Source organism: Argopecten irradians, chromosome 16 (genome assembly GCF_041381155.1).
Source record: "Argopecten irradians isolate NY chromosome 16, Ai_NY, whole genome shotgun sequence".
NCBI lineage: Eukaryota > Metazoa > Mollusca > Bivalvia > Pectinida > Pectinidae > Argopecten > Argopecten irradians.
Genome location: NC_091149.1, coordinates 30,936,470 through 30,999,645, shown reverse-complemented (window position 1 = coordinate 30,999,645; position 63,176 = coordinate 30,936,470). Strand labels below are relative to the sequence as shown.

At 35.3% G+C, this 63,176-nt stretch overlaps 4 protein-coding genes across 4 annotated transcripts; 2 read left to right on the top strand and 2 right to left on the bottom strand.

Moving 5' to 3' along the window:
* The first annotated feature begins 12,208 nt into the window (after positions 1-12,208).
* Positions 12,209-13,867, top strand: LOC138310157 (proprotein convertase subtilisin/kexin type 5-like). Its single transcript, XM_069251282.1, has 2 exons — positions 12,209-13,420; positions 13,676-13,867. Exons 1-2 carry the CDS (start codon positions 12,209-12,211, stop codon positions 13,865-13,867), a joined length of 1,404 nt encoding a protein of 467 aa, XP_069107383.1.
* A 1,725-nt stretch (positions 13,868-15,592) lies between these two features.
* LOC138310705 (uncharacterized) lies at positions 15,593-50,825 on the bottom strand. Its single transcript, XM_069252039.1, has 9 exons — positions 50,709-50,825; positions 48,333-48,522; positions 28,359-28,513; positions 23,526-23,828; positions 22,119-22,232; positions 20,248-20,283; positions 19,192-19,245; positions 18,811-18,969; positions 15,593-17,576 (listed from the first exon to the last, which is right to left on the bottom strand). Exons 3-9 carry the CDS (start codon positions 28,446-28,448, stop codon positions 17,298-17,300), a joined length of 1,035 nt encoding a protein of 344 aa, XP_069108140.1. The 5' UTR covers positions 28,449-28,513; positions 48,333-48,522; positions 50,709-50,825; the 3' UTR covers positions 15,593-17,297.
* LOC138310156 (toll-like receptor 2) lies at positions 33,551-48,514 on the bottom strand. The gene is made up of 3 exons (XM_069251281.1): positions 48,333-48,514; positions 33,894-34,207; positions 33,551-33,633 (listed from the first exon to the last, which is right to left on the bottom strand). Exons 1-3 carry the CDS (start codon positions 48,512-48,514, stop codon positions 33,551-33,553), a joined length of 579 nt encoding a protein of 192 aa, XP_069107382.1.
* Positions 50,341-60,150, top strand: LOC138310155 (proprotein convertase subtilisin/kexin type 5-like). Its single transcript, XM_069251280.1, has 3 exons — positions 50,341-50,533; positions 56,354-59,365; positions 59,788-60,150. The coding sequence occupies exons 1-3, from the start codon at positions 50,384-50,386 to the stop codon at positions 60,148-60,150; spliced, it is 3,525 nt and encodes a 1,174-aa protein (XP_069107381.1). The 5' UTR covers positions 50,341-50,383.
* The last annotated feature ends 3,026 nt before the right edge of the window (positions 60,151-63,176 follow it).

Sequence of the window (63,176 nt, the reverse complement as noted above, 5' to 3'; positions counted from 1 at the left end):
TCTGATTTATTCAGATGCATCAACACACACTAACATTATAAAGTTATTTGATATAGTATATCATTTATACATGTCTGACTTTTATTGATCTTGATTGTTATGGCTGGCATATTCATTTATGGAAAAAAGTGATAATCACGAATTAAGTTTCTGATACTAAAATTTCTGAAAATATTTGCAACAAATTTCCATTCCTAAATGATAATGTCAATCAAAGTATCATCGATATTGCAAATTCAATCTGCAATGTCAGGTACGTGAACATTGTTAAAAAATGGAAAATATGTCAAGACATATTGGAATTTGACAAGGGAGTTATTTACTAAAGAAATATATCATAAATGGTAAAAAGAAATCTGTAACAAATCATTTTGTAGGTATTTTATACTGTTTATTCATTTCATATATTAGGCCTAAATATTACTTTTGTTCGTTTGTTAATTTGATATGAATTTCCAATCTGATTAAAATACATAGCCTTATAACCACTCTGTTAGATAGAGGATCTGACAACATCCCATAAGGGGTCATGTTCGGATGACCTTTATACCACATGTACTTCAGATCAAATGCATTTTCTATACCTTGCTACATCACTTGAAAACGCTATTTCGTCCCCGTATACATATACAATTAGCTTTGTTGCGCTCTTTGGGCGAGATGACTACTTAAACGAAAATAATTCTGACAGTTTTTTCAAATTTTTCGTCACCTGAAATTCACTGTCAAGATTCTGCAGGTAGCAATTTGATTGGTCATTTCCAAAGGTCACCTCTACTTTGTAATAAGAATGTATGAACTCCTTGATACAAATTTCATTTTTTAAAATGCTCAAAGATATTTAAATATTGTGTATTTATTGTAGTGATTTTATTTTTGTATTTGTGAAGTACTATTTAATTTCTTTTAGATAAACAAATGCCAAAATACTTAATGTATAATCCATTTATATGATTTATATGTGCGTATGCCCCAGGTAATGCTCGCGGATCGTCGAACAACAGTAGTTAGTTGTCTCCCTTACAATCGATATGCAATCAATACAATGAAATAGCATTGAGCTTAGCGGATAAAGTTCAGCAAATACACTTTCTTAAGTTTGATAAACTAACTGCATATTCGCGGAATCATTGAACCGTTTGTTCATTATTACTCTGTGAAACCAGAGAAGTAGTAATTAGTGTGACCAGCGCCATGGGACGACATCAACCATTGTTGGTTACCATGACACAGGTAAGCATTTCTTTACTGAATTTATAAGGAAGACCTGAAATAATAGGTCACCCTTATGGCAGCTACAGCGGTTTACAATTAATATACATTTTGACATTTAGATAAACAAAAGTAGAACAATTTACATTTGGTAAACAGTCTTAATGTAAGAGTAAGCGTATATTTCTGATACTCACCTTACACCTGAAACTGTCGAGTACCTTTCTCAGTATATTGATTGTGCCGTCATAAATTCTATAAGAGACTCACTGTACATACATGCATACAACGACTGTGTCATATAAACATGCATGGGACTAGATCGAGATATCGCACGTAGCTATGTTGTCAGGTAAAATTTGATATATATTGTAATAGCGCTGTCAGAGGAAGTAAAAGTCCCATTATGCTTTCACAAAACTCGCTAAGATGTACATTAGGATTTCTAAAACGTACTTCATTTGGTTTCTTTCTAATGAGGATAATTACGTCAATTATCAATTTAGTTAAGAATTCTTACAAGAGGCTCATGGGCCTTAACGGTCATTTGACTATTATTACAATACAACATAGTCGTTTAAAGATTTTAGCCTATTTCACCCCAGTGACCTTGATTTGACAGGGCCAAATATCAAGTCTCTAGGCCTCTTAACTATTTAACAAGAAGTTATTTAAAGATTTTAGCCATTTTGACCCCTGTGACCTTGAATGAAGTTTAAGGTCCTTCATTTGAACAAACTTGGTAACCCTTCATCCCAGCATGCTGCAGGCCCAAAATGAGTATCTTACGCCTTTTGGTTCTTGAGAAGAAGTTGTTTAAAGATTTTAGCCTATTTGACCCCAAAGACCTTGAATGAAGGTCAAGGTCATCATTTGAACAAAACTTGGTAGCCCTTCATCCCAGAATGCTACAGGCCAAATGTGAGTATCCTGGACCTTTCGGTTCTTGATAAGAAGTCGTTTAAAGATTTTAGCCTATTTAACCCATGTGATCTTAAATGAAGGCCAAGGTCATTCATTTGAACAAACTTGGTAGCCCTTCATCTAAGCATGTCAAGGCCCCAATATCAGGTCTCTCTAATGTCTCTTAGTTATTCACAAGAAGTTGTTTAAAGTATTTTAGCCAATTTGACCCTCGTGAACTTAAATGAAGGTAAAGGTCATTATTTGAACAAAACTTGGTAGCCCTTCATCACGGCTATGCTACAGGTCCCAATATCAGTACCCCTGGGCCTTATTGTTCTGAGAAGAAGTCGTTTTAAGATTTTAGCCTTTTTGACCCCTTTTGACCTTGAATGAAGTGTCAAGGTCATGTCATTTGAACAACTTGGTAGCCTGCATCCCAGCATGTTACAAGCCCATTATTAGTACCCTGGGCCTGTTGGTTCTTGTGAAAGACGTCGTTAACGATTTCAGTCTATTTGATCCTTTTACCTTGAATGAATGTCAAGGTCATTCATTTAGACTAAACCTAATAGCCCCTTCATTCCTCGCATGACACGGGCCCCATATCAGGTCTCTAGGCCTCTTAGTTATTGACAAGAAGTTGGTTTAAGGATTTTAGCCTATTTGACCTCTGTGACCTTGAATGAAGGTCAAGGTCATTCATTTACAAACTTAGTAGCCCTTTATCCCAGCATGCTACAGGCCCAATATCAGTACCCTTGGGCCTTATGGTGCTTGAGAAGAAGTCGTTTAAAGATTTTAGTCTTTTTGACCCCCCCGTGACCTTGAATGAAGGTCAAGGTCATTCATTTGAACAAACTTGGTAGCCCTGCATCCCAGCATGCTACAAGCCCAATATTTAGTACGCTGGGCCTTTTGGTTCTTGTGAAGACGTCGTTTAAAGATTTCAGTCTATTTAAAACGTTTATCCTATTTGACCCCTGTGACCTTGAATGAATGTCACATTCGGGTCAGATGACCTGAAAATAGAAAGGGTCGTTTCCCATGCATATTCAACACCCGGATGGTAAGGGTAGTTTCGTGTAAACGGTAAGTAATACAACTGTTTCAACGTTTTTTCCACATATATCGACTGTGGCTCCTCAAATGCTTCATTTACAGCTAATACTTAAATGTATAATGATCACGACATGGGGCACCAAAGTATTTTATCGTACATGTATAACCATGATAACTACATGTAAATCACTTGAATAAAGTTCGGTATCAGTTAGTTGCCTTTTCTCCAGCTGGAAACTTGTTCACAAATTCGTAGCTTATGAAATGTAGAAGTTCTGTAGTTTGGTGGTATGTTCTGTAGTGGTGTGTATATGTAGGACTCAAACACGTGTTGGTAGCTTCTGGTGTTTATTCGTGGAGTCCTTAGAAGCGACATCCTGTTTAACTTGTTGGAATCGTTAGTTTATATCTAGAGATAAATGGACTATTCAACCATCAAGTCAGTGTGATAATAAATAGTCAGGAGTACGCATATTCTCTTCTTAAGTATTCTGACCACTTCTTGTTCACGAATACCGCACTTAAGTAATTGTGTATCGGATATCTGTTGACATTGGTCATGATAGCTACAAGCGCATTATACAATATAATCTGGTCTTATAAACCGTATGGTTTACTTGCGGACCTGATGTCTAAGGCCTTTATTCTTGTAACTATATGTAGACTAAGGTGTTTGCACTTGAAATTATACTTTAAATAGTATAATTTTCTTAATATTTAACATTTCCTTTATATGGCACCATTACGTCCTCCTTGTTAGAAAATTAGAAACAATTTAGCCTAAGAAGTATAAATTGTTATAATATATTATGAAATCTAGAAGTGGTCAGATTACTTAAGAAGGATATGTACTCTGACATTTATTATAAAACTGATTGATGTTGAATGTCCATGTATCTCTATATAAACTAAGATTTCACAAGTTAACGGAGTCGCTCTTAAGGACTCCACGAATAAACACCAGAAGCTACCAACACGTGTTTGAGTCCTACATATACACACCACTACAGAACATACCACCAAACTACAGAACTGCTACATTTCATTGGTGCTGTGACCAGGATCAATGAAATGTATATAGAGATACATGGACATTCAACATCAATCAGTTTTATAATAAATGTCAGAGTACATATCCTTCTTAAGTAATCTGACCACTTCTTTTCACGAATACGCACTTAAGTAATAGTGTATCGGAATCTGTTGACTTGGTCATGATAGCTACAAGGCATATACATATAACCGTCTATAACCGTCTGGTTACTGCGACCTGATGTCTAAGGCTATATGTGTACCTATAGTAGACTAAGTGTATTCATTGAATTATACATAAAGTTAATTTTCTAAATATTTAACATTTCCATATAATGGCACATTCGTCTCCATGTTATAAATTATAACAATTTAGCTATAAATTGTTATAATATATTATGAAATTTTCTAAATATTTAACATTTCCATATAATGGCACATTTATATTCCTATACACAATAGATCCATCTACACATATAAAAATACGATATATGCATGATATACATGAACAAAAATGTACTTACGTCCAGAATATATAAACTGCAGTAATATCAATTTATTTATTAATTACCAGATATACACAGTTTTTCTTATTCCAAAGATACATACTGTGTATATCTGGGAATTAATAAATAAATTGATATTACTGCAGTTATATATTCTGGACGTAAGTACATTTTTGTTCATGTATATCATGTATATATCGTATTTTTTATATAAGAAATATACAATATACTCGGTGCGAAGTTAACTCTTCAACAAGAGGCCCAGAGGGCCTCTATCGCTCACTTTGTTTGTAATGCCAAGTAATGTTCTGAATACAGGTTCATTTTTTCTTTTCTGAAGGAGTTTGAATATTGACCTTTAATGCCTCTATTGGGCCCCGCCCCTCCTGCCCCCGGGGGGGTCAGAGCCAAAATTTATACAAGTTCTTTTCCCCTTCCCCCAAGGATGTTTGTGGCCAAATTTGGTTACAATCCATGCATAACTCTAGGACAAGTAGCGATTTATAGGATTTAACCCTAAATCCCCTATTGAGCCCCGCCCCTCCTGCCCCTGGGGGATCAGAGCTAAATTTTATACAAGTTCTGTTACCCTTCTCCCAATGATGTTTATGGCCAAATTTGGCTACAATCCATGCAGAACTCTAGGACAAGTAGCAATTTCTAGGACTTACCTCTATTTCCCCTATTGGGCCCCGCCCCTCCCGCCCCCAGGGGGTCAGAGCCAAAATGTATACAAACTCTGTTCCCCTCTCCCCAAGGATGTTTGTGGCCAAATTTGGTCACAATCCATACAGAACTCTAGGACAAGTAGCGATTTATAGGATTTACCTCTAAATCCCTTATTGGGCCCCGCCCCTCCCGCCCCCAGGGGGTCAGAGCCAAAATGTATACAAACTCTGTTCCCCTCTCCCCAAGGATGTTTGTGGCCAAATTTGGTCACAATCCATACAGAACTCTAGGACAAGTAGCGATTTATAGGATTTACCTCTAAATCCCTTATTGGGCCCCGCCCCTCCCGCCCCCAGGGGGTCAGAGCCAAAATGTATACAAACTCTGTTCCACTCTCCCCAATGATGTTTGTGGCCAAATTTGGTCACAATTCATACAGAACTCTAGGACACGTAGCGATTTATAGGATTTATCTCTATTTCCCCTATTGGGCCCCGCCTCTCCTGCCCCCAGGGGGTCAGAGCCAAAATTAATTTTAGTTCTGTTCCCCTTTTCCCAAGGATTTTTGTGACCAAATTTGGTTACAATCCATGCAAAACTCTAGGACAAGTAGCGATTTATAGGATTTACCTCTATTTCCCCTATTGGGCCCCGCCCCTCCTGCCCCCAGGGGTCAGAGCCAAAATTTATTCTATTTCTGTTCCCCTTTTCCCAAGGATGTTTGTGACCAAATTTGGTTACAATCCATGCAAAACTCTAGGACAAGTAGCGATTTATAGGATTTAACTCTAAATCCCCTATTGAGCCCCGCCCCTCCTGCCCCTGGGGGATCAGAGCTAAATTTTATACAAGTTCTGTTACCCTTCTCCCAATGATGTTTATGGCCAAATTTGGCTACAATCCATGCAGAACTCTAGGACAAGTAGCAATTTCTAGGACTTACCTCTATTTCCCCTATTGGGCCCCGCCCCTCCCGCCCCCAGGGGGTCAGAGCCAAAATGTATACAAACTCTGTTCCCCTCTCCCCAAGGATGTTTGTGGCCAAATTTGGTCATAATCCATACAGAACTCTAGGACAAGTAGCGATTTATAGGATTTACCTCTAAATCCCCTATTGGGCCCCGCCCCTCCCGCCCCCAGGGGGTCAGAGCCAAAATGTATACAAACTCTGTTCCCCTCTCCCCAAGGATGTTTGTGGCCAAATTTGGTCACAATCCATACAGAACTCTAGGACAAGTAGCGATTTATAGGATTTACCTCTAAATCCCTTATTGGGCCCCGCCCCTCCCGCCCCCAGGGGGTCAGAGCCAAAATGTATACAAACTCTGTTCCACTCTCCCCAATGATGTTTGTGGCCAAATTTGGTCACAATTCATACAGAACTCTAGGACACGTAGCGATTTATAGGATTTACCTCTATTTCCCCTATTGGGCCCCGCCCCTCCTGCCCCCAGGGGTCAGAGCCAAAATTTATTCTATTTCTGTTCCCCTTTTCCCAAGGATGTTTGTGACCAAATTTGGTTACAATCCATGCAAAACTCTAGGACAAGTAGTGATTTATAGGATTTACCTCTATTTCCCCTATTGGGCCCCGCCTCTCCTGCCCCCAAGGGGTGTCGTCCTATGGATGGCTGTGTTGGCCGAAATGAGGACAAGGAGTAGGGTAGAAGCTTGTTGACGGCTTTTATTCAAAGTGTAGACAAGAGTTCTCACTTTCTCTCTCTCATGTGTGGCCCTAGAGGAGGCGGTGACGTAGGTGTATGTGAGGCGGAAGTACCCAGTCTCAGTCTTATTGCCGTCTAATGTCCGTCTAGTTTCCGTCTAATTTCAGTCTGACTGGGGCCTATTGCGGCCCTCTATTTATAATGATTGGGTACGTGACTGGTACATGTGCCGTTGGGACAATGCTTGCCCCAAAGGTTACCCAGCTCATCATAAAACTGTCAAAATTTACTAATTTTGATTCAGAATACAGCCTTACCGGCGCCTGATGCAGGCTTAACAAAATAGAAATGTTTTGATTTTCTGACTGGACTTGGTTGAGGCTGGACAGAACCGCCTGTAATATGCACATTTTGCACAAACTATACTGCGCAGTTAAACAGGTGTGTGGACCACGTGATGTCCTGTCGTTCCTTCCAGAACATTCCACGTAGTCCCTACCATACCCATACCTATTAGGTTACAATTAACTAATAAGTTGGTCACCTAGTTTAACACGTGCATAGACCGTGCGATGTCCTGTCATGCTTTCCAGAACATCCCAAGTAGTCGCTACTAAGTAGGTGCTGTAACAATTTACTGAGATTTCGGTCACCTAGTTTGGCCATGCCTTAAAACAACAACATAACTCTGGCTGCAAGCATGAGTAAACAATCCCGCGTTCCTGACCTTTAAATATACTACACATCGGTGCTAGGTCTAAGCAACAGTATATACACCACAATAATGCACTATAAAATTAAACACAGCCTAATAAATATATACATGGTTGTTATTAAATAACTAATACTTGTACTCTTATAAATTACACTATAGTTTAACTCAGCCCCACGATCCACAATTATACACGGCTAACATGACAACTTCTGTCAAGGTTCAACAGGTACCCCACTTCCTGTTTACCTAGCGGGAATATTCAAATATCATATCTATTAATGATATTCATGGGGACTTAAGCAGGGCTACTAGCCTGTCTATCTCTATAGGGTTACAAGCATCTTTCACCAATAATATCATTGGGGCTTAAGCAAGGCTACCAGCCTGCCTACCTCTATAGGGTTACAGGGGTCAGAGCCAAAATTTATTCTAGTTCTGTTCCCCGTTTCCAAAGGATATTTGTGACCAAATTTGGTTACAATCCATGCAAAACTCTAGGACAAGTAGTGATTTATATGATTTACCTCTATTTCCCCTATTATGCCCCGCCCCTCCTGCCCCCAGGGGGTCAGAGCCAAAATTTATACAAGTTCTATTACCTTTCTCCCAGGGATGGTTGTGGCCAAATTTGGTTACAATCCATGCAGAACTCTAGGACAAGTAGCGATTTATAAGATCCCCTATTGGGCCCGCCCCCTCCTACCCCATGGGGGTCAGAGCCAAAATTTATACAAGTTTCTTGAGTTTATTAATCCGGCAAAGGTGACAATGTTTAATAACATGTTTACATGTATATAATGTACATAACATACCTGTAAAAGTCTATAAAAATGCCAATAATTTTATGGATGGACTGTTAATAACTTCAACATGCACAACCCAGATACACAATTCAAAAATCGAGAATTGAAGGTGGTCTAGAAGCTAATGAGCTGAAATAGACCAGAAATCAGACAAATAAATAAGTATATACATTTTTAAACAGCCTCAACACATTATTTTAACTGTGCCTGATGCATGTATAAGTACACAGAGGCCATCATACTCTAACATACTCAGATTAAGAAAATCACTTCAAACTATTTATACTTCCTTTATTCGACCAATTCTCGAGTATTCTAATATAGTATGGCCTAATTGCAACCAATCTGAGTGTAATATTTTGGAGTCAATTCAGCTTGGCCTAGGTCCATTTATTAAACGAAGACATCTACATCGAAATAAAACTTTTTTCAATATATTTAATATCAATTGCCCTTCTCATATTTATGAATTATTACAACCCTCTTTAAATATTAGTGATAATTACAATTACCGACATAACAGATTATTTAATGATCCTGCAGCTAGAACCCAGTTATTTAAAAACAGCTTTTTCCCGTCTATTATGACCGAGTGGAACGAACCGTCCTGTCCATTTCCTACAATGTCATCTTTTAGATCCATCAAAAGTTTTACAGTAAATACATATATCTTTGATAATAGAGCTCAATGTTCCGATATTTTCAAATATAATGGTGATCGTATGTCAAATATCTTATTATGTCAGTTGAGAAATTTTGCTAGTAACCTTAATACGGATCTCTTTAATTCTCATCTCAGTGACAGTCCGGCCTGCCTGTGTGGATTTCAAAACGAAGATCGTGTGAACACTATTTTCTATACTGTCCTTTATACGTCAATCATAGACGGCTCCTTTTTAACTTTATCTTGGAACTTGACAATGATATACCACTGACAACACAAACATTTTTGCAAGGCTCTGAAAGACACGATATAAACATTAACAAATCTATATTGGATAAAGATCAGTGCTTTGTCAGAGATACCAATAGATTTCGCTGATTTTGTTGAATAGATTTCGTTGAATTCGTTGAATATCTTGTAAAATCTTTTTTTCTATTTGTAATGATATGAAGTAGGAGTCATTTTATATATGATGTTTATCAATATCTAGCTTGATGTTTTAGGAAATCATCATCATAAAATAAATATAGCAATTCAGATTATTTATATATATATCAATATTAATTTGTATCTACTGTTAATATGTAAGGAGAGGGCGTGTATAGGCATGTTGCCTGTTGCCCAATTCTGATTGTATGTAACATCTGTTAATAAAATATTCTGAAATGAAAAAATGTATAAGTACACAGGGAATGTATGTGTATACATATTTAATATTGACTGTTGGTTGGATATTCGTGCCAAGTCCCTGTGTATACTTGTTTGTTTGTTTGTTTGATTAATTAACGTCCTATTAACAGCTATGGTCATGTAAGGACGGCCTCCCATGTACAGTGTACATGATAGCTACAATATAGGCTGATGGGATATACATCCATATAATATTATAAAATGCAATGAAAAAATAATATCGAGCTGTACTTATCTGTTCTTTGACCTTCCGTGCAAACTACCTACTTGTGTTTACCTTTATTTGTTTACAAGTTTTGCCGAATCATCCCGTGGAAGGCCTCTTCAGGAAACACCATACAAACACGTGTTCGATTTCTATGTACATTTTCAATAAAGCGTGCAGTCGAATAGAAGTGCTTACCAGAGATCGAGCAACTTTATTTTTAAATTGATCGCTAAGTCGTCGTAGTTATCAGAGTTTGACTCGTTCTTACTCCTGTTCCAACAAGCCCATTTGTGTTATTTTACTCGCAGGAATCTGTAAGATAATTTAATATAATCTGACAAAAAATACAGATCCTTTATTACCACTACGTTTGATGAGAAGATCTGATCGTCTATTGAACGGAGTGGTTATAAGGATCGGTATTTTAATCAGATTGAATTTAATACAGAAAATTCTGAATAACAAACCTAACTAATCTTTAATTAAATATTGAGGACAAAAAATGATCGTTATATGTTTTCCTTTTTTTCAGATGTATGTTGTTATGAATTTATCATATGTGACGTCACAAGTGCATTTCAATGGAAGGTTATATGAATGTCCATCTGGATCATATCAAGTGGGATTCACCTCCAACTGTACCTCCAAATGTCCGCCTGATTCGCCATACAAAGTATCCCACTGGTGTATGAATTTCTGTCCCGTGAATCATTCAGACTGTGATAATGTTTCACGTTTGCCGCCGAATCAGTTGATAAAGACACCAAACTTCCGATGTCAAAAAGACTTTTGTCCATATCAAAGGCCGTTTTGTTTCGAATATCGTTGTTTCAGACGGTGTCCTGATGGCACAATAAATGACGATTTTTCGTGCGTTTATCGTTGCCCCAATATATTGCCACTCGTTTATAATGATTCCTGTATGGCCGAATGTCCTCCAGACATGCCATATAATGAAAACGGTGTCTGTGTGTCGGAATGTTCATCGATCAACGTTCGTCACAATACAACATGTGTACGCGTCTGTCCAGACGAAATGTTTCTTTACAATAAAACGTGTCTGACAGTCTGTCCAAAAGAAACGCCCTACTCTATTGAGGTCTTTAATACCAAACTCTGTTTGAACTCGTGTCCAGATTTCACCTTTGTCGAAGGATATATTTGCAAAGTTGGATGTCCGAAAGGATTGGAGTTTCTTTGGAACAGAACTTGTGTGGAAAAATGCCCCGGCTCGAGTCCACAGGTATATGTAATCAAAAGACGATTTCCACAACGCATCCCAATCTGTATTCCTAATTGTCCTGATAACATGTTCTCTGATGGAAATACGTGTGTATATACCTGTGATGAACACACGTTTGTACTAAACTCAACCTGTATTGATGAATGTCCTAGCAGTCACATGTTGTTAGAAGGTACGGCACCATACTCGTGTATAGAACAATGTCGCCCACATCAAAATTTAAACGGTAATTACTGTGTTGACGAATGTCCACAAGACAAATTTTCGTCAAATATGACTTGCGTGTCTCAATGTCCTGAAGAAAGTCCACTTCTATACAATGGGAAATGTTTATCAACATGTCCAAATGGGTTATTTAATGATTCTAACAAATGCACGTCATACTGCACTAAATATGTGTTAAATCAAACGTGCGTTCCGGAATGTCCTCGTCACTACTTTATTAAGAATGATAGAGACTGCGTGAAATTCTGTAATTATTCTAACTACATAAATGTATGCAGATGTTCAGGAGACATGTTACGTTATAAAGACATATGTTTGGAAGAATGCCCACCACAATTCCGTTTTGTTTATAACAAGAATTGTGTAGACAAATGTCCTAATTCCTTAGTAGCATATAATTACAACTGTCAAGATTCGTGTCCCAAAAATGTTAAATATAGATACATGTACAATAATGATGGGACATGTATGAAAATTTGTCGGCCACCAGATAAGGATTTCTATTCCATGAGTGCGAAATTACATAATTCTGAGTATGAAACGATATTTGTTTCTAACTCATGTTTATATACCTGCGCTGAAGACAGTAGATGGAGGATTCCAGACCGTTACATGTACTGTGTAGAGCATTGTCCGAATTCAACCGTTATCTATGGACCTTTCTGTAGTTACGAATGCCCCTCGGATAGGTCAAAGACATTTATAAGAAGTTTTAACTTTTATTATAACATATCTTCGTGTGTTGAAGCGTGTCCAGAAGAAAGTTACAGATGGGGAAGTTATTGCTATGATCAGTGTCCAGATCATTTAGTGAATTATCCGCTGAACAATTCATGTTTACACAAGTGCCCAGAGAATTACTTCCGACTTCGCTATAACATACGCACAAACTGGTATTCTCATGTTTATTCGTGCAATGCAACATGTAACAAGAAAATTGTAAATAATACCGAATGCGTTGATAACTGTCCATCGCGTTATCCCCTCTTACTTGGTCAACATTGTGTTTCTGAATGCCCAGCATCACATTTACTAGATCAAGTGAGCGATCGCTGTTTGGATACGTGCATCCCAAATGTCAAATTAAACCGCACCTGTTACATAAAATGTCCTGATAGTAGTCCGTTTGTGCTGAATTATACCTGCGTGAAGGAATGTCCGAAAACCTTAAATTTGACAGCACCCTCTCCACAAGGTTTTACTTGTGAACTGGAATGTAAACATCCATTGGTCCGGGATGGTAACAGATGTATTGTGACATGCGGACAGAAGCTAGTTGTAAACAATGTATGTGAGAATACAACAAAATGTCCCAATAGTTTTAGATTTGTAGAGAATTCTACACGTGGACAGATGTGCAGAAAAAATTGTACGGAAAAAGAGTTTATTTTTGAAGAAGTGTGGTGCGTAAACAAGTGTCCAAATTTTGCTCTGGGGCAACGATGTCTAGACCACTGTCCACCATCTCATCCATACACATTTAATGAGAAATATGCTAAAGAAAAAGACTCCACGCGATGCTATTCAAACTGTCCCTCTCTTACATTCGGGACACTTTGTGTTGATAGCTGTCCAGAATCGCACCGTGCCGTAGAGTCGACGAGAACCTGCGAGAAGACATGTCCAGCGTCCGATCCCATTAAAACTGACTCAATGTGTCTACAACATTGTTCAATCACCGAGAGCTTCTCTAAATCAGAACAGAAGTGTATCAAAATGTCCCCTGGCCTTGTTGCTGCTATTGTGGTGACATGTGTGATTGCTGTACTCAGTATAATTGGTGTCTTCTTCATGTGTAAAACACCAACTATATCCCGTAACCCAGTAAGTACAGGCATTATAACGTATATCTCTGCTACATTTTATTAATTCAAATGTCCAAGTGGCATTTAACTATCAGTGCTCAACTTTCCTTCCATAGACATTTACTTTGAAATTATTTTTTGGATTTAGGAGGGTTCAGATCTAAATAAAGCTGTAATAATTATCTCTTTTCGTAAAGTTAATGAAGTCAGTGTTTATCAAATGTGATATATTTTGTAGTCAGATTAATTTCAGTTATCCGATGTATTATTGCAGAGTAACGGCCCAGACGCTGCGGCAATGACAGACGAATCAGAGGAGCTATTCAGACATACCGGCAACAAGGGGAGACAAAACAACTCCGTAAAGTATGAATGTGCAACATCAACAATACATTTTGAGGGAGATTTATCACAACATGAGCGCGGTAGTGACGCAGACCTGGAGCTCAATGATTGTTTAGTGTAAACAATATAATTCAATGCAAGAAGGAGACTGAATCAGTTGCAGGTCTGTATAGCAGAGACTAGTCACAATAAAGTTTTTTTTAATAATGTATAATGATAGGAACGATTCCATTGATATGAAAAAAATGTGAAATAATTACAAAAAATGCTCTAACAGCAAAATATAATGCGCCATCTTAGTAATACAATTAATGCCCAATGATTGCGTGATGTTGATTAATTGTTAATAATTATTATCTGTAAATATGTGTATCGGTATGACTGTACTACATTACTTTGTTATTTTGTCATCTGACTCAAAAGGGTAATCGTGCTTCGTCCGTCGTCAGTAAACTTTTCATAATTTAAATTTCTTCCTAAGTTCCACCTGTTATATTGAGCTGAAACTCGCCTGATACATGGTCCTGATATGGTCTCGACCAAGAGTTGTTGTTTTTGGGTCGATCCGAAATCCAAGATGACTGTCACAGCCGCCATCTCGCAATCACATTTCGAACTTTTTTTTTAAAAGACGGTCAAAATATTGAAAAAAAATCGAACAATAGTGTCAAATCTAATTAATTTCCTATACGACGACTGTTACCAAGATTGTCAGATGACAACTTTGATCTCTTTTTTTTATATTTTATTTTTGGCTGTACTTGACAAACTTGTTGTGCGATATATCATATTGTTCTGTGTTCTTCTTCATAACCGCTGGTCGGAATTTCACAAAATCTGGCTTGTAGCATCCTTATGGGGTACTGACAATCTGACTAAAATACAGATCCTTATAACCACTTCGTTCAATAGAAGTGTCCAAAGCAGAGAAAATAAGGATCTGTATTTTAATCAAATTAGGGGTACTGACTGAAAATCGTACAAATGGCCGGGCTGGCCCCCTAGGGCCTGAGGGGCGGGGCCAAAAGGGGTCAATTTGGCTATTTCCACATAAACGACTTCTTCCCTGAAACTAAGAACGGGATTACACTGATATTAACGTTCCTGCAGGTTGGGCGTAAGAATTGTACCGGATCCCCTTATTGACTGATATCGTAAAAGGCAACTAAATTAAAGATTTGTTTCTTCCTTACTTCGTTGACATCATCTCAATTTTGGCCTTTGATTGATCACTCGCCCTTGTGAGGAATGCTTTGGGTTTTTGCGAGGTGCATGTTTTGGGAGCCTACGGTATATTCATGTTGTGTCTTCTTGTATAATGGACCTTTTGCCCTTTTTATAGTGCTATATCACTGAAGCATGCCGCCGAAGACACCAAGCAAAACACCCCATCCGGTCACATTATACTGACAACGGGCGAACCAGTCGTCCCACACCCTGTTTGCTGACCGCTAAGCAGGTGCAGAAACTACCACTTTTATAGACGACGGTGTATCTCGGCCAGGGGACAGAACCCAGAGCCTTCCTCACAGGGGCGAACGCTCAACTGAAGACCAAAAGTGAGGCGGTACCAAGGGAGGCATTAGGAAACATCGTCAGTAGTAAGAAGAGAAAAGATAAGATCCTAAATTTAGTCGCCTTTTACGATCATGCAATAGGGGTAGCAGGTACAATTCTAACGCCCTACCTGCAGGGCCACAGCTAAATCGCACCGGTAGAACTTGAGAAGAAGTTCAAAACGTGAAAAGTTAACTCACTGTGGAAGGCGGACGACGACGGACGAAACATGACGACTAAAAATGCACAAATTATATAAAAGGATTGCCAAAAAACAAAACAAAGGAATTTATTTCAATATGGAAAGACTTCCAACAACGTTTTAACGTTTGGAACCATATATAAAGGAATAAATCTATCTTCTACAAAATATACATATGTATATAGACATGTATATAGATCTGCGCTAGTAAGATATGTATTAAAAACATAGATGAATCATTATAGAAATATATATCAATTATTTAAAAATCTTTACTTTAACAAATTATATGTGTTATATGATATGCTTTACTAATAATAAATGAAATATTGTATGAATGCTATATAGATGATAATATAGATGATATGATATTTACATAGACTCCAAGTGTTTTTTCACTAGATCAGTAATACTATATAAACATATGGTGATACCATCACATGCCAAAACACTACATTTACATGCTGATATGCCTTTTACAAGTGTTAAATTTCAATTTTGTCTATAATATGAGATTAATGTGATGAGTCATATTGTGTAAGGTTTGTAGTGAGTAGCCTCCCCTCCTTGAGTGGGGACATTTTGTTCGTAATTTTGGAGGCTGACCTCAAGGGCCCAACCTTGGCAGCCTTCAGATGTGCATTATATCTGGGGCATTAAATGTTGTTCTTTCTTAAAAAAAGTACATTAAGGAAATTTATGTAAACTTATCAATTGAAAGTTGTTTTCCTAAATATTTATACAATTTGTCCTCCTTTGTATACAAAACAATTTTGTATAGCATATCTTGCTCTATTAGTATTTCCCACATGAAAAAAGAGCATGGTGCTGGATTTTGAAAAAGGCACCTTGATCGAGATAAATAACCATCATTATTATATTAAAAATATTCTGATATCGACGACTTCCATTACAAGATAAACATCTTCAAAAATTGTCTTGATTGTTTAGTTCTAGTTCAATTTGATACAATTTATGCTTTAAACTCTCTTGAGTTGCTTATCACCTATTCAATCCTTGTGGGAATAACCAGGGTTAATTCTGGGTAAAAAATGGAATAATGAATTAAAATAATGAACTTAAATTTACATCACAACAGAAGCAGTAAAGTATGAATATACAGTTAACTGTTACAGTAGCATTCAAAATGTAATTTAATCTGACAGAGAACAAAGTAAATATCTTTTGCATTTGATTGATTTAAATTAAGAAAAAAATGGATATTCCTAATAGCATATAATATGCAGCTGACTCTTAGATATCTTCATGCAAAATAGTTTGCTTATCACTGATTGACCGTAAAAACAGCCCAAAGTGATACCCCTCCTTTCGAGGCGACCTGCCCCTTATCCACAAAAAGTTGAAGGTGTGGTGTATCTGATGATGCCATCATATCCGTCATTAACCACAATAACTGTTACAACACTTTTAATTGCATATGAGTAATTTGTAGTAAATCAATTATATATTCCTGAATATGTCTTGTGACGCATGTTGAAATTTATAAATTGTTAAGTTACCAATGGTCGTAAAAGTGAAATAATTAATGAATTCCAATTTTTTCTGGAAGATGTCCTGTAACTCATGTTGATTTTTGTGTAATTTATGGTCGTAAAAGTACATTTCATTGCATTGCAAATTAAAACACCTTAGTTATGTTAAAGTAACGAGAATTGCCATTGAATAATCTTGATTTGAAAGACTGTCTGTTCAGTATGTATGATGAGTAAACGTTTCCATATTAACACTAGTTTTCCCGTCCACCAAATGTATGTCTTGTGTCTTCTGTAAACTATGTGTTTTCTGACAATCCAGTACGTACGACCTCCTTCACACAGGTTTCGTCACTCCCTGCGACTTCCGCCCGACATGTTTCTTCACTTCCCGCAACTTTCATCCGACACGTTTCATCACTGCCTGCAATTTCCATCCGACACGTATCTTCCGTTTCCGCGACTTCAATCCGACATGTTTCTTCGCTTCCTACGACTTCCATCAGACAAGTCTCTTCACTACCTAGGACTTCCACCTGACACGTGTCTTCGCCTTCAGTCTGTTCCGTTTGTTTCTCCTATTAATCCAAATGTTAAAGAAGGATATTACTGTAAAAACCAATAATTTACTTCTACAGGAGCTAAATAATGTTACAAACTCCTTTATCGTAATTACGCCAAAATTATCTTGTTATTATAAGAGAACGTTTCTACAGGTAGGACTGATCAGTGCTGTTTAAAACTCTCGATCTCAAAAGATCAACATACTGAACCATTAGTATTTAAAGTTGTATTTAAGTAAAAAGGAACACAGTTCTACTACATCAATATAAGCAATAATAAGCACGTAAGGAGTTATATTGAGGAGATAACATGTCTTTTAATTTGTCAAAGTGTTTCCATATTTGTCCGTTTGGATTTTAATGAATGTTTTAAGATAAAGTCTATATCCAAGGGTAATTACAATACTCTAAGTATGTAATATCTTTTCTGTGTGTATTTATTACAGAATGAGAAATCAATTAACTCGTAAAGTAGTACGATCGATTCTTACTTCGGGTCAATTTATTGAACCTAATTGGACAGTTGTATGAGTGTATCAAATAAATATGCAATTGATTACAAGATATATATTTTTTTATTTTATTTAGTTTCATCTCAATCGTTTTCAAATGCAGTTAGAATTGGTTCCTAACATCTCCCTAGACACCACCACGCTCGCCTCTGTGAGGTAGGCTCTGAGTTTTATCTCCAGGCCGAAATACGCAATTATTTATAAATGTGGTAGTTTCTGTTTCTGCTTAGCGCTTAGCATACAGAGAGTGGGGCGACTGGTTCGCCCGTTGTCAATATGTGACCGGGTGGGGTGTGTTGCTTGGTGTCTTCGGCGGCATGCTTCAGAGATATAGCCCTATAAAAAGGGCAACAGTTCCACTATACAAGAATACACTACATAAATAGACAAGAGTCGCAACACACACCACACACTTCATACACGCTGACCCTGGCTTTTAATAGGACGTTAATTTATCAAACAACAAAGGTCGGTACCATGTGTGATATTGATTAAGTCTTATTTTTGAATGATACAAAACAGGGCTATTATTTCAATTTTCTATATTGTAACCTACTTCAAAGCGAAAATCGATCTTATTAAAGATAGAAGTATAAGATGTTATTTTAATATTGAACCGTGAATATATGCCTTGTTATCGCCATTTCTTTAACATATGGTACATATGGAATGTTATGATTATATAACTTATGATTCGGTAATGTATATGAGTATCATTGTGTTCGCTGTCATCTTACCAGTTGTTCATATTTGCTTCCGTATTTATCCTCTAAAACCTCACAAAAGCATTGTTGTGACGACACAGTCGGGTGTCTCGGGGTTTTTGTTATCGGGAAATCCTCACTGTTAAAGTATCTTTGCATAATCATTTCTTTAAACAGCTGATCACACCTCTCCTTAAAAATAAAAAAGCCGGTAACAGAGATTATTGTTATTGTTTGAAAAAGTTCCTAATTTGAAGAACTGTGAGCATCAAATTAGTTAAATGATAACAAAAACCATGGGTCAGTATTTTCTAATGGCTTAAAATATATCACCACGACATAGAATATGGTTCATGGTTATATAAATTTATTTTGAACTTAATAACATGAAAACTGGAGACATGTTATACTTACATTGATATATTCAGTAGAATTGTCAAACCACTCGACATGTTCTTTCAAGTGTGTCTGTGATAACAAATGAAATATGTAAAATTATACTTATAACTAAACCATACAACATTATACATTATGACCTCAAGCGTCATTGCATAGTTATTGTAAAGTTACAAATTAAAAAAAGATAAACTTTGATATCTTTTTCTCTATTAAAATACAAAAGACGTAATACCCATAATTCCTTCGGTTGATATTAACGTATAATCCATTTGAAATCATTGTAAAAATACAACATCATCTGGTATATAAAAGAAGTATTTTCTACTCCTGATTAGAGCTCAGTATTAAGGTAGTTGTCAGTATAATGTGACCGAATGGGTTGGGTTGCTTGGTATCTACGGCGTTATGTTTACATTGTAATTGAGACTGCACTATAAAATGTATAGGAATTTTCACTATTGCAAAGAAAATAAATTCGAACGTGCCTCCATGCCTCGCCTTTGGTTGATTGCTTGCCCCTGTGAAGAAGGCTCTGGGTTCTGTCCCCTAGCCGAGACACACCAAAGTCTATAAAATGGTAGTTTCTGATACTGCTTAGCGCTCAGAATACAGGGAATAGGGCGACTGGTTCGCCCGTTGTCAGTATAATGTAAACGGGTTGCTTGGTGTCTTCGGCGGCATACTCGAGTTATAAAGCACAATAAAAAGACCAACAGTTTCACCATACAAGATGTGACAGAACAGGAACATACCGCAAAACACGCACCGCGTACTACATACACGCACCGCGTACTACATACACGCATACACGCACCGCGTACTACATACACGCACCGCGTACTACATACACGCACCGCGTACTACATACACGCTACACACTGTATACATGGGAGGTCGTCCTTGGCTGTTAATTGATAGGACGCTAATTAATCAATCAAACAAAAAATATATACACATTTCATACAGAGGAGACCATCCTTACATGGCCTTGGCTATTAATAGAACGTGAATACAACAAACCGACAAAGGATACTTTTATTAGAATACAAATAAAACACACGGGCTACTTACCCAACAGGGGCTGATGTCATAGTATACAAACACAATCTGTTATTAATGTTAGGGAAACCTAATTATAATAACAAGAGGTCCATGGGTCTTAACGGTCACCTGCGTTCATATACAGAATGAAACAAAGATATATAACCACTATGTATTTGCCCATCAGGCCCTTGAACTCCGTCAGTGATTTTATAAATTAGATTTTTTAATCTATGAAGAGTATTTGGTTCCATCAAATCTGTGAATTCAGAAGAAAGATTTTTGAAATGTTATCCATTTTGACCCCTTTTGGAGCCGGTCCTCTGGTCCCTGGACCAATATGGATATGACGTTAAAATGCTATATCAGGCTAATATTTCTAACTCAGATTGGCTAATTTCCTATGAAAACTAAGCAAATAATGTTTTTCAACTATAGTAAACCTGACCCCTCCCCAGGGGGAAACACTAGACCCCAGGGTCATATAATTCACAATTTTTGTAAAAGACCTTAAGACCGTTCCATCTATGAAGAACATTTTATTCTACCACTTCCGGAATTTCAAAAGAAGATTTTTGAACTTTTGGCCTATTTGAACCATTTTGACCCCTCCCCTAAGGCCCCTGGGGATCAGTCATGAAAAATTTGTTAATAGGATTCAATGGCCATCTCATAGGGATATTTCTGACAACATTTTACTAATTTCCTATTATAAATGACCAAATAATGCTCGAAAATGTGTTTTCCCAATATAAACTATAGTAAACTTAACCCCTTCTCCAGGGGGAAACCTGAGACCCAAGGGTCATATAATTCACAATTTTCGTAGAGGGCCTTGAGACCGTTCTATCTATGAAGAGTATTTGATTCTACCACATCTGTGAGTGGAGAAGAATTTTGAAATTTTAGCCAATTTTCCCCCCTTTGGCCCCTCCCACAGCCCCCTGGGAGGAGTGGGGGTCATATAATTCACAATTTTGACTGGCCTTATGCCTTAGAAGGTTTGTGCAAAATTTGAGTGAAATTGCTTCAGCGGTTTTGGAGAAGAAATCGAAAATGTAAATTGTTTACGAACATACGACGCTCGACGGACGACGGACGACACACGACGACGGACAAATGGCGATTAGAATAGGTCACTTGAGACTTGGTCTCAGGTGACCTCATAAAAACAACAACATACTAATTAATGGTGTCATGATTTCTTATACAAAATTTCACAATGATGTGCTATCATGTTTTAGTCCTATGCCCAAGCCAGACATGATGTCATTGATGACTACTAAGACATTTTGGTAACTGTTGTGACTGATTTTGATCGATGTGATCATTTACTCTATATAGTGTATTTTATTCCACTATATCTGTGAATTGAAGGGAAGAAGTTTAGCCATTCGTACCCCTTTAATATCCGCCATTCAGTTTAAGTATCGCGATGAAGTGGGGATTTGGACGCGAACAATTATTGTATGGCAAGCACATTTACTTGCTTAGGTCCTTATATGGCATGTGTATTTTCTTGTTAAACATTGTCTTGCAAGTTTTTTTTTTATATTTAGTTCTTTTTTAATGTGGATAAGGATTTTCAAGTTTCATAAATGATATTTGTATCACATGGGTGTTGAACTCAGAAGAGTGAATATCTATCTCGATACCAAAAGGTGCCGAGAGTGGTATTACAGAAGTATTTCGCATGTTGACATATGTAACAACTTCTGATAAAACTAGGATAAAACCGTCCATAAAACTGGCATACACTTTCAAACAAAGAAAACACTAAGGTTTATCTGCAAATGGTATGTTATATTGATAGCTATTTCAAACATCACTAGCTATGCTGATATAAATTGTTATGTTGATATATCTTATATGTATTTAAATTAATATTTGTTGAAGGATACATGGAGGGCTTCAGTAAGAGGAAAATCCGTCGTCCAAAACTTCGGTAAAACAATGAACTTGCTCTTTTTCAGCTTCATTTTGTTTAGAGCAACAGCTTTAAGACCTGTGAGTATCTGACAAAGGATTAAAATTCACGATAGAAGCACGTGCATAATTTCATTCTTTGTAATGTTGAAATATATTGGCATGTGATACGATACATTTGTTGTATACACGGTTTTTTTTAGTAAATAACAAAATTTATCTTAAAAAGCTTATATCATTTGTTTTGCCAACATTCGTTAAAGTTATCATTTAAACAAAAAATGTCCCCAAGTATGTTTATGACATTGCCATCATATACATTGTGTATGCATAATGTGACCCCTTTCCCCAAAGGACATCATTTACAATCCATCACATATTTTATGACAACAAGAGGCCCATGGGCCTTAACGGTCAATTACCTTTGCAATAATCATATAGGAAATTAATTAGATATAGTGTCATGGTTGCCATCTTCGATTGGGGATCAACCAGAGATGTAACAACACTTTGTTGGGACCATGTCAGGCTCCTTTCATGCAAGTTTCATCCAAATCGCACCGGTAGAACTTGAGAAGAAGTACAAAATGTGTTTTCAAAATGGCCGCTGTGGCGGCCATCTTGGATTTCGGATCGACCCGAAAAATAAGAACACTTTGTCGGGACCATGTCAGGATCATTTCATGCAAGTTTCAGCCAAATCGCACCGGTAGAACTTGAGAAGAAGTTCAAAATGTGTTTTCAAGATGGCGGCTGTGGCGGCCATCTTGGATTTCAGATCGACCCGAAAAATAAGAACACTTTGTCGGGACCATGTCAGGATCATTTCATGTAAGTTTCAGCTCAATCCCACCGGTCAAACTTGAGAAGAAGATTAAAATGTGAAAATTTTACGGACGGCGCACGGCGGACGGCGCACGGCGCACGACGACGGACGAAGCATAATGACTATAGGTCATCCTGACCCTTCGGGTCAGATGACCTAAAAAGCGATTTAAAGAATTCCTGAATTCCTATTATTGATAACAGCCCCTCCGGCCCTAAGGGGGTCATAACCATTTATGTCAGATCTGATCTTCTTTCTCGAAGGATTTCTTTTTAAAGAAATTCGATTAAATACATAAAATATCTTACGACGAATAGTGATTTAAAAGCACTGTTGACAGCTCTTGTTTGTTATCTTAATTTCTCTCTATCTTTTATTAGGATACAGTTACAGCCGAAGTTAATCATAATTTGTGAAATTATACTTATTAAGTTAATGGACATATACATACGCCCATTTACACGTGTTCACGTACAGATAGACATACAGTTAAGTAATATATGTGGTATTAAACCTACAGATTATAAACTTTCGAGAGTATTAGAGATTAACGTACCTTTGACTTCACTTGCTTCTTCCAGATTATTACCAACCCTGAGCTTACACCAAGACCTGCTGGTATTGCAAGGAATGAACCAATAATCCAGAACAAATATTGTGTGCCTTTAGCATGAAGTGATTCATTTCCCCAATACATGAAGAACATAACTGAGAATATAAATGTCAGGCACGCCATGGAAACTCCAGTGTACACACACGTTGTTTTTCTTGTGAGAAATGTAGAGATCAAAACATATCGACTTAACAAATGTCTCTGGTTGATTTCTGTTTTAATTGAGTTGTAATGTGTCGCAGAATCCTGTATTCAAAGAATGGTGACAATATATCAAATACAATAATATGGCCATATTAGAAATTATTATATTACCAGTTGTAGTTTGTGCTCTTTGTTACGACCGGATTATTTACGGTAATATTTTAATATATGGGTAAGGCCAATAGTTTCTGTACCTTTCATTTCCTGTTTGAGTATGCAGTTCAGCAAGGACCTCAGTCCGTTTGATCTCATAATGCAATATGACAACATCCCATAAGGGATCATGTTAGCATGATTTTTACACCAAATGTAGTTCAGATCGAGTTTTCTACACCTTGCTACATCAATTGAAAAAGACATTTCGTCCAATTACACATATACAATTACATTTGTTTTGCTTTTGGGCGAGACGACTACGTACAAGAAAATCGTTCTGACGGCGTTTTTCCCTGAAATTCACCTTCAAGATTCTGAAGGCAGCAATCTGATTTCTAACGGTCACCAGAATGTGACACCTTATGGATGTTGTCAGATCCTCTTATCAGCCATACTGATATTGAGGAGCTGTATTGAGAATCATATATTGATTTAATCTGAAATAAAAGGTCTACTGCAACATTTAAATTTTAAAGATGGGTTCCCGAATATAAATGTGATTTTTTTAACCACGAAACCAGAACATTTATTACCAATATGTACATTTCTTGTGGGCATATTAGAGGAAAAGACGATAAAAATAGAATCAAATATTGCATAATTTCTCCAGTCATTAGTTTTCTCAAGCGCATCTCAACGCGAATAAACTTGATTATCACCTTGAACGTTCCTTTTTTGATATAAATGAAGTGGAAAGTTATTAAAATGACAATAAAAACCAACCAACATAAAGACTGGGCAAATTTAATAAACGTTAACATAAAATTATTACAAGGAAATGCCATCGACAGAAAAAAATAAATTGTGGGTGTTGTTACTCTCATGAAAATAAATCATAAATTTTATTACTGGACAATAGACCTATCTTTTTACACATACTATGTTAATTTCACGTTGATAATCCTGAAAGGATATAAATATAATATGATCCAGTTGATGTCACGCTTTGTCTAGAGGGTGCGTAATGTGATAAATTACATCAGAAATTTTTTTAAAGGACAATTCAGAAAAGATGGCGTGACGTCACAGAAAATTTACATGCGGGTCCTCAAAGGTACAAACACAGTATGGCGACTAATAAAAACAATGATAGATACGAATATTTATGCTACACAATCGATACTTTGACAGAAGTATACACTTTCATACTTGCAAAATCTGATTTCAAAATGGTTTCTTATATTTTCAGAGGTTTCAGACATTTATATTTTTATATTTATAATTGTTTATTGCGAAACATATTTGTGTAGATTTAGTGTTGAAGCCAGACCACGGCCGCTCGTGAATGACTTCGCTGGTACATTTGTAGATCACCTCAGGCCACAGCCCATAGTTGGGGAAATTAATAATATTATTAATTATTTACCAACACTTATCTCAATAAGTACTTATAAAAGATATATATTTCGTTCTTTACCAATATACCTTGGTTTAAAGGAATGCTATAAACCACTTTATTATTTGTCTTGGTTTTTCCGCCAATTTCATTGGACGTAGGTACATTTGTACCCCACGTGACCCCCTATAAAATAATGATCGACTGATAAAAATTGATTGAAAATAGTTGATTGACCGATCTGTCTATAAATAGATAGGGATTTCCCGATTCGGTGCATCAAAGCGTCGAAATTATTTCAGTGTTTGGATGTGACATGCATTATAACGTTGATAAATTAAGCGTTTCTAAGATGCCGATTTTGTTGGTAACACATTTTCGTCGAACACAGCGAACGATAGACGGACGGGTTCTGTCTCTCTGTCGGTAGTCTTGATTAGAAATTAACATTTTAAACAACGTCGGAGCTACAAATACAAAGATGTAATTATGATAAACGCGAGGGAGGTGCTTTTATTTAGACAGTAATATAAGCTATACACGTCGTTTATCGGACATTGAGAATTATTATGAATTTAAGGCAAAGCCTCAGAAGAGCGCAGCTCCATGTCATGTAAATACAGGATTATATAACATCATAACTTTATATTGTTTACATTTTTCTACGAGATTAACAATAAAATATATTTCACTGACATGCACAGGATATCAATAGTTGGAAAGAATTCGATATAATCCAAATGCAATAGTTCAATTTACTTTTCATCAGATGCGGAGAAAACTTGGAAATATGCCACACATTTTATGACAATTCGCGGGAAACAGTGCCGTCATCTTTGGCGTCAAGTTTTGTGACGTCACTGCTGACGGTGCCGTGCGCTTGAGAACATACAGAGTACCATATTATTATATTTGACCAATACATTTGTTCCGTTGTTCTTGTATATATGTAAGTTAAAGTAATTTTAAAGTGTATCCCGATGACACGTTTCGTCTAGTACAGAAAATTTCAAATCTCGCAGTGCTGATAACGAGAATTAAAACATGGGTGCCTACATGGAGGCGCGAGACTTTTCCCGCGGGACACGATTTCAAAGTCCAAGGGGTACTGGAATGTATTAGAATATATATGCTCACACACGTGTTATGGTTAGTAGAGCTTCGCTCTACGCGGCCTTTGGCCGCGCAGAGAGCTGCGCTCTTATGAAAACTAGAGTATGATGATGCATTCGCCATCTTCTACTGTACATGTATCTGGAAATCAGGACTAATAGTAAAACTGTCTCTTAATCCTCGGATCATTTGTATGATAATTTTGATACTTACTGTTCAATTTCTGTTAATATATCATAAAATACAAATGAAGATGTATACATTAGATTGTTGTACATGTCTTCTTATTTATTGTTTGTAAAAAAAATTGTAGCATTTTGAATTGGTCGATGCATGTTTTTATTGATCAAAGAAAAATTATAAATAATTAAATGGTGAAATCGTTCAGTTTTCGTGCTGTAGAAGTTTATTTTTTTTAAATTTTCAGTCGCTTTTATTCCATTGGCTGCTATGTGAAGTGAAGTTACTTTTAAATCATTTGAATACATGTCAGATAGACTACATTTAAATTTATGAATACATATAGTAGTACTGTCAATGCCGACCAAGACATATTGCGCACGGCTTCGAGAATACTAAAATACTCCAAGTTCTGCTTAAAAAATGAAAAAAAGGTAACCATAAACTGACTCATTTGTATTTCATAAACTAAATTCCAAAATTTCTGACGAAAAAGTTAACCAGAGTACGTAATTTTAAGACTCTGGAAAAGGACGAAATTCGGGATCTCGGCAGTACTCTACGTAATGGCTCCCGTGCGCTTGGGGTAATATACGAAAGCAAGTTTTTATTTAGTCATTATTAAACAGTGTAAGGTGTTTTACAAAGTAAGAATTAGAAACAGTAATCGCTTATTAAAATGTCAGTATGATATTTCGGGAAACTTCGGGATTTAATTTGTAGTCTCAAGCTGATATTTGTAGTATATTCTGTCAATGTTTATACGTAATGGCGACCTTGTTTTTTCTCGCGGCGGTCGAAAATGGAGTATAAACATATTAAAATATATGAATACCATATTTTTACATCTATATATTATTGTAACATATTTCTATTCACACTTCTAGAAATTAAATGCATAATAACAACAAAAATATCTGTATTATTATTTTATATTTTATTATACATGTGTCTTGTACCCCTTCTGTAAACCCACGTGGAAATTTGTACCTATCGGACAGTAGTTTTGGAACTTCATGATGATATTGCAAACCTTTCTCCTTCTCCTACTACATATTTAACAACGACCAGACTTTCGTTGAAAATCAGTCTGATTGAAATACATATCCTTATAACCACTCCGTTAGATAGAGCCTCTTTTCCAACGTAGTGATAATAAGGATCTGTATTTTAATCAGATTGGTTAAAAATCGGCCACTGCTATTTTCCTTGCTTACCGCGTAAACAGCACGACGTGCATGCGCAGCTCCGAATGCTAGGCCGATCGGGAACCGTCGGCACATTCCGTACACGTTGTCTAGTTTCTCGTTACCAGGTAAAAGACGAACGATTGTGGTGTTGGTCTGCGTTGTTTATTTTAGACGACATTACTGGAAGTTCTAAAGAGCTAAAACCTATCCACTCAAAATGATTACACATGACATGAAATATTACGACCAGGCCTAAAAAACGATAAATATAGCAATACTAGGTGGCACTTAGCATGTATGATTTACTATAGGAATAAGGCAAGATTAACCGATAATACTACACACGTGATGTTGTATTTATTTTGTAGGTTACAATTAGATCAGAGACAATTACGTTAATTTCAATTACTTTTACTTCGATTTACATGGTAGATTTTGTATAAAAACAAATTGGAGAAAACCAGATATTTCTTTTCCGATAAGTGACTTTGAGCGCAACTTATGCGGGAACCCATCTTTCAAGAGATAATTGTAATTTTAAGAAAACACTATTGCAGAAATTACATAACAGATCATTTTAATTAATATTGGAAATACCTCTATATGTGCGCCCCTCAGTTTCACCATGTCGTCCTGAGATAGATCAGGAAACACATACTCCATTCCCCCGCATAGATCAGACGACATCGCAACTGGATATTTTCGAAGAATAACTTTGCCATTTCTGTTGCCCCAAACTAGATCAATTGATTCTGAAATTAAAAATAACCCCAACATTTCTGGCTTTTAATAGGATATTTGTCTAAAACTATATTACTCTATCAATTAAATAACAAATAAACTGCACATTGAAAATCGATATAAAGTTCCAATTGTAAAACTTCAATATGGCTACAAAAATGGTAGTTTCTGCTCCTGCTTAGCGCTTAAAATACAGGAAGTAGGACGACTGGTTTGCCGGTCGTCAGTATAATGTGACCGGGTGGGGTGTGTTGCTTGGCGTCTTCGGCGGCATGTTCCAGTGATATAGCCCTATAAAACGGCAACAGTTCCACTATACAAGAGGACAAAACACGAATAAACTCCAGTTTCCTCAAAACACGCACCACGCACTTCATACACGGTACATATCGCATACATGTGAGGCCGTCCGTACATGACAAGAAGACACAACACTAATGTAAACCGCAGTCTCCAAAAATACGCGTATCGCACTACACACGTTATACACCTCATACATGGGAGACTGTCCTTACATGACTCTGACTGTTAAAAAAATGAAAATAATAATAATAATAATAATAATAATAATAATAAACCAAACCAAATATGGCTACCTCGCGACCATATGATCCTTCAATGGGTCCCAAACCGCTATAAGCACAACATGGGGCCAATAAGTGGTGGCCCTGCAAAGCTGATCTAGGATAAATCCAATCATATATTCCAAGAAACCGTTTTAAATCTCAAACTAGAAATTGTCATCGGACTATTTGACGGGCTTCCCACCATGGTCATTCATATAAACAAAGTTAGTCCTTTATCTCAACATGCTACAGGTCTAATTTCGGGTCTTTAGGTCTTTCAAACCTTGACAAGATGTAGTTTAAATATTTCAAGATTTTAGGCTCTTGTGACCTTGCATATAAAACAAGGTCAATCATATTAACAAAGTTATATAACAAGCCATTTATGTCAGCATGCTACATGCCTGATATTAGGTATCTAGGCATTTTTGAACTTGAAGGAAGGTCAATGTCATTGATATAAACATTTATGTCAGCATGCTACGAATTTAATATTAGGTCACTAGGTCATCTAGAACTTCACAAGAAGTCATTTGAAGATTTTAGTATTTTTGGCCCTTTTGACCTTGCATATGGGTTAAGGTCAATCATTTTAACACACTGAATAACCATTTAGGTCAGCATGCTACAGATCTAATCATATATCTGGACCTTCTAGAAAAAAATTGCACTTTTGAACTTTGACCCTTATTTCCAATCGGAAGGTATCGTTTTACAGGAAAGTTTAAAATTAGTTAGTTCCTCCATTTCTGATTCTATATAAAATATCCAAAACAGAAAGAAATTCGGCAAACCGTTTACGAGATATTGACATAAGTTTAAAACCGGAAGCGCGGTCATAGCGGCCATATTGAGTTTTGGTGACAAGTTCATGGGCATATCTCTCCTTTTCGGAGATCCTGTGTATGCAGATTTATGTGTGGAAGAATAATAACAAGAGGCCCAATAGGCCTTACCGATCATCTGACTGTTAATACTTTTTTTCTGTACTCATAATTGGCTCGTCATGTATATGTAATAGCATTGTCAAAACATATATAAAGAATAAAAAACAGTCTTTAAAGATAATATTTTTGAATATATAACAAAACAAAAATAACCAAAGAGTTGTTTAATTTTAATATATATAGTGAATTAATATTTGTTATCTTGTGTGTATGATAATGTTTATCTGTTTATGTTATATTTCGTGCCTCTGTCACGCAGCCATTTCATCATCGTACAATTATGTTTTTTCCTTTTGTATAATTATTTACACATATATATATTCATTCTTTTATTTTCATTTTGGCATTAGATTGTATTCTCCTAATTTATACTATTTCAAAATATTGAAGAAGATACTCTGATAGAGTCTATTAGATATTTAGAGGTAAGAGAGGACAATCATGATTTTGAAGAATTAGATGAAAATAAGAAAGAGTTAGAAAAAATAAGGCAACATAAACTGAAGGGTAATATCATACGTTCCAAAGCCAAATGGATTGAAGAAGGTGAAAAAGCTACCAAGTATTTGTTAAGCCTAGAAAACCGGAACTATACTTCAAAAATAATTCCAGTTATAGAGAAAGATAATGGAGAAATCATTTCAAAACAAGAAGACATTTTAGATGAAGTACGATTATTTTATGAGAATTTATATGCCAGTAACAGTAATGAAATTGAAGATATTGATCTTGATACTTTTTTAAATAATGATAATGATGTTCCAAAACTAAATCAGACAGAATCTATGTTGTTAGAGGGAATTATTTCTATTGAGGAAGCTGCTAATACTTTAAAGTGAATGAAGAATGACAAAAGTCCTGGTTCCGATGGCTTCACTGCAGATTTTTTAAAACGTTTTTGGGGAAAATTAGGACACTTCATTGTTAGGTCTATTAATTATGGTTTTATAAAAGGGGAATTATCTATAACTCAAAAGCAGGGAATTGTAACATGTATACCAAAGGGGGATAAACCTAGACAATTTTTAAAAAACTGGAGACCAATCTCATTGCTTAATATTGTGTATAAAATTGCATCTGGCTCAATTGCATGTAGGTTGAATTTTTTTCTAAACAAATTGTAAGTAGAGATCAGACAGGGTTTATTGCAGGTAGGTATATAGGTGAAAATACTAGATTGATCTATGACATTATGGAATTTGCAGAAGATATTAATATTCCTGGTATGCTTTTAATTATAGATTTTGAAAAGGCTTTTGATTCGGTTAGTTGGAAATTTATTAACAGGGTTCTCTCTTTTTTTAATTTTGGTCCCGAATTTGTAAATGGATAAAATTCTTATATAAATCAAGGTGGAAATCTTTCAAACTTCTTTGAAGTCAAAAGAGGCTGTCGTCAGGGTGACCCTATTGCTCCCTATATATTTATTTTATGTGTCGAAATACTTGCGATTAGAATTAGAAAGAATAAGAATATCAAAGGTATAAATATAGAGAGTATTCCAATAGTTCTTTCTCAATATGCGGATGATACTTCCCTTATTTTAGACGGTAGGAAAATATCTTTGAAGGAATCTGTGAACGAGCTTAATAACTTTGCAAAAATATCTGGTCTGAAAATAAACAAAAGCAAAACACAAGTTGTGTGGATTAGTAGTAAAAAATATAGTGATGATATATATTTCCCAGAATGGAATTTGCAATGGGGTATAACAAAATTTACAGTTTTAGGTATAGACTTCAGTGTTGATTTACATAGAATCCCCAGACTAAACTATGATAAAAAAATAGTTAAACTTAAATACCTGGAAGAAAAGAAATATCACACCTGTTGGCAAAATACATATTATCAAGTCTCTTCTGATATCTCAATTTAATCACCTATTCATAGCATTGCCAAATCCGAATAGCCTATTTAAAAAAAATGAATACAGAACTCTATAACTTTTTATGAAATGGTAAATCTGAGAAGATAAAAAAAGATATAACTATTAAAAGTTTTCATGAGGGTGGACTTAAAATGATTCATTTAGAATCCTTTATTGACTCCCTGAAACTAACATGGATACGTAGGTTGTACACATCAGAGGGAAAATGGAGCTTGTATTTTAAAAGGTTTGGTAATGAAAACATATTAGCGCATTGTGGTAGTGATTATATTTCAAAATGTCAACAAAACTGTGAAAACCTGTTTTGGAAAGATGTTTTCAAAAGTTGGTGTAAACTTACTTTAAAGTCTGAAAATATTAAAAACAAAAATGATAATGTACTTTAAGTTCCTATTTGGCAAAATAAATCAATAAAAATTAACAATAAAAGTTTTTTTGATAAAGAATGGTTTCAGAAGGGTGTTGTAGTCCTGAATGATATGATAAAAAATAGTGAAAATGTTGTGTTTTACAATCTATATGAGTTTAATCAGAAATTTAATATGCATACAGATTTTCTTACGTATCAAGGTGTAATCAATGCCATTAAAAAGACTTTCTCATCAGATGAAATTTCCAATAGGATTTTAAATTACCCATTCATCCCAAAAAACTTAGAAATATTTGTTAAGCATAAAAAGGAGCAAGTGATTTTTATAAGGAACTTTGCCAGAATACTACTGTTGCTACAGGAAGAAAAACATGGGATGATATTTTTGGTTCTGACAATCAAAAATGGAGACAAAAATACATTATTCCTTTTATCAGTACCAGAAGCACAAAATTGCAGTGGCTTCAGTTTAGAATTAATCAGTATATTTTAACCACAAATTCATATCTGTTTAAAATAGGCCTTGTAGCCACTCCTTACTGTCATCAGTGTAAAACTGAAATTGAGACTATAGTTCATGCATTATAGGACTGTGTAAATGTTCAGTTATTCCTATCAAATTTTGAATCCATATTAGAGATGCTTTTAATTCCATTTTCGTTTAATAAGGAATCTTTCATTTTTGGACTCGCTAATTGAAAACAGATAATGTTGTCATTTTAGTACTAAAGCAACATATTTATAGTGCTAGATGTCTCCAAATTGGTTTATCAATGAATGCGTTCAAAAATCTTTTGAAGGATATGTACAGGACTGAAAAATACATTGCAACGACCAAGGGTGAAACACATATTATGAAATTTGTGATTGTTGTTGGTTTTGATTTTACTATTGTATCAAAGTTAACTTTTATGTTTAGATTTTAGATTCTGCTTTAGTTGTTGCCGGTGAATTTTTCTTGAGTACAATATATACTAAAACTAAAATGTACAATAAGTTGTAGGTTTAAATAGTTTAGCCTTTTTGACCCCTGTGACCTTAAATGAAGGTCAATGTTATGTATTTGAACAAACTTGATAGCCCTTCATCCCAGAATACTACGGACTCAATATCAGTACCTTAAACCTTTCGCTTAATGAGAAGTCGTTTAAAGATTTCAGCCTTTTTGACCCCTGTGACCTTGAATGAAGGTTAATGTCATTAGTTTTAACAAACGTGATAACTCATCATCTAGGCATGTTTCAGTCCTTATATTAGTACCCTGGGCCTTTCGGTTATTAAGAAGTCGCTCGGCTACAACGTTTACGGACGACGGACGATGATGGTGACGATGACTGTTTATCATCCTGACCTAGATGACCTAAAGAACAGAAAAAAAGCAATAGGTCTTTTCACCAATAGGTGAAAAGCTTTAATTATCGAAATAAAAACGGATCAGCCATATTGTTTTAGAATTTACCCAATAGAAAGATATTCATAACTAGCATCGTCGAGTTATATCAACATAAATAAAATTTTAACATGCATGATAATCTTTGTGTGAATGGTGATCTTAGATTAACAATCCGTCAACAATAATTTGAATTTAACAGACAAACATTTGTAATCGATGCATCTTACCATGTCCAGCAGAATATGCCATTTCAAGTTTGTGTCCGATGGCTTCTATGTCGCGGTCTGAACCATCAATATATGTACAAATGCGCATTTTTCTGTCTAATTGGCAATCGTCGATTTTGAGTATTATTGCGTAATTCTGATGTTTATTGTCTATAGCAAAAATGTGGGCGAAATCAACCTCTCTTTTGCAGAATTCACTGTTTAAAAAGTTTGTAGATACAACAAACAAAGCTTTTTCACTTCGATCCATTGCTTCGGAAATGTTGTCCATCACAGGTGCTCCTATTGTAAAGTCTCTTTCTGCTACCATACACCTTTTTAAATAAAAAAATTACATTTCCAATATTATAGTATTATCAATACTTGAAAGACCTGAAAAGAAGATTAGAATTTCTTGGACAGACATATCCGCACTTCCTGTGAGGGTAAGATAGATGGTTGATAAATCTACCTTAGAAAAACGTATCTCCACCTTAAGTTCAAATCATTCATTTCATCTGTGAACATTTGCTGTTGTATAATTAATAATCTTCAATAATGACTGGTTAAGGCGGTAATCTTGACCAAACATTTGTTTACGCTGCAGTCTGTAGTAAAGACTGATATTTTTAATTTAAATTACATGTAATGCAAACACTGTTTATTAATAACAAGAGACCCATGGACCTAAAACGGTCACCTGATATTTGATTAAAAAATAGTTTTGGCATTACATTAAGCTTTATTCATATAAACTAACATGATCGTGTTTACAAGGTTCAATGATTATTATTGCAAAGTGCAATAAATCCGTAGTTAAGTTAGAGTTGAAAAAAAGCTGATTTTCGAACTCGTCCGAGATCTTCCCAATGTAAGTCTACATACAAAGTTTAAATTAAACTGGGTGCATACTTACTCCAGTTATCACGTTCACAAAGGACCAATAATACTTATCAGTGCCGTAAATTATTGTTAAATCAAGCTGATTTTCGAACTCGTCCGAGATATTTCCAATGTTAGTCTACATACAAAGTTTCATTAAGCTCAGTTTATATTTACTCAAGTTATCGCGTTCACAAGTTCCAATAGCAATTATTATTTCAAAGGGCAATAACTCCGTATACGTAAATTACCGTTGAATCAAGCTGATTTTCGAACTCGTTCGAGATCTTTCCAATGTTAGTCTACATACAAAGTTTCATTAAACTCAGTTTATATTTACTCAAGTTATCACAACCTCCAATAATAATTATTAGTGCAAAGGGCAATAACACCGTAAATTACCATTGAATCAAGCTGATGATTTTCGAACTTGTTCGAGATAATTCAATAGTTAGTCTACCTACAAAGTTTCATTAAGCTTGGTTCATGGTTCATATTTACTCAAGTTATCGTGTTCACAAGGTCCAATGATATTTATTAGAGCAAAGGACAATAACTCCGTAAATAATGTCGAATCAAGCTGATTTTCGAACTCGTCCGAGATCTTTCGTATGATAGTCTACATGCAAAGTTTCATTAAGGGCCCACTAACTTTCCGAAATGGCTTTTATTTTTTTAATGGAAATATATAACGAGATTAATAATTCTATAGAGTCGCAAAAGTTATCAACTTACCGGTAATACTACACTTATCATCACCTTCTGAACAATTTAAAATGTTGATTTTCATAACGCTGGTCGTCTTATGTTTCCCACCGACGTCCTAAATACCCGGTGGTAGTTGATTATCACTGCGACAGAAGGCAAAATAGCGAAATGAAACCCAACTGTCATCGTATATTACGAAGGATATCTTGCATAAGCTTTCATGTTGTAACTTCTTCTTCGGCCATTAGTATATTTTTTCTTATGTTACCTATGGTTTTTAGAAACCTTTTAAATTTTGCTCCGCAAAGGTAGTGGGCCTTAAAGCTTAGTTTATATTTACTCAAGTTATTGCGTTCACAATTAAATGTTAACGCACGACGGACGACGGACGACGCACGAAGCCGGACAAAAGACTATCGCAATAATTCACCATGACCTGTGGTCAAGTGACCTAAAAATATGTTCGATCTGAAGTTTTACTCCGTGTGTTCTGACAAGTATGCCCATCGGCCATTCACGTTCGACCACAAACAGTATGTGTTGGTTTGTTTTTTGTCAGATCCTCTTATCCAATGCAGTGATAATAATGATCTATGTTTTAATCAGATTACCGTTTCTGTAAATGTTTTTTGTTTTGTAAAAATCGCACTCAATATTTTCTATCGCAAATTTCATTTTCCGGAAATTTGATAGTATGCCTTTTTATATAAGTTTGTCCACGCATGCTCTGTTGTAAGTCCCGGAAACAAGAAGATGACCATGTGCACTAAAGAAGTGAAACACAACGACTTATACTTAAATAATAGCTGCTGGTTGTGAGGGAATAAGGTAAATATGTGTATTTTATTTTGAAATATCGTGATGTAATGTTTACGATTCTAAGGAACCTGTATGTTCCTCTGTATCTATCATATTTGATTATATTATTGTTGAAGGAATTGACGTTCGTTCCCGCGTATATAACATGCGTGTCTAAGAGTTACGTCCCCTCCATAAATAGTTTATAATAACGTTTCAACATTCTAGCTAAGATTACGATATTCTGCATTTGATGTTAAATGATGTAACTATAATATGTTAAGTATTTCATATATGCATAGATTATTGAGATAGTGTTAATTATTGCCATATAAGTGTTAATTCTGGTCATTTATGAGATCATGTAGTATAATAATTTTCTCAGATATTTATACTTTCGATTTCAACTGTTTCTCGGAATAACTCCCGGTTTCACTTTACTTCTTGTAATGTTTATGTTGACATATTTCACAATATTCATGCTAGCTTTATATTTATTATGTGTAACAAATTTAACGCTTATCATAGTTGTTACACGTTTGAGGTTTGTAATTACATAAAATTAACGGAGTATATTAAAGTTACTTAGTAATCGGTATCAAATATATGTACATTTACTTTGCTAACGAAACGTAGTTAAAATATAGTTATTAGTATTTTCAGTTTCTACGTTATATGGAGTTATGGAAAAAGGGAAACGCAAGAAACATAATTCCATATATAAGTTCTTGAATTGTATTTATACACGACCAAACTAGCTACAGTTTCATATACAATTAATGGTTTTGCTCACTAGCGTGTAAACTTGTGGATGTTAAGTAAGCTCCAGAAAATGTAGGAGGAATTGGCTGTCAGTGCAAATATCACCTGAGATCAAGAATTGGTAATACCCTGACATTAGTAATGCTTACAGGCAATTAGAATCCAGTTTTATGTGCCATGATTTTCATACTGACGAATCAAGAAGAGCTTTCAATATGTTATTCATTACCTAAAGTTATCAAAATTTTGAGAATTACACTAATTACAAGTTAAAATTTTACAAATAAGCGCTGAAAATATTTGATTTTTGATTTTTGCATACTGCCATATATCATTATACATTGCAAGTACACACAGACAGACCATGATGCCAAGTTGTTGTCTACAATTTTATGTCACATTTTAACAGCGTTATTAGTAATTATAAAGTGACCTGTGCAGGTGTGTGATCATTCACTCATACTTGAGGCTTAAAATAGGAAATTTGCAAAATCTATGTGTTGTAACAGGCACCATGCAATAATTACGTCACACGTTTCGCTCTTTTATGGCTCATATAACTTACTACATGATTTTATCGCTGTGTCCAGCTTCTTTTTACCTAACATAAATAACTACATGTATTCCAAAAAGTTTGAAAAGACATGATCTTTAGCGAGTGCATTTTGAACTGTAAATAAAACATGTAACTAACGAGAGATTAACATCATAAATAACAGTCGCGTGTTGTTTTTCTATTACTCTAGATAGGAATATCTGCAATAATAATTGTACTGGTGTGTGTTCTTTTCCATCCCAGGGTAAAGACAAGCTACACGTGATCACATGTGCTCACACAGGGTAAGAGAAAAAGAATTATTCACACTCTTTTGGTTGAGACAAGTAATCTCAACCCTGTGGATAAGATTCTTAAGCTGTCAAAAACTCATGTTTGACAATTAACGGAGCTGAAAAATTCTATTAATCCCATGGGAATCTTTAATTAACACCGCATACTGCGTCATATCTTTCTACTTGAAATAGGCAACTATCTGTATACGGTAAATACAATGCAAAATGTTGTTACAGTACCTGAACCGTTTAACGTTCCCAAATTTGCGTTTCGTTTGCGTTATTTCCGATATAATTAGCAATCGTTAGCGTTAGCAATCGTTTATCCTCAATCGTTATCGTTTGCGTTAGCAATCGTTAATCGTTAGTTGCGTTTACAATCGTTTGCGTTAGAAATCGTTTGTGTTAATCGTAAGAAGGATACACGGGAATACACTTCCGCTAACCTTAATAGCTAAAAATAGAATCAAATGCCAGTGAGTTCATTTTTTTCTCTGAAAATATTACTTTTACCACAATCTGATTAGAATAAGACTGTATTGGATAAGATGATCTGACAACATCCCATAAGGGGTCATGTCCAGGCGACCTTTGGAATTGGCCAATCAAATTGCTGCTGCCAGAATCTTCAATGTGACTTTTAGGGGACGAAATTGTTTGAAAAAGCTGTCAGAATTATTTTCGTGTACGAAGTCATCTCGCTATAACAGCGCAACAAAGCTTATTGTATATGTATACTTGGAAGAAATGGCGTTGTCAGTTGAGGTAGCAATGTGTAGAAAATGCTTTTAAACTGAAGTGAACGTGGTACAAAGGTCATCCAAACATGACCCCTCTCAGATTGCGTTTACCGCTTCTTGTAGTAGCGATCATCATAACATCTGTGAAATTAAAAAATGAATAAAGTGTATTATATTGCATTTTATTACTCATTTGGTTGTATATATGTTTGTTAGATGTGGGTGAAATAAAAATATGTAACCAGATCGCATACATGACGCTGCGATCCTTGAAAACGATCTGAAGTACTTCGTATTTAAATGACAGACCTTTTTTGATTCAGTCAATTTAAAGGCATAATAATAGATGTATTAATTATCAAAACCACAAAACGTAATGTGATTTTTAAAAAACTTTTTTATCATTATCAGAAACATAAATGTCTATATGTTTCTGTTATTATCCCCCGTGTCCATCTGTCTGTCTGTCCGTCTGTCTGTAACACTTCGTTTCCGTGCAATAACTCTAACAAATGTAAACCGATTTTCTTCAAACTTAGTAACAAGATTAAATGCCTTAAGGACTCGTCCAAGTTCGATGGCGACTTTCAACGGAGCTTATTTAGCGGAGTTATAGATCTTTGCTTTGCTTTATAAAACTAATATTGTTAAAACTTGGTAACAAAGTTAAAGGCCTTAAGGGCTTAGCCAAGTTCGATCGCCACTTTTAGCAGATCTTAATAAGCAGAGTTATGGCCCTTTGATTTAATTAAAAAAGTCATTTTCTGCCACTTCCGTACAATAACTGTAATAAATAGTAACCGATTTTCTTCAAATTTCGTAACAGGTTCAAATGCCTTAAGGGCTTGGCCAAGTTCGATTGCCACGGCATGTTTCAACCAAGATTAAACCTAACCTCAATAATGTTTACCTACAATATGTCCTGAAAGCGGGGGATGGAAATTCCACGAATTTGTTTGTTTTTATTATTTTCTGCGAAAGCAATTCAAATATTAACGAAAATGTCTTATAGAATATCAATGTCAAAAGCATTGTTTTAAAAAGGATCCGACAACAAAAAGATTACATAAGAAAATAGCTAAAACAGGTAATAAACTATTAATACAGACACGCTGCGTAATATTGTTCTTGTTATGTTAAATACTATCAATTATGTTCCAAGCGTGACGCGTACGGGTATTGTACCTGTAAGTAAAGGTCATTGCATGGCTTTCGAGTAATAAGGGATTTATTACACCCGAGCGAAGCGAGGGGGTAATAAGTCCCGAGTGACGATAAATCATGCAATAGTTGACTTACTGCATGCTTTTAAACCTCGAACAAAAAGACAGGCTGATCGAAAAAAATTCCCATCTTTCTATCACTATACCCTGCTCCCCCGTTGTTCTCTAGTTTGATTTACCTGTACATATTATGCTTGTGAGCACTTTTCAGTATTGTCCATTGTAAGGAGCACAAGGAGTTTAACCATGTGTAAAGATACAAACTTTGATTCTGCGAAATGCTGCATCAAAATGATTTTAGGAGATATGTTCAGTATGGAACAATTGGATTATTATCAAGCTCTGTTAAGCGATTGCAAGAAAATAAGTAAACAACAAGAGGCCCAGAGGGCCTGTATCGCTCACCTGGTTTGTAATGCCAAGTTATGTTTAGGTTTATTGTTTCTTTTCTAAAGGAATTTAAATATTTACCTCTATTTCCGCTATCAGTCCCCGCCCCTCCTGCCCTCGGGGGGTCAGAGTCAAAATTTATACAATCTCTATTCTCCTTCCCCCAAGGATGTTTCTGGCCAAATTTGGTTATATTCCATGCAGAACTGTATGACTAGTAGCGATTTAAAGGATTTACCATTATTTCCCTATTGGGCCCCGCCCCTCCTGCCCCCGGGGGTCATAGCCAAAATTTACACAAGTTCTGTTCCCCTTCCCCCAATGATGTTTATTGCCAAATTTGATTACAATCCATGCAGAACTCTAGGACAAGTAGCGATTTATAGAATTTACCTCTATTTCCCCTATTGGGCCCCGCCCCTCCTGCCCCCGGGGAGTCAGAACCAAAATTTATACAAGTTCTGTTTCACTTCACCCAAGGATATTTGTGGCCAAATTTGGTTACAATCCATGCAGAACTTTAGGACAAGTAGCGATTTATACGATTTACCTCTATTTCCCCTATTGGGCCCCGCCCCTCTTGCCCCCGGGGGTTCAGAGCCAAAATTTATACAAGTTTTGTTCCCCTTCCCCCAACGATGTTTATGGCCAAATTTGGTCACAATCCATGCAGAACTCTAGGACAAGTAGCGATTTATAGGATTTACCTCTATTTCCCCTATTGGGCCCCGCCCCTCCTGCCCCAGGGGGGTCAGAACCAAAATTTATACAGGTTCTGTTCCCCTATCCCAAATGATGTTTGTGGCCAAATTTTGGTTACATTCCATGCAGAACTCTAAGACAAGTAGCGATTTATAGGATTTACCTCTATTTCCCCTATTGGGCCCCGCCCCTCCTGCCCCCGGGGGTTCAGAGCCAAAATTTATACAAGTTCTGTTCCCCTTCCCCCAACGATGTTTATGGCCAAATTTGGTCACAATCCATGCAGAACTCTAGGACAAGTAGCGATTTATAGGATTTACCTCTATTTCCCCTATTGGGCCCCGCCCCTCCTGCCCCCGGGGAGTCAGAACCAAAATTTATACAAGTTCTGTTCCCCTTCACGCAAGGATATTTGTGGCCAAATTTGGTTACAATCCATGCATAACTCTATGACTAGTAGCGATTTAAAGGAAATGTTGACGGACGGACGGACGGACGACGGACGCCGCGCCATGACATAAGCTCACCGGCCCTTCGGGCCAGGTGAGCTAAAAAAGAAATTGGCGGAAACTTTAAATGTAAGTAAATTATTTAAGATTATATGTGCTTTCAATTGATAAAATGCATATTGATTAAAGATGCTCCACCGCTGACAAATAGTATTTTGTCACTATCAAAAACAGGAGCAGACGATTAAGTCTTTTTCTTCAGTTACAAAAGTTACTTACTTTACACCATTACTACCATTGAAAATTTTGAACGTCTAATTTTACTTCAAGTTAAAAATATGAAAAATAATGAATTGCATCCCGAAAAAAATCCGTGGCACTATATCCTATATGGAATGAAGTACTGATTGCGCATGCACCAAAGGCAAAACAAATTATTTTATATTATGTTTTGTGTTAATTAGACATATATATACACGATTAAACACCATTTATTGTTCAAATGATGTCGGCGGTGGAGCATCTTTAATACAAAGGCATCATTTATTGATATAAAGGTTCCCGAAGAGTTAAATCTTCCTTACAATATGAAGTTGCTATCATATAATAATTAATTGAAATAAAAATTAATGAAGCTTTTTTGATGTACATTTAAATAAATGTGATATTCTTATTGCATTGTATTTTTTAAAATTTGGCAGCATTGGTTAGTTGGTATATTGATTAATCTAATCATTATATATAATTAGAACAAAGTGAGAAATGATTATCTCCCCTCTCTTACAGCATTTGTTACCATGGTCGACTGCACAAATGTCCAGCCCCTGTCATGGTCATGTAATAATCCTGATTGGCCATGAATGGGGGTTATAGTGGTGTCAACTGTGGTAGTAAGTATTTATTGGCCACACTTTTCCTTTGTGAGAGGTTGGAAGTATGCGGTAAAGGTATATACATGTACGTCAGGACAGGTGTTACCCTGTATGTGTCGACCCCCTGTCGCTGGTCACGAGCGGAGTTAACCTGTAATTAACACCTTCTTGAGAGGGAGATTACCTTTTTCCCCAACTTACCTGTGCCCAATAACAGGACACTTTACGTATTTCTTATTTGAAAGTTTTGATGTTTACAATATGTTTTCAACAATATCAATTACGTTGGGATTAATTAGCTTACATTGTATAGATAATTAATTTGTTTAAACTGATGTGATCAAATAACTTTATTTCTTACACCACTTACAAATGTACGTACAAAATCTGTCGCAATGCAATTTTTTCATCTCATCAATGTACATACTGTACATGTATGCATGTGCATCGCTGTCTTCACCGTCGACGTTGTCACCAATGATCATGTATAGTAGAATTACTTTGAATATACATAACTGGAAGTTAAATATTTTAGTCTCTATATATTTATCATATGCATGAACTATATTATAAGAGAACTGCAAATGACGAAACACGAATTCAAATGTTCAATCTTTGTAACAGTAGCTGCATGCAGCGTATGTACGTACATTTGTAAATTTACGACCCTAAGATTGAGGCCTAGTCAATTGTAAGCAATGAGCTTTTATGTTCACATATACTGTATATATATGAATGCACACCCTAGTAATATAATCAGTTATGACAAAATATTCCGAGATTACATTTTCCATGGCAGGCGAAGAAGTCTTTCGACAATCTCAAAAACAAAACAAACTGAAACTTGTAATTGATGCGGGGAACACTGTAAAATGTAACTTATTACAATTGTTGAGTTATGAAATATCGATAATAGAAATCAAGCATATAGACGGGAATTTGATTGAACTGCATTTAAATGTGTGTGCGTGAAAATCTGTTATAATTATTTCAATATCATGGTGATATTTAACGTACCAGTATACGCTTGATCGTTTCACTAAAATTATGACATTGTGACAGGTAATATTATAAACTAGATTTGATCGCGATCAAAACACGGGATTTCCACCTATGTAATGATATAAGTAATGTTAGCGAACAGACGATTGCTTGAACGAACGGACGATCTCACTCAATATTAATCAGAAAGCGTTTCTTACGAAAGTAGTCTGGTCCAACTGAAAAACAGATTTAGGGGAATCCCCCTTTGGGCGCAAGATTTCATGAGGTGAATATATCGGAACCTGCTGATTGGATATATTCAGGGTACATCAGTTAATGGTTAATGTGTGGGTCGGGCAATACATGTAGATGTAAACTTTGTAAAGAATTTTGAAGTGAATTTGTTTGGTTCTGTGGTTTCAAAACTGCCGGGTATTTTCCCAAACATAGCACCGGTTTTGCTTAAACATCCAGTGTCACAGGTGACAGCTCTGCCACACACATAAAAGGTTTTAAATCTGTCAGTTATTGGGTTTGTGCATTACCTGTTTTGTTTGTTTGTTTGTTTGATTAAATGTACGTCCTATTAATAGCTAGGTTCACGTAAGGACGGCCTCCCATGCATGCGGTGTAGCTACACATGTACATGTACGTGTATTAACGCAAATATGGCGATTGTGTACATTGTTGGTGTAGAACTTAAAACATGTCGAAATTAAAGTATTCACGTTGGGTATAGGTAACAACCAGCCCAAATGAAAAAAAGACCTTCGAAACGGCCCGTGTGTAACGAAGATTGAGCCCAGGACAGAATTTTAACCCGGCCGCTGAATGGCTGGCTATATTATGAATTTCAAAATTAAAAATGTTTTCTGACAGGTAATTATTCATTGATAACCTTGATATGAATTTGGAAATTCAGATTGAGATTTAGGTTCAAAACATCAATTTTGATAATGAATAGGTAGAACATTAGAATTTCAGGTTTTTTTAAAGTGCAAAAATTCTCCTTTTCTTTTGAAGATCATGGACAAATGGGGAATAACTCGTGGGGGTAACTCTTACAATTAGAGTTTTAGTATTAGATACGGATTATCTCCCTTTGGCCACAGGCCACATCATGTACATACACACGTATACAACACCCAACGCACAAAATAAAATCGCTGAAAGGACAATTTATGTTCGATACCTCCGCCATTTTGAATCATATGACATTGAAATTGGTCAATATATGTGTCTGAGAGCGTGCCCTTTCACATTCGATTCAAAACCTTTCTCTTGGAAATTTCTTAAATTACGGTAAAATTTACGTTAAAAAAGTGAACGAAACGCCATATTCAGAGGGCTGTATTTCCGCCATTTTCTAATTACTGATTTTGAAATTATAACCCTGTACTGACAATATATCAATGTCTACATTTACATAAAATCAATACCTTAAATTAAATGAGAAAGGCCCTACGAGCTCACAAATTACGGAAAAAAATAAGGAAATGGAACAAATTTACATATTTGAAGAGCTATATTTCCGGCATTTGTCTATATAACCCATTTATTATCCATAGCTTTTGAAGACAAAAGTTCATACAACATAGGTATGAAAAATGAACATTGTACATACAGGTTTAAAGGCGCTGAAACGCGTGCCGCAAGGACAAATATAAACTAAAATTTCGATTTTGATGTCCTATATCTCCGCCATTTTGAATCATATGACCTTGAAATTAGTCATTTTATGTGTCTGAGAGCATGCTCTTTCACATCCAATTCAAAACATTTCTCTTTGAATTTTCATGAATTACGGTAAAATTTACGTTAAAAAATGAACGAAACGCCATATTCGGAGGGCTATATTTCCGCCATTTTCAAATTTATGTCTTTAAAATTAAAAACCTGTACAAACAACAGACCAAAGTCTACATTTACAAAAAAAAAATCCTACATGAAATGATAAAGGCCCTACGAGCTCACAAATAACGGAAAAAAAATCAGGAAATGAAACAAATTACCATATTTGGAGAGCTATATTTCCGCCATTTTTCTTAATAACCCCTTGAAATTCATAACTTTTGAAAACAAAAGTTCTTACAACACAGGTACGAAAAATAAAGACTGTACATACAGGTTTAAAGGCGCTGAAACGTCTCGTGCAGGGACAAAAGTAAACTAAAATTTCGATTTTTGATGTCCTACTTATATCTCCGCCATTTTGAATAATATGACCTTGGAATTGGTCATTTTATGTGTCTGAGAGCATGCCCTTTTACATCCTATTCAAAACAATTCTCTTTGAATTTTGATGAATTACGGTAAAATTTACGTTAAAAAATGAACGAAACGCAATGTTCGGAGAACTATTTTTCCACCATTTTCAAATTGATGACTTTGAAATTACAAGCCTGTACAGACAATATGCCAAAGTCTACATTTACGAAAAATCAACACCCCAAATTAAATGACAAAGGCCCTACAAGCTCCCAAATTACGGAAAAAAATAAGAAAATGAAACAAATCGCCATATTCAGAGAGCTATATATCCGCCATTTTTCTATATAACCTCTTGAAATTCATAAGTTTTCAAAACAAAAGTTTATACAACACAGGTACGAAAGATCAAGACTGTTCATACGTGTTTAAAGACGCTGAAACGTCTCGCGTAGGGACAAATATAGACTAAAATTTCTATTTTTGATGTCCTATATCTCCGCCATTTTGAATCATATGACCTTGAAATTGGTCATTTAATGTGTCTTAGAGCATGCTCTTTCACATCTAATTCAAAACAATTGTCTTTGAAATTTCATAAATAACGATAAAATTTACGTTAAAAAAATGAACGAAACGCCATATTCGGGGGGCTATATTTCCGCCATTTTGAGTGCTTTGTCTTTGAAATTGAAACCCGATACAGATATTATGTTAAAGTCTACATTTACAAAAAAATCAACTCCCTACATTAAATTATAAAGGCGCTACGAGCTCACAAATTACGGTGAAAAATAAGGAAATGGAACAAATTGCCATATTTGGAGAGCTATATTTCCGCCATTTTTATATATATCCCCTTAAAATCCATAACGTTAGAAGACAAAAGTTCATACAACGGAGATATGAAAAATCAACACTGTACATACAGGTGTTAAGGCGCTGAAACGTCTCGCGCAGGGACTAAAATTTCGATTTTTGATGTCCTATATCTCCGCCATTTTGAATCAAATGACCTTGAAATTGGTCATTTTATGTTCCTGAGAGCATGATCTGTCATATGGGCCCTTCAAAACTTTTCTGTGACAAATTTCGTTTTTGACCTTTGTTTGACCCCGTAGCGAACTCTTGACCTTGACATAATCTCTGATAACATGGCATGGGAAAAGCACGCGCAATGTCAAGATCTGTCTGAATAACAAAACGTGAACGATGTACACCGAACGGTAATGAAGTTATGAGCGTTAAAACTTCGTTCCAAAAAAATTGTTTTTTACGTCTATGACCTTGACCTTGAACATTTTTGTAAAAAATCGAACGTACATTTCAAGATCTGATGTACATTCATAACGTGTCCAAAGTTGAGCGTCGTACCTTATTTCGTTCCTGAGATATCCTGCTAACAAGATTTGTGGAAATAAGAAAAAAAAAAGAAAAATAAAGAATAATAATAAGAAGAAGAAAAAACAGAACAATAACAATAGGGATTTCCATCCTCAATGGAAATCCCTAATAAAGTGTTGTTGTAACAATTTGTTTGTTATTTCTTAAAATATCGGATAAATATGAGACTTAAAATGATACAATTCTCTCTTAATACATACAGTTGTACACGTAATTTGTAAACGTACGTGTAAAGTGGAAACTTCGTATCGAGTACAGTCGTGTTTGACTTCATCGTATTATTATCAGTAAAGAGTTGTAACAATTTGTTATTTTTTAAAATATCGGGTAAACATGACACTTTAGAATAATACCTTTATCCCTTAACACGTACATTTGCACATGTAATTCATTTTGTAAACGTACATTTTGTACATGTTAAGTGGAAACGTCGCATCAAGTACTGTCGTCTTTGACTTCATCGTGTCAATATAGTTTTCATACGCAAATGGTTATATGATATACAGAAACTAATATCACCAATGTAATTATTTGTAGGAAAATTAAGTAGTATTTAATCCTGTACATACTCCTGTTTTTCTTATATATTCGTCTGTATTTCAAAACGTCAAAATCCGTAATTTATCCTAGCCAATCGTTTTGCGTCAATCGTAAACCGGTATTGCGGTAATCGTTAATCGTTAGCAAAGCTTGACGAGCGATTTTTTTTGCGTTGCGTTTGCGTTAGGCTGGTAACGTTAAACGGTTTTGTAATTTATGGTACCTAATTTATATTATTTAACATATTATAATGATATATTCAAATTATTACATATGAAAGAATACATAACTGTTTGTTTATGTAATAAGTAAGGTTTGTTTATGAAATAAGTAAGGACAATATCAAGATTAATATCTTGAATCTAAATTAACTTCATCTCATTCAAATCCATTGATATTAATGATATATACCATCTTCAATGATAGTACAATTATTTTATTACTAAAACTTGAATATAATATCCCTGACTGGATCCAAAAATACATAGGTGGATGACCACTGGCAAATAAGCCATTATGGACATTTAGGTCTGTTTCCTATGTGTGGATGGATCCAGTCATTTATATTATATTCTAATCTCTAAATTATGATTATATATATTTTGAAAAACAATAAACTTCGCACATAAGTATATTGGAGATGATATCTTAAATACTGTCCTTATCCCAACATTATTCATTAATACAATTGCTACAGTATATGTTCCTGAATGTTTAAAATTAGAATTTTGTTGAATCATGTATATACTCATTGTTACTAGGAGAAAACTAATATAGGCAATGCCTGTTGTTTAATCCTTTTTCGTTATTCTAAATACAATTTGTTGAAATGAAATGAAACGGTTTTGTACTGTAATAAACACGATAACATACCGTTATGGACTTTATCACATTATCTTTCTATTGTGAAATATACATACTATGTTCCTCGCGGAGTTGATACTTCACATTGCTTTTGACATCTTACCTGAATTTTAGGTTTTCCTCAAGATGTTGATGTAATGTTTTTACGAATTCTTTGTCCTCAGAGCTATACGATATGAAAACGTGATAATCCTTATTTGCTGGCAAGGATCTGTCGTTGGTTTCAACGTCATCGTCTGCTGTCTCACTGTCTAAACTAAGGAGTGGTGCCGACGATTCATCCATAACTTTCCCTTTAAATGTACGTTAATACTTGAAAATAGAAGAACAAATGGTGATCTAAATAGGTAAGGAGTTATACTTATATGTCGCGTTGAAAATCAAAATGATTTATTAATACGAACGAAATATGGTTTGTATTGTAACACCTGTGTAATTATTGACCTTTTTTGTTTATAACGTGAGTTAAAACAATTACGTAGACGACATAACAGCAATAAGAACCAAGCTGCTAAATTCAAAACACAATTCAAATATATATACAATTTTATACAGGGATGGTTTACAATATGTAAAAAGGAATAATTGGTGGTGGCACAAGATTAATACACGAATTTAGTGTTTCTCATCTGTATTGAAATGCACTGGTATAATCCTTGATCCTTCCAGTTTCCGAATTACTAATGTTTACAAATTCATGAGGAAAATGAATGTCCACAGATAATTTGTAAAGTTCCAGGCAATATGAATAAATCCACACAATGCGTTGTAACAATCCACTGATAAAGTCACAATATATCTCCCAATAGAATCTAATATAGCACTATACGATTCTTGATATGTTTAATTACAGGTCTCATTACAGTTCTGATTAGCCTTGGACAGCTGGAGTATATATAGCTAAACCCTCATTCAAGAATTTTGGAGAATCTTCTACGTCTAGAAATATCTAACTAAAAACAGTAAATAAATAAACACACAGAACTTTCTGGGAAAAGATTATTCTAGATCACTACTTATAATCAACATGTTTACGAACATATTTGTTTATACATGATAATATTCTAAAAGTTCTATAACCTTAATTAATGATATGATCTTAGGATGTATTGATAACAAAGCTATAGGAGTTATCTCCCTTATCCGATAACTACAATGTACATGTATTTAATTAGTGTCATAATAAGATAATCAGCCAATCAAGGAATCGATGATACGGCAACACGGGGATCCCGAGGGAGTGAAATTAATTACGTCTTTACGGGATTGTAACATCACATATTACAATCTCAAAAGGCACGTATATTGAAGGGTTACAATAGTTGTCGCATGTGTATGCCATTGTATGATTATGTATTATTAATAAAATATGAAGATTAAAGATGTAACTTGATGATGATTCACTTTTGCCGATTACAAATTCATGCAAAAGTTCAAGTTAAACGCAGTTCGTCAGACGATGACCAAATCCACATGAATCGTAATCGTATTGTTGATTACTATCAAATTCAAATTCTTATCCTCATTTCTCTCCATGAGGATCTGATAACAACTAAGTCACAAAAACGGCAGTAATAATTTGAAGGTCATCAGAACAGGGCCTCATATGGAATGCTATCAGAATAAAGTATATCATTCAGTTTGTGTCGGACAACGCATTTCGTATTTACAAAATTGGTGATATCACGTACTTATCTAGCGCGTGTGAGGTATGGGGATCCTTTTTCATCAAAACTTATAATTGTTACACCGTTGTAGCACGGGGTGAGAATAGGGATCACAAATCATAGATTAAAGAAGATGTTTAATATCCAATTAGTAGACTATTATTAGTCTCAAGACTACAAAATGTGATCACATTTACATTTGAATGTGTATGTTACGAACCTTATCATTAATTAATCGAATAAAACAGGTAAATAAACAATAAGCACTGACTTGAAGATGGGATCGAACATAACAACACATGTTTTCTGAAATTGACATTATTATTTTATACCATAGGAACCAAATGTAGTAAATATTTAATATCATGCATACACCCTTCTGCCTATTGACAATATCTACACGTATATTTAAATTAGTTACCGTAGACCAATCGTTAACCGTCTCCGCAGGTTGAATTGAATACCAAACAACAATCAGTACCGTTGTATGGTTGGCGGATCCTTTGTGAAATCATTAGATTTTTACACCAGGAATAATGTCAATATAACGTCAAAATCTTTTTGGAGCAGATATATCTCAATAACCATGGACATAAGAGACGTTCTTATTATAATGACAATATTTATACTAACACAGGTAAGTTGTTTCTGTATCTATCACTTCCTGGTCTTATTCCCTGTAGAATTTCAACGATTTACCTGACCAAACGGTAGATATAAACAAAATAAGAATATGTAATAACTTTGATATCATATCTTACACGGAAAAAGTATTGCATCTAATGGGATATATCTAAAATTTAAGTTCTTACCTTTTTCATTTACTGCCTATGATCGTGGCCAGGAATTTTTACGGATGAATGCCCACATAGTGTGGTGTGTTGCCGAGAACACACCTATTACCTTGCGTTGTGTCAATAACTACCAGTATGTGCATTGAATGACGTATTATTAGAACATCGAGGTCTAAATAATTTAAAAGGCATGTACTGCTCTACTGTATATTATCCATTCAAGCCAACGCACAGGGAGTTATGAAGACAAAACTCCGTATTTCAATTTGACCAGGACCCAGTTTTTTTAAAAGTTGATTAGTCTAATCACAGTTTAATGACATTTTTCAAATCAATATTAGTTATATAGTCAATTATATTACTGACCCCCTATAAAGGCATAGAGGGTCAGTAAGATTTATAGGGGGCGAGGGCGTAGTCCGAGCCTCCTTTACTTCTTACTGACCCTCTATGCCTTTATAAGGGTCAGTAACTGACTATATAACGAATTTATCGCATCGAGGACCATTTATTTGTTTTATTAATTCTTTGTTTCCTATTTTTTTGGTCAAGAATCTGAAATCAAACTTAAATCATACTGGCACGAATGATAACAAACAATTGGCACTTTTAAAATAATTTGCCTACAGTAGGCTAAATATTTATCTATGTATTTCTTTCAAGAATTTTCAAATATTCTGTAGGCCTATAAGGAACCTGCAGAATAATGATGTATTAATAATTCATAAATCAACAATAATTTCGACTATGTGCACAGTAGGCCTACCTCAATACGACACCAGACCGTCTGTATATTGAAAGCATCACAAACAAGAGTGACACAAACATCCATCTAACATTTTAAGCACAATCTCCTTGATCATCTGTGCAATCTCGCTGAGATAATCACTTAGAAGTTATGCCAATAAATTGATTGCATAGTGAAGATTGATCTGTAGGCACGAATACCTCCATTTGTTTATAATCACAGTCTAGAAAACACTTGAATTGTTACGTTTGACTTTCGCCGCGTCATCAACTTTTAAACTAGCGTAGGGAAAGCAACTCGTATTTAAAAAATGCATTTCTTGTAATTTGAAGTATTAAAACGATTAAAGTTATTTATACACAAAAATTAACAAGTAATATATAGTTTTACGGTAATGAAGTGGTATATTTAGTTGAAGATAAAGTGTTTAAATTTTGAAGCGAGGGCTAGAGCCGCCATATTGCACCATAATAAAATTTACTGTCCCCCTATAAAGTGATAGGGGGTAACCACGTGACGGCTCTCCGCCAATCATTTGGGGACATTTCTGTCCGAGGTGCGATAAAAAGTATTAGGGGGTCACCACGTGATGGCTCTCCGCCAATCATTTGGGGACATTTCTCTCCGAGGTGCGATAAGGTATAATATCTTGTCAAACTAACTTTAAAGGTTTATAAAATGCTGAAACATCCGATTCTCTACGTACTTTCTTTACCATTCTATAGAAGATATAATTACAGCAAATAGGAGATACCATGTTCACGAATCATGTGATTAATCACGGCCCTGTACTTTAAATTAATAACGAGTATTCAATGCATTTAAAGAGGAGATAACATTTACCGCAGTCGACTCCAAATGTACTGTACGAATAGCACTATAACAAGTATTGACCGTGGTATGTATCTTGTGTATGTTGAATTGAGTCATGCTCTTACTGAAAGCATCTGAAATGCACGCAACTTCTTTTTTTTAAATTTTTTTTATTTTTCAGAAGTTTTCAAAATGTAAAAGTTACATTAGATATCAGCACACAAATCATTCATAATCTTCATTCACTCATTCATCATCATCATCATCATCATCATACATATATTCACTCAATATACAACGTCATTCATTAATCACCATATCCCACAGTAGCAAATTATATTTGATTACCATTATCACACTCAGTAAACAGCATCACTATAGTTACATGTTACAGCTTTGCACACTAACATCATCACTCAATTCGCATCATCATTACCATGATCATCATCATTGTCAAAATATCCTTTCTACAAGTATTTTAATATCATGATCAATAAATTTAAATCTTATATTTTGATATCATAACCACTTGTCCTCTTATCCTCAAACACAACATTATATATCACCCACAACATCATAAATAGAAAACGATAATTGTATGAGATGATCACTGTGCATTTTACATTTAAGCATCCAAATTGATCTGAATGAGTTTAATTTTTAAAAATATTTTTAATTGATTTGTGTTCAAACAAACAGAACAAACATACCAAACCTAAGGAGAGAGAGAGACAGATAGACAGAAACAGGCAGACAGAGACAGACAGACAGACAGACAGACAGACAGACAGACGAACAGATAGACAGACAGAGAAAGAAAAGGTGGGGTGTAATTATGAGACATCAAATATTCAACATTGCAAGAAAAGCAAAAGCAAAATTTTGATTAATTGTGGCAATAGTATTCAAGGTCAGGAAGATAAATAAACAAGAGAAGTTAAAAAAAAATCTGGGCAAATAATGTATACCTTTTACAATGCTACCAGTTTTTCCCATTTCTTCCAATTCTTATCAAACCTTTCTTTAGCAGAATCACCTTTACTAGTAGCTATATATTTTTGTACCCTATAGTGTTCCTTGATAGTGTTGATTAAAGCATTTACACTTAAGGAGTTATGCAGACATCTCATCTTGTAAATATAATGTTTGATTATAATGAGAATTTCATTATCTATCCCATTATTTTTCAGATTCTGTGAAAGAAGACCAAATAGATATGATTCTTTATTAAAACTGAAGGGAATGATGAGAGCATCTAAAAGATTTTCAAAAGTATAAAAAAGTTTCTGAACCTCTTGACATTCCCACAGCACATGTATAATAGTCTCAGTTTCAGAATTACAGAGAACACATAATGGAGAAATGACAACATGAGATTTAAAAAAAGAGAGTTTGTAGTAAGAATATGATGATTCACTCTATACCGAAACCATTGAAGCTTTGTGTTTTTAGTGATAGTGAAAGGAAGTTTGAACATTTTATTCCAAGTAGGATTGTCAAAGTCAAAAGTCTTATTCCATTTTTTCTGTCCAGTTGGAATTACATTATTTTTAATATGAAAGTTGTAAAAGTGTTTAGATCCTTTGAACTTCATTAGAAATAATTCCAGGTTGATTGGAATGTAAGGATATACAACATTAGCGTATGGGAGAGCTGCACTGGCGTAATATTTCTTGACTGCGGATAACACACTTAGATAATGTAGAAAATTACTGTGAATTTGACATTTTTGAGTAAATTCATCAAAGGTAAAAAAAGTACCAGCGATTTTATCCTTCACTAGATCTTGTATCACTATAACTCCTTTCTGATACCAGTCCTTCATAAAAAAAATTTTCCCTATAGTAATTTCATCATTGTACCACATAGGGGTTTTCATATAAGATTGATGTTTGTTAACATTCTTCTTGTAACTAGAATGCAGATGCTGATAAGCTTTAAATACATCAAACCAAAAACTATTATAACATTTATTTTGACACATTCTTACATATCCAAGCCCACAGTTAGCTAACAAATCTATTTTTATATATGTTTTAAGAATCACTTGCCATTTAGATGTACTAAGAAGAGCTCTTCTAATCCAACTGACTTTGAGAGAGTCAATGAAGGCCTTAATATTTACCATTTTAAGTCCACCTTCAGTATAATTTTGTATCAAAATATCCCTTTTAACCTTATCTAATTTACTATCCCAGAGAAATTCATACAGAACAGAGTTAATTTTGGAAAGAAATTTTTCATCTGGGTTCGGCAGAGATATAAATAAATGGTTAAATAGGGAAATAAGTAGTGATTTGATTATATGTATTTTGCCAATTGGAGTTCAAATTCTCCTATTCCATGATTTTATGAGAGCTTTAAATTTTATCAGTTTTTGGTCAAAATTTAACTTGGGTATCATATGCATATGCAGATTAACATGGAAGTCAATTCCTAGAAGAGTGAACCTCTCTTGCCCCAACTGAAGATCTAGTTCTGGAAGAAATGTATCTGAGCTATATTTTTTGCTTCCGATCCATACCACTTGAGTTTTCGAAACATTCATTTTAAGTCCCGATATATTAGCAAAATGTCTTAATTCTTTTATCGATTCCCTAAGTGATTTCTCTGAACCATCTAGTGCCAGTGAGGTATCATCCGCATATTGAGATAGGAGTATTTGACAGCCGTTAATATCAATTCCTTAATTGCCAAAATTTCTGTGCATAGAATAAAGATATAAGGAGCGATAGGGTCGCCTTGACGACAGCCTCTTTTAATTGGAAAAAATGAAGATAAGTTCCCACCTTGATTAATAGTAGCACTAGCATTGTTGTGAAAGGTTTTTACCCAATTTATTATACTGTTCCGAAAACCAAAAAAAATGTAATACTTTTTCTATAAAAACCCAAGAGACCGAATCAAAAGCTTTTTCAAAATCAATCATTAAAAACATACCTGGAATATCAGTTTCGTGACATCATAGAAAAGTCTGGTATTTTCGCCAATAAAACGCCCCTTTAAAAACCCAGTCTGATCGTTATCAATTATTTCATTCAAAATTTATTTAAGTCTACGAGCTATGGTACCTGACGCTATTTTATAGACAACATTCAAAATAGGTTTTTGGTCTTCAATTTTTTACGAAATGTCTGGATTTATCTCCCTTAGGGATACATGAGATGATACCTTGTCGTTGCGAGATAGATAAAATGCCAGAATGATACCCTAAATTGATCGAGCGAACAACAAAATTACCTAAATATTTCCAAAAACATTTACAAAACTTTACTGTAAAGCCATCTATACCAGGACTTTTGTTATTTTTCATATTTTGCAAAGTTTTCCCAGCTTCTTCCAGTGTTATTAAACCCTCAATATTTTTTTAATCAATATCACTTATTTTTTGAACATTAAACGGTTCTAAAATGCTATCTAAATTAATATCTTCTAGATTGCTATTATAATCATACAGCTTTTTATAAAAATTGACTTCGTGCAAAATTTCATCCTGGTTTGTAATTACTTGCCCATCATCTAGTTGTAACTTTGGTATAATTTAAGATGTGAAATTTCGATTTTCTAAATTGAAAAAATAATTAGTAGGTTTTTCCCTTTCTTCAATCCATTTAGCTCGAGATCTAACAATACTCCCTTTAATTTTTCCCCTTATCAATTGTAACTCTTTCTTTTTAAGTTCTAAATCAACTAAATTTGGTTCATCTTGATCCTCTAATGCCTGAATTACCTTCTTAAGATGATCTTCCCTAATATTCTGCTGTTTTTTCTTATACGAGGGGTATGAAATAGTTTTCCCCCGAATTTGCATGAACAAGGGTTCAAGAAATAGCTTGTCATCAATAGTAAACTGTATATCTGAATCTGGAATGTTAACTATGTTGGACTGATTATAGACTGGAAGACAGTACTGCAATTTTGTCTCAGAAATACATTTTTTACAAGATCTAAATATTCAATGTCCTGAAGGAGACTATTAAATTTCCACAATCCCTTTCCCGGTCTAAATTTTTGAAATTGAACAACTTCTTCTTAGTTGGTCACACGCTATTTGTAATGCTAAAATTAATTCAGTTATTGTTTTAATTTCTTTTGTTTACAGCAACACCAGACAAATCTAACAGGCAGCGTGTTATTCAACAACAATGGTCATATACTAGCTGAATGTCCAAATACTACACTTCAGATTGAATTCTCATCTGCATGTACGGACACCTGTCCCGAATCCGCGCCATTTTTGTTTGGAACTGTTTGTCTGTCGTTCTGTCCTGTTGGCTACGTGGCGCATGCGGGTACTTGTATGTACGACATACCTCGACGAGAGCAAGAAACTAAAATTAACTTGATATGTCCGACAGAATTTTGTCCCCTGGAAAACCCTTATTGTGACGAATACCGATGCGTAACCACATGTCCGCAAGGTATGTATATTGAGGAGCAGTCGTGCGTTTACACTTGTTCAAAATCGAAGCCGCATATGTTCAATTACACTTGTGTAATGGACTGTCCACGAACGTATCCATATACTGAAAACAATATTTGTGTTATGAATTGTTCGATTGGTTACGTTCAGCTCGGAAATTCATGTGTCAAAGCGTGCCCTCATGGCAAGTATAGAACAAAAACGAATTGTGTGGATTCATGTTCATCGGAGGGCATGTTCGAACTTGTAATATGGAATACGGGTCTGTGCTTAGCGAACTGTCCACTATTTACCAACATCAATGGAAACATATGCAATACCCATTGTCCTCACGGATCAGACCTCCTCTGGAATATGTCGTGTGTTGGACAATGTCCTGACTCTATGCCGTTTGTATATGTATTATCGAAACGATTACCTCCTTTTGAAACGCCTGTGTGTCTACCCGTCTGTCCAGATCAAACATATGTCGACGGCAGAACATGTGTGGTCAAATGTTCGCAAGGAATGAGAATCGATGACAGAAATTGTGTTCGGAATTGTCCATCCGTACGTAAATTCATTCATCAAGAAAAGTGCCTTTCAATATGTCCTTCAAATCTTGTTGTGCATGGGACATCTTGCGTCCAAAACTGCCCAGCAAATGCAAAATATACTTTCAATTCGACATGCATAGATAAATGCCCTACTGGATATGCAGTACTTGGTGATGAATGTGTTACGTCGTGTCCCGGTGCATTGATTTTGTTCCAAGGCAAGTGTTCACTAACTTGTCCAAATGACTTGTTTATTTTTAATGGCTCCTGTGTCGACAGGTGCCCATTAACCCATCAATATAAAGATGTAAGTTCTGTTAATAGCGTTTTGGCAGTGATAGCTTGTCGTCAGTCATGCACAAAACCTTATATTTATAATATGACGTGTTCAGATTATTGTCCTCATGATACATACCGATATAATCACACGTGTGTTGACAATTGTTCCAAGATCGGTATGTTCGGCCATTACAGCATTTGTGTATCTAAATGTCCTTCTGGCTATATAATTAACGATGACTCATGCTCGAGGTCGTGCCCAAAAGAAACACCATTCGTTTTCAATGGAAGCTGCCGGAGTGAATGTCTTTCTACGCATACTATACATCTACCTGATTGGTTATTTTACCAAAAAATAATAAGATGCGTTAATAGTTGTAGTTCTGATAGAGTGGAATTCAACGGAAAATGTGTTGACAGATGTCCTGTCGTTACGGCCTACTTCAATGGATCATGTGTAGAAGAGTGTCCACTTTCACATAAGTTTAACACCACCAGTGATTATTTCCGATATAAGTATCAATGTGTATCGAACTGTAAGGTTAATGCCCCGTTCTCTTTAGAAGACAAGTGTGTAAATATCTGTCCACATTTTTCAATCAACTCTTCATGTGTAGCCCGATGCCCAGAGTCTCACAGCTTTGTATACCACGAGAGGGCAGGACGGAGTCAGTGCGTCAAGGAGTGTCCAGGAAACACTTACACGATATATAATAAATGTTATAAACAATGTCTGGACCCCCTTGTCTCTTTCCTCGGAAACCTCTCCTGCTTACAACAATGTCCGACGACACACAAGTTTCGCTATATGTATTCAAACAATGAAAAGTTGTTCAGATGCGAAAAGACATGTTCAAAACCTCTATTCATTTCTGGGGACAAATGTTTACATAATTGTCCTGTATCGAAGCCGTATTCCAAAGGTCAAACTTGTGTGGCTACATGCGGTTCTAGTTATCCGTTCTTCCATCCTGTAACAAAGCAATGTCTAAAAGACTGCCCACAACCTTACGTTTTATCAAACAATACATGCATTCAAAAGTGTCCACCAGATGCACGTTTCCTAGTAAATAACGTGTGTACGAAATCGTGTCCACCCGCGATGAAGTTGTGGTCACCTCAACAGAAAGGGAATGTTTGTGGTAGTACGTGTACTCATGGTTTTGTGGAACAAAACAAAACGTGTGTGACCTCTTGTTCTGGTGGACATGTAATTATAAATAACAAATGTACTGGTTCTAAGTATTGTCCTAGGGAATATAAGTATACTGAAAGTTCTTCAAACGGGAATATATGTCGTAAGTCTTGCCTGAAGGGTCAATACATTCAATCTCTAACTTGTGTACGACAATGCAGCAAATATTATGTAGAAAACGAATGTGTAGATCGATGTCCAATAACGCATCCTTATACAGACATTCAAAGATTTAGGACAGGGTCTTTTCCTAAAGAATGTCATAAGAACTGTAAACCTTCGCAATATGTCGAAGGATTTCACTGTACGTCACTCTGTAATAGTGGTTTATATATTGCTATGGATAAGACATGTGTTAACAAATGTCCGCCGTCTCATCCATTCCGACGGAAGAATATACTTGACGCAGTATGTGATAAAGCATGTGGAGATTCATACCTGGTAGACCAGAATAACAACTGTATGGAAGAACAGAAATGTAAAGATCAAAAGGACATGTTTATATATAAAGACAAATGTGTACAAGAATGTCCCCCGCATTCATTCCTTGATATGACAAATACACGCTGTTTATCGCTGTCAGATGGAACATTGATTATTGGATTTATCCTTATTACTATAAGCATGGCCCTGGTGGTGTGTACGTGCTGCCTTCTAAAGTGCAGGTATCCTTCATTTCAGGTACGTCCTCTTCAACACACGATTCAAGTCTCTCATGTGCAATAATTGATGGCATACGACATCAATACGTCTCAGGGATCTACATGTTTTTGTATAATAATTTGTGACAATTGTTTGAGGCAATCCGCCTCTTCATCAATGGACACTGAACACAAATACGGGTGTCAAATTTTGCGGTTCACGGTAAATAATCTTGTTTTCTATTTAAAGTGGTCAAGGGAAACACGCATGGAATAAGAGAAAATTCCCTTTCCTTCAGCACTAAAAAATAACTTTCACTTCAAACACTTCTTGATTGTATATTATTACATCAATACGAAGTGTTCGGTTAACGTGTAATATGTAAGGTAAAAGTGAACGGAAGAATATTACAATCATCCTATACGAACTGGGTGAAATATGGTGTTTACTTTTTGTTTCAGACAAACAAAAGCAAGGATTTGGAGGATAATGATGAGGAATCGCATTTACTGTTAGATGTAAATGGTGAAGGCGACTGTGGAGCCGAGACCTGCCAGGAGATACACGATCTATCATCGAGTGGACATTATGTCCCGGCTAGAGACTGTCACAACGAACAAGTCTCCATGGCCAATACTTCTATACCAATGGTTCAGGTCCACGCTCCCATGGTACCAGTCTTTGACGAATTACAAGAAGTTTATGTTGGTGAAAAAGATATTGATGAAAACACTCAAGTAAAGACAACTAAGGATGAGGAAATCGACGAGTCCAGGGAACGTTTGACTTCGAAGTCGACAGATGATGGTGTATTTCTCCAATAGACTTGTAACTAAATGTCATATTATATTAGCCATGCCTTATTTCGTCTGTTATAATAATCTGTATTTGAATATGACATAGTTATCTGTCATTTCGGGTAGGTATTGATTGCTTCTTCTGAGAGGTCGACGCAATTTTAGTACTATTTGGTTTGCTTCATTATATTTACATTCTATTAACAGAATGGACCATTTAAGGACGGCCTCCGTGTACGCGGGTGTGTTGTGTGTGAAGTACGTGGTGTGCGTGTTTCTTGTATAGTCGATATCTTGCCCTTTTTATAGTTTTATATTACTGAACCATTCCCCTGAAGACATCAAGCCACGCATTACACCTGGTCGCATTATATTTACAACGGGCGAACCAGTTGTTCTATTCCATTAATGCCGAGCGCTTGCAGAAACAGAAACTACAACTTTTAGGCTTTGGTGTGTATCAGTTAGGGGACAGAAACCAAAGCCTACCTCACCGGGGCGAGCACTCAAATGCAAAGTCAGAATATGTGTCAGTTACTGAGATAGAGTGAAAAAACTACAATGTGTTTGTCAATGTTAAACCTTCAAACGAATTAACAATATTACAGTCATGGATTTGCGCATTCATAATAGATCATACATTTATGCTTCCATAAATCTTCGAGAAGTGCCCATTTTTTAGTAAAAATGCCTAGTATATATATTTAAATACTTCATACAACTTCACAAATTTTAGATAAAATATTAAGCTCTATATTTTCAGAAAACAAAACCGAAAAAAACCCATAAAAATTATTGATGTTAAGCCACATTCCGTAACATAGAATAGACGTCAAACTTTCTGATAACTATTTCTGCTCTCAACATGCTTATTTGCTTCATTTTACAACACAATCTATCCAAATTGCTGTCTTCTCTATATATTGTCTTTTTAGAAAAAAATTAACAGAGAAAGGTTATGTTTGAGGCTTAAAACTGACTACATGGAGCAAAGAAAGTAAATTTTAATGCATTTCGTTCGGAAAATGATAATTTTGTTGATTTTGTTTTTCAATTCAAAATAAGTCAACCACAGGAAATAGGCTTGTTATGGGAGAAATTACCCAAATTCATATTTAAATATCAACTAAGCGTGATAAAATGTTAAGTTAGTATTTGTTTTGTAGGTAAATATTTAAAAGTTTTAAAAGTTTTTGTCAAAAAACAAAAACTTTTTAACAAAAAGATCGACTGTCATTACTAATAACAGATTGATTTCTACAGACAATTTTCATATATATTATATATATTCAGATATACATTTCCAGCCAAAATATTTCAATACAATATCCTTCCTCTAGAGTATATTAACACTACAGTGATTTAATCTCCCTACCTCCTCTCTAAACCTCTTTTGTTTTGTATCTCCATATACAGTATTCCATTTCTTTTTGTAAAATTTCTCTTGATTCTCCATGTGTATGCTCGTGTGTATCTGAGTGTGACTTGTGTGTGAATGAAGGTGAGAGACTGTGTGTATGCGTAGGTGAAAGTGTGATAAGGTGTGTTTTAGAGAGTATAACGGTGTATGTGTACGTTTATGAAAGGCAATAATGATGATGATGTTTGATGATATGATGAAAAGGATGATGGTGATTTTGATGGTAATATTTCTGACTATCTCCGAAAATATGACGATTATGAGGATGAGGATGATGATAATGAAAAGACATTAATGATGTTGAAAATAATGATGATAATCATGATGATAATAATATTGATAATGATGATGATAATGATAAGATGTTGATAATGATGATGATGATGATGATAATGATAAGATGCTAATGATGATGATGATGATGATGATATGATGATGATGATGATGATGATGATGATAATAATAAGATGTGATAATGATGCTGATGATAATGACAAGATGTTGATAATGATGATGATGATAAGATATTGATACTGATGATGATAATCATAATGATGATGATAATGATAAAATGTTAATAATGATGATGATAATGATAAGATGTTGATGATGAATGATTGCTTTTTGTTTTATACTATATTGAAATGCCTTGAAAAAAAATCAAATCAATGACGAGTTCAGCTATCGATGAATGAACATTTAGTGTCCATGGTGTTACCAATTATTTTGAACCATGACATGTATTTTCAATAAAACTCTGTTGTATTTTAAAGGAACTACTAGTTAGTTCAAGTTAAGATGTTACTGATTGTACTATGATGATGAACAAAAATGAAAATCTTTAAAAAATGAAGAAAACGTCTGTGAGGTTACTGTCTACCACTGACATAAAAGAGTCATACAAATAGTGATAGTAACACCACTGACATAAAAGAGTCATACAAATAGTGATAGTAACACCATCTGATGTATACATCTCCATAGATGACAAAAAATCAAAATAATGAATCACTATTATAATCGGCAACAGTACTACCACATTTAGTCTTGGTAACACTATGGACAAACAAGGTAACACCACAGACAAAGACAAAGGAATACTGCTTTTTTACTCCTTTTGTAACATAAGACATAATCGAAACTCGTTTATATCATAGTATTATGACTTCCTTGTCCATTTTTAATCTATAATGAATTTCATTATGTTTGTTTGTTTGTTTGATTTATTAACGTCCTATTAACAGCTATGGTCATGTAAGGACGGCCTCCCATGTATGCGGTGTGTTGCGTGTATATTGTGCGAGGTGAGTGTACTGGGAGACTGCTGAAGCATTTCCCCGAAGACATCAAGCAACACATCCCACCTGTTCACATTATATTAACAACGGGCGAAGCAGTTGTCCTACTCCATTAATGCTGAGCGCTTGCAGAAACAGAAACTGCTTTGGTGTGTATCAGCCAGGGGACAGCACTCAAATGCAAAGTCAGAATATGTGTCAGTTTCTGAGATAGAGTGAAAAAAACTACTGTTTTATCAATGTTAAGCCTTCAAACGAATTAACAATATCACAGTCATTGATTTGCGCATTCATAATAGATCATACATTTATGCTTCCATAAATCTTCGAAAAGT

Bases quoted from the DNA above. Each gene is read 5' to 3' on its own strand.
- LOC138310155 (XM_069251280.1), top strand. From the start codon at position 50,384: ATGGTTGGCGGATCCTTTGTGAAATCATTAGATTTTTACACCAGGAAT. The intron at 50,534-56,353 runs GTAAGTTGTTTC...TTTTGTTTACAG, and splicing joins CAATATTTATACTAACACAG to CAACACCAGACAAATCTAAC. The intron at 59,366-59,787 runs GTACGTCCTCTT...TTTTTGTTTCAG, and splicing joins GCAGGTATCCTTCATTTCAG to ACAAACAAAAGCAAGGATTT.
- LOC138310156 (XM_069251281.1), bottom strand. From the start codon at position 48,514: ATGGATGAATCGTCGGCACCACTCCTTAGTTTAGACAGTGAGACAGCA. The intron at 34,208-48,332 runs GTAAGATGTCAA...TTATTTAAAAAG, and splicing joins GAGGAAAACCTAAAATTCAG to GTGTATGGTAGCAGAAAGAG. The intron at 33,634-33,893 runs GTAAGATGCATC...TCTGTTCTTTAG, and splicing joins GGCATATTCTGCTGGACATG to GTCATCTAGGTCAGGATGAT.
- LOC138310705 (XM_069252039.1), bottom strand. From the start codon at position 28,448: ATGTCGTCTGATCTATGCGGGGGAATGGAGTATGTGTTTCCTGATCTA. The intron at 19,246-20,247 runs GTAAGTAGCCCG...TTGTTATCACAG, and splicing joins ATGACATCAGCCCCTGTTGG to ACACACTTGAAAGAACATGT. The intron at 17,577-18,810 runs GTAAGATGACAG...TTGGATTAATAG, and splicing joins GAAGCAAATATGAACAACTG to GAGAAACAAACGGAACAGAC.
- LOC138310157 (XM_069251282.1), top strand. From the start codon at position 12,209: ATGTACTGTGTAGAGCATTGTCCGAATTCAACCGTTATCTATGGACCT. The intron at 13,421-13,675 runs GTAAGTACAGGC...GTATTATTGCAG, and splicing joins CAACTATATCCCGTAACCCA to AGTAACGGCCCAGACGCTGC.